We start from the raw sequence: 70,451 nt of genomic DNA, 5'->3' as shown, positions 1-70,451 counted from the left end.
GGATGTGGGGCTGCGTCAAAAGGATTGAGCCTGGCTTGAGGGCATACCAAATAGCAAGGACTGCTGGCGAGCCCCTTTCAAAATGCGCTGCCATGGCACATGTCAACACCAAGGTTGATCCTGATGAGCTCATCACTGCAGAGGACAAGACAGAGGCCAGTTCAACCAACAACGCTGAAGCTGAGAAACCAAAGCACTGGACAGGCAATATACCCAAAGTCATCCTTGTAGGTGGCGCAGTTGCCCTGGCATGCACGTTTGACCATGGACTGTTAACAAAGGCTCTCATATTTGGTACGGCGAGGAGGTTTGCAGGACCAGGAAGGAGATGAAGTTAAAGTCCTAATGAACAATTCTTCGCTTATCATTTTTCAACAGAAGGTACAAAAGGTCGCCCGCAAAGCTGTCATCGTACCAATAGTCCAATACAGCAGATGATGCAGATCAAGCCTTTTTTGCAGTTCAGATAGTGCCATTGTTGCATATTCTGGGTTGGTTTGTCCATGTTAGATCAGTTCATGAAAAGATCTAGTTCGAGACAAAAAGGAGTGTTCGTTTAGCAGACTAGGGGCATACTGCTGTTACTGCAGTTTCTGAGGATTAGAACTAGCTAAGCTGGGATTTTGAGACCAAAAAACCGGTTGTATGGTGTACAATGTATTAACGCTCAAATTTGAGGTGCTATAAAATATAGTGCTATTGTTTGTTACAAGAATTCTCGCTCTCGTCGTCGCAAACATTTATTGTTTTCTCCTATGGGTGGTGGTGACATGCATGGTGAAATTCTTGTTGAATATTTTTCAGAGAAATCTGCTTTCAATTGGATTGTCCATCTCCATTGGATTTGTCAAATTATCTCAGCTGAACATGTTGATTCTATCAACATGAAAATTGACCCCTTTTTGGAGATTTACTATACTTCCCCGAGACAAAATCACCCATTTATACTTTTATTACTAGCAAATGGGTATTGTATACGCAGGATTCATGTGACTGCTTATACTTAGCGTGTGTCATGCCCTCTTCCTTTATTTTTTTCCTTCTTTCATTCCATTTGCTTTTCTTGTCCTCTCTTTATCTTTTCTATTAACACCTAGTCATTCTTGCTTCTCACAATATTGAACTGCTTTTTCAGAAGGCATCAATTCTCCACTAGCCAATGTGCTTTCTCCAAGTGAAAAAGGACATGTCATTACTACCTAAAAAAATGGATGTTAGGCAACAGTAGTGGTCTAAGTAAGGCCTGCACTTTTAATACGGCAATCAAACTTTAATTCAGGGGTCATTGATTAATTCAGCACAGCTGAAGATTGACACTAACAGCTAACTTCAGAGAGAAGATTGACAGTAACAGCCAGGTTCACATAGATTTCGAGCTGAGACCCGGTCATGTTGGTTTACTGAAAACCGACCGCAAACAAAACCGACGACTTTCGATCAACTCCATAAAAAACAAGATAAACCGGCTTGATTTCCGCAAAAAAAACTGATGACTTTCGATCAACTCCAAAAACAAATAAATAAACAGGCTTGATTTTAGCAAACCGGACCCTAGCGGTTTCATAAGAACCGATCGGTTTTTTGCTAAAAACCGATCGGGATTGTAAACCCTGTAAACATCTAACTTGGGAAGCACAGAAAACTAAGCTGGTACGCCTGTCTTTGTTGTGTAGCTTCTGAGAAGGTATCAAAAGAGGATTGCTTTCAGCATGACCTAGTTTAATGGTCACTGGGAAGTTGCATCGTCCATTGGACGCACAGCTGGAATTCCCCCAAAATTGCAGACCAACCTTTGCTGAAAACTGACCAGAATAGCTCGCTGCGATGTATCACGGCATGGATGGGAAATTGGGAACTAAGTCAAATTTGGGTTGCAAAGAGGCATAACAAAATTAGAATGTTATAGATGCAATATTGTTGATGGCTCCTCTCTCTTTCCATATGCACGCGAGGAGTCCCTGTGCATAGCTGTATCAGGTTGAAAAATGTATCATATAGTTTTTGACTGACCACAGCAATATGTTAGTGTCTCCTTGCATAGCGTATAGCAAACAAAGACCTAGACTAGGTACCTCTAGTCCTAACTCATTTGTCAAAGTTTTTATTTTAGAAATGGTATTTAACCGTAAATCTATGTGTCATGCACTTGTATATTTGTTTTCATTCTATTTTAGAATTAGCTTATAAATTATTTCAGTATTAGTGTTAGACGATGTATCCGTCGACAACGAAGTATCTATGGTAACTTCGTCAATCTCAAGATATGCTAGGCTAGTCTTCAAAGGTACTCATATGGGTACGGTATCCGTATGGACATTCATAGTGGTGAGTGTGCATATGTGTATAGGCACATGTGTCTATACCGTGTTTAAACAATAATATAAATTAATAAATTAGGATTTCAAGATGGGTGCAACTTTGTATTTGTTAATATCAAATTTAAAAATGATTTAATTTTATCAAAACTAAAGCTAGAGATTCATGGTAGTAAAAACTAAAGAGTCTTTGGTATTTATAATTTCTATATTTTACTTAACATAAATCCTTAATATTATCTACTATCACAATAATATTGTTGACACTCAAATTTGGCAATAATTTACACGTATAGCAAGTTCAAACCAAATTTAAAAAAAAATCGAAGCTTTCCCACGAAGACTGATCTAACCGCCATTGTATGGCCGATCAGACTCAGGTGTCTGAACGGTTAGACATTCAGCACAAAGTCCGAATTCAAGTAGAGTTTCCCCATGTTTCTTTCATTGATCCGAGGTGTCCTTGATTGTAAAATTTCCAAAAAAAACCTAATAGAACATGCAAAGAGTTCTGTAGACGCAAGACCATCCTTGCTATAAATATAGAGGGTCAAGGCCGATTGAAACAACCACCAATTAATCATCAAAATCAATCTATTACCCCTATCCTCTATATTCTACATATCACTCCTTTTTGCTACCTGTCCCTGTGTCTATTCTCCTCCAATTCCACAATTGCTCGTTGTCTCTCATCTCTGCAGTATTAGAGGACGTCCTAGCTGGCCTACCGAGCCTAGGACAAAACGACGCGCGTTCACCCTGACGGGGTCCCTCCTATATGTTCATTCAGCGGCATCTACCACTCCCTATGGCGGCGTGTATCCGGGTACCACTGCGGGTGTTGACAGAAAACATGTGGCCTGGGAGATCTGCTTAACTCCAGTGCAGGTCCAAAGCTCGCCTTCGGATGTATTAGCGTGCCAGCTGATTTGATCCTGTAATCAACAAGAAATAGAAGCAAAGGAACCGTGGTTAAATCTATAAATGATAGCCGATCGGCTAGATGCCAATGACATATCATTTATCTTTGGGCCGATGTCATCTGTGTATCGATCGGCAGTCATGAATAAGTAAAGAAGAACTAAATCTACTCGATTGGTTGTAGATATTAACGATATATACTCCTTATATCGATGTATACTTAAATCAAGTGATTGGGATAGATCGGTCATCATGCCGAGACAGTATAAATCACTTAGATCGAAATATATATCAATAACAGGACTATATATGTTTATAGCGTAGCCGATCAGGTAGATCTATCATGTATCGGCTAATACTCCGATACTACTCTATGTCAGGATATTAAAGCAAGAATAATATATCAAACAAAGGCCTAACATATTTAGATACAGCAATATCTTGATATAAAGGGCAAATTTAACGTATCAATGAGGCATATAGAATAAATATAGCTAAATCAGATACGATCGACTGAAACTCCGATGCTATTCTAATCGGCAACTAGAAGGCAAGCTAGAGATCGATATTCTAAGCACAACTTAATAGATCAAACTCAACTGATGCAGCATTAAGTATGAAAAGAAGAACGATATCTAGACAATCAAGCCGCTAGAAGTTTCGTAAAATGGTAGATATCTTATATAATCTAGATCAACGTCAAGATCTAACCTAATCGGCTGCCTTCTGCATACAGATATTGGCCGATAGTAGATTAGGTGGCGATATTGCTAGAGATTATGTAAGATATATGACAGCTCGACGAATTACATGAACAATATTAGAGTGTCATGAAGATGGAAGTACTAATCCTAAGAATGCAGTCCGTCATAACGAATTTTACCTCTTGTTGAAGATCGAAACCGATGCAGCTCAACCCGAAAGCAAGAACTCGTCGAAACAAAACTAAAGCAAAAAGGGTGGCGATGCGCCGAGATTGTATTGAACGTGTGTGTTAAAAAATTACATAGGGCTCGGGGTCTATTTATACCCGAGAATTACAAGATATGCCCATACCGGACACGACTATTATCTCTAACAAACTCTAAGATACCATAAGTCTTTGCGGCGGACTTTTGCCCACATTTATCTATAAGGAATTCACATAAAACATCCTAATTAATAGATACAATTGCCTTCCCAGGACTTTATCCGTGCGTGGCAATCATCTTGAAGTACATTAACTTAAACCCGATGTCGCGTACAAGTCGTATTGTCGGAATCGGTTGTATCGGCTTATTTAGCCCGACTCAGACCCAGCCGATCCTAACCGTAGCCGATCTGGACTCCAGCCGATTCCTACTCTGCTTTCGAACCCGATCTCCTCCTCCGACTCCGCTTTGATCAAATCCTCTTTCCTGACACAGATGTTACCAAATTTAGTTGTTAACAGCAGGTTGCACATAACATGCTCAAGGTGTGATGGCGTGATTCGACGTCAACAAATATGATATGTTTATAATGGCCTGATATTTCTTATTAATGTTGGAGCTTTTTATGGTGCCTAGTGTAACTGTGTATCTTTATTGTAATAAAACCAAATGATACTATTAGTTTATATATCTCCATACAATACCTCTATATGTATATAGAGTTGTTAAAATTTAAACGAACTTTTATCTCTCGGTTGATTTCGGAAGCCTCGTAAGGGGTTTTTATGGTCCAACAAATATCCGTGAAAGTATTCATTCCGCTTCGTATTCATCCCATATCTGTATTCAATAATATTTATTTTTTTGTTTCTTGCACATTCGTTTCTGTTTCAAAATAAAAGAATATAAAAATAATGTGGTAGAGGCAGTTTTCTCCGTACACAAGTCATTTTCATCCATACGAGTCGAGTTGTCCTACAATTGGAGATGGTAAGCCACAGCTCTATTCGAGCGCGGCATCTAGCCGAACACACACGGTCTCAGGGTCGGTTTTACAGGCAGAATGCAAGTCCCTAGCCAAGAACGGAAGAAAATCGTTAGAACGTTTGGTAAATCTTAACTCTAGCCAGAACTAATGTAAACCATGACTTGGGTTTCAAAGAGGATCCTTTGGCACATAAGACTTTCTTTGTAATCTTCAATTGCAAAAGGACATGTAGTCTAATGGTACTGGTTATGGTACAGAGAGGGATATAAATTCATTTTTTTATATATAAAAAAGAAACTTTACTGATCAAATTTTCAAACCTTTATTTGATATTTTTTATTGGTAAGTTCCGCTAACCATTACCTGCCCTTCCTTATGAGACTATAACATTTGCAAATACTAAATTTCATACTACCTCCTTGCACAAATGTATGACGTTGGTTAGTTCATTTTTTAGCTAACCAACAAAAAAATATGGAGGGAGTACCTTTTTGACTGGGACAATGTCCATGGTTTAGCCAAAAGTAAAACAAGGACAGCAGATATTGTCTCACATTCCATCATGATGTTTGTAGATATAGTATAACAGGCAGGAAACTAATCACTGTAACTCAGCTGAAACTCTAAACCAGAAGTATCTTTGCATGTCCAGACATAGGAGTGAGTGATTACAGGCCCAGCTGTTCTGAAACCAATAGAACTACTGAAGAGCAAATCGAACACACTGAGCAAAAACTGGGGCAGCAGTTGAGCATATTGATATGGGAGGTCTAAGAATGAAACAAATGAAGAAGTAGGTTGTGCTTACATTACGCTTAACACGACGATGGGTTCGACAAAAACTGGGATAGGGTAGAGCTAGAGAGATACAAGAAAAAGCATGACATAATAACTGATAAGCGTGCTCGTTGAGCCTCTCAGACTTGGGCCGTGCCTTGCGTGAACAAGGGATCCTCACACCGGTACTTCCCGTCAGGGCCAATTCCAAAGCCCTTGGGATCTGAGAACACATTTTCCAGAAGCTGGCTCCGGGGAGGGAGCGGGCTTGCGTCAGCGAACTCCACGGCCTCTTCAACAACATCATCGATCTTTTTCTCGATGCTCTTCAGCTCGGATTCAGTTGCAAGGTTCTGTTCGATGATGTACTTCTTCAAGGCTGTAATGGGGTCCCTTGCGGCGTAATGAGATTTCTCATCTGTGCACAATGTCATAAGACGATTTAGTCAGAGCAAATTAGGAGGAAATAAACTGTACAGCTGACTTAAGGATTCAATAACTGTGTGATGATACAAACCATAAAATGAATAATGAGAATATAGTTTCGGATATAGACCAATAAAAAAACATCATGAGTTACAGTGGCTATGAATCAAAGTATAAAACTAAATATGACGAATATACACAGCCAAACAAAAAAGATAGATCATGAAGAATATCAGTGAGGTTACAAAAATCAAACAGAATTGGTAGATATAAACAGGGGCATATTTACTCAAGATCAAAGTAGACAAAAAAAACTAACAAATGTAGGACACAACTCACATATCAACCCTACTTAATGATTGTATGTATTGCAAGCACATTTAAACAATGATGACTCATGAGATCCTATTAATCAACAACTCTTTGTTTCTCCCAAAAACTGATGTTTTTCATTGTCAAAATGATAGTTGAAAAAAGGGGTGCCAAATGTCCTATGAAGTAACTACCAAACAATCTAGCAATAACTGTCAGGATGTTGACATGTCAGATAAGATGACTGGGATGACGATAAGAACAAAAGCTACAGACTTCGAGAATTTCTTTTTGTTCAATAGTTCAATTGGCATAAAAATACAAACATTCCACCAGACTATTCTATAGCAATAACTAATTTTAATAAATTTTCATTAAGTATCAAATAACCCTATTAGTTATTCATCAGCAAAGAAGATCATGCGTATACTGATCTGATGAAACAGGATATACTAAATTTGGAAGCAAAATTTTTGCATGTACATGCAGAAATCTTATTAACACTCCTTCATTGAAATAAGGATATAAGTACTCCTTCAGTGATATAAGCAGATCAAAAATTCTAGATAGTTATAAAATTACGACGTCACTAAACAGGATCAGAGGACCTTGCCTGAGGGAAATTATGTGGTGAATTAGTACAAAGTTTGTGAAGTGTATTGTACTAACTCAGACACGAAACAAAACGGTATTAAAAATATTAGAAACCTAAGTGCCTGAATATTTTCCTTATAGTTTCCATTTCTCTGTTTAGTTAGCCTAGTAGACACCATTGAACTAAAAAATGAACAAGGAAGGTGACCCTTACCAGGCTTCCTGAGCTCATCTGGATCAGCAAGAGAATGTCCTCTGAACCGGTAAGTCTCACACTCCACAAGAGTCGGTCCTTCACCTCTCCTTGCCCTCTCAATGGCCTCCTTAGCCACCTCCCTGACCTTCAGGACATCCATCCCATCAACATGCACGCCGGGCATTCCAAACGCTGGACCCTTCTTATAAATCTCTGGGTCTGAAGTAGCCCTAAGATGCGACATCCCAATTGCCCATAGATTGTTCTCCACAACAAACACAATAGGAAGCTTCCAAAGCTGAGCCATGTTCAGGCACTCAAAGAATTGGCCATTGTTACAGGTACCATCACCAAAGAATGCCAGGGTTACATCAAGTCCATCAGGGCTAGACTGCTTGAGCACCTCATGGCGGTATTTAGCAGCAAAGGCAGCACCAGTAGCAACAGGGATGCCCTCTCCGATGAAGGCAAAACCTCCAAGGAGGTTGTGGGGTTCAGAGAACATGTGCATAGAACCACCTTGTCCACGGCAGCAGCCAGTGGCCTTACCGAAAAGCTCAGCCATGACAGAACGTGCAGGGACACCCTTGGATAGGGCATGGACGTGGTCACGGTATGTGCTGACAACACAGTCAGCTTGGTTGAGCAGCTTGATGAAGCCAGTGGAGACAGCTTCTTGCCCATTGTATAAATGGACAAAACCAAACATCTTGCCACGGTAGTACATTTGCGCGCACATATCCTCGAAAATACGGCCAAGAACCATGTCCTCGTACAGCTCCAAAGCCTCTTCCCGCGTGACAGCCTGTGGAAAATGAAACGATATGAATCAAGAAGGCTACTATTAACACTTGTAACAGCAGACAAGATGAGTTTTCCCTATCGAAGCACCACAGTGGCTACAAAATTGCAAGCTGCATTTCAAGAAGTGAGGCAACATTCTCCAGTTCTGAAATTGCAAGGACGGATCCTTCCCTTTAAACTTTGCATTTCCAGATTCCATCAGGTTTAGTAGTAAATTGCATCACCAAATTCGTGGCAAACAATGAATTCTAGTTGCTTGTTGGTGACCTCTTATTTGCACTAAAGAATCTCAATCGAGAATACAAAACCGCTTAAAAGGTTGGACAGTCACAATAAGGAAGTCGCCAAGAGGGCAGCTTTCCGGAACACTTTCGATCTAACTAAAAGAAAGTGCCATTTTTAGTACTGAGAACTAGCTGCTCAACATGAGATTCAGTAAAGTAGCCTAGCATAAAAAAAATTCCAAGCAGCGCGTGTAATCTTAACTATGTTCTAGAATTAAACCACCTCAGGAATGACGACGAATCTACAAACCGGAACACCCAGGATCGGAAATTTTACCACATCTCAAGTAGCTAAACTGCGGCGGCGCCCCGCAAGATTGGACATATATATGTATATATATATATATATATATATATATATATTTTGGGATCATTTCAGAGAGGGAGAGAAGAAGCAAGAAGAGATGTGGGATTTGGTTCGTACGGAGTGGGCGGCGGCGGCGGGGGCGGCCTTGTTCCCGGGGAGCACGTCGGAGGAGACGGCGAGCGCGGTGCGGAGGCGGGGCGCGGGCTTCCTCCCGGGCCTGAGGGAGGCGGAGGCCGGGAGCGGGAGCGGCGGCTTGTAGTCCCCGGCGGATCTCGCGGCCACCGGCGCCAAGAACTTGGCGGCGGCGGTGAAGGAGGACGCGGCGGCCATCTCTCTGTCTCTACTCCTCCGCCGTCGCCGTCGTCGTCGTCGTCGGGGTGGCGAGCAATGCGGCGATGGAGAGGAGGAGAAGAGGAGTATAAATGGAGAGTGGGGAGGAGGCGGAGAGAACGAGGAAGATGGGGGAATAGATTGATTTGTTGCCTTTCTCTCGTTGTTGCGGCGGCTGCTTCGGGGGATCCGCCGAGGCCCAGCAAGCGCCCAGGGATGGAGGATGGATGGCCTAACCCAAACCGGGAAAATATACGGTGGTAACTACCTACTCCCTGTAGTAAAGTTTCGAATAAGGTTGAGATCAAACTTTTATAAATTTAACCATCAACAACTTTAAAAATATTTAGTTTAAAGAAACTAGAACAGCATATATAAATTTATCTTTCAAAGTACTATAATAAAAGTAAACATGCATTTATATATTGTATATATTATAATAGAAAAATAAGATCAAAGATATATCTGGTACACCGTGTTATTGTCCAAAACGTCAATTAAAATGAAACTGGAGGAGTATTTATTAGATGTGAGATTTATCAACTTCATCACATGAAAAAAAAGTTTACGGTCCCATCGTTTGACTTTTTCCTTAATAAACCAAAACGATTTATTAGAAAATAAAAATGAATTTGTAGGTAAAACTTTTATACGTGTTTCTTGTGACTTAAAAGCTAGTGTTAAAAAGAAACTATGTTGAAAATATCTCAAAATCAAGTTTGAAAATTTAAAATTTGATTTTTTTTCTTTGGTTGATTAGGCCATCTAATGGGAGCATTATTGTACGTCTATTTTTATCCAACGGTAATTTTCAGATTTTCACTACATATATGGTTTACAATACATATTTTCTCACACAAGCCAGCAACGATCAATGTAAACCCTGTTGTTGATTATGCGTCTTCTTGTTCTTCTTCCAAAGCCACATAGAAATTTCCGAAACTATTAACATGGCAATTGACTGACATTATTTGTCGACGAGAAAATTATATCTTTCGCAAATATATAAGAGTAAAGTTTTTTTTTTCTGATTACACAACAGACAATGTACATGCGCACACACTACTACACACATAACATAACATTTACACCTCACGAATATGAATATGCTCCTTACCACATGTTCTAAGAGATGAAAACTAAAAGCACATCACGGATCTCACTATATTTCCATTGAAAGCTCACATACACATATCATCCATTTTTATTATACCGTTACCATTATACTTGTAGAAAAAAAACTGCATTTTTCGCATTTGATATAGTAGTTTCTTTAAGGTACTGTTAAAATTTATGGGGAAAATATGTTAGAAAACCAATAGTGAGTAGTGACCGTATTACAAATATTCATTGTTTACTACTTTAATGATTTTAACATTGTCTTTTCAGCGGACATTACAATTTTATGGAGAAAATAATCAATGACGAAGCCACTGGTATTGTTCAGCCTGGGTGATAAAAGAATATTATAAGTTGACGACAACTTTTTATGGGTTTCTTGATAATCCACAGTGAAGCATTACAACAGAGTCCTAGTAGCCACCTGACCAGCTCAGGGGCTGGCTCTGCTGTTCATGCAAAAAAAAAATATCTAGGAGTTCTCATGTGGAAGTTTTAAAAACCTTAAGTTATATATTGTAGTCTTTTAGGTAAAATATTTTTAAGCTATTGAGTTGAAAGTTCAAACGTTAATTTTCAAGCAGCAAACAAAAGATTTCGTGTTAGCATATAATATAATATAATATAATATAATATAATATAATATAATATAATATAATATAAGGACATATCTTTTTATTTTATTCTTGTTTTCTTTTGATACAAAGAACAATTAAATGTTTGTCCACATCAATTAGAGTAGTGAGAAACATTATGGAAAAGCTAACATATATATCTTTTTATTTTATTTTTATTTTTCTAATATAGAACTATTAAATATTTGTTCATGTCTATTAGAGTAGTGAGTAACATCATGCAAAAGTTAACAATTAATAATGCGCTAAGATAATTTCAAGGCATCTAATCTTGTTTCATTAGTTTTGCATATATGCTAGGAGCCTCGTATGGACTTAGTCTATCCATCGTCCTTCCGTGGGTAGGCCAACAAATTTGACTGTGAAATTGACTGAGAAGAGGTTTGGGCCAAAAAAAAAAGAAAAAAAATAAGGCACTTTTGGTTTATTTCAAGTACATTAAAACCCAAATGTGTAAAAGCCAAGAATAACATATGTAACATATGTAGTGTTTTCAGTCATGTGGGTTTTTCTTAATTGGTAGCTATATTGCAAACATAAGGAGTTTGAAGTCTAAGGTAGACTTCCCTCTAATTAGCAAAAATTTTTGATCTCTTCAATGAATGTTGGTATAGGTCCTGCTTTGTCTTTAAAAAAGAAATTCTCAAGGCATACTTGATTGCTCATTTGATGCAGTCAATTAAGGTCTTAAATAAAATGACAGTTTTATTGTATTGTTATGTCAGTTATAAAATTAATGTGTATTTGATAAATTTAGATGTAATTCTATCATGTGAATAGCTAGAGTATGCTCGAAGACAATATGATTTTCTCAAATTGATTTAACGTGTTAAGCAGTATTTATGTTGATATGTATATCTACTTGAGTAAAATAATAGCCCAATTTATACTATCTCTGTTTACATTAGTACTTACAATGTGGGTAGATAGTGAATAGATAGTGTAAATTGAGCTTGTTTTATAATACTACTACTTGATTAATGTTGTATGTGTTTTCCAAAGAGTTAATGCATCTATGAGGAAGAAAACCACTTACATTGGTAGGTTGATAATTCCATTATTTTGTTATGCTTATGGTTGTAACACTACACCACCTAGTACACAAACAACTTTTTCTTGGAAGAAGTCGTGAAAGCAACTTCTTCTTTCCTTGAATAGCTAAAAAAATTCTACATGTAAAAACAATATCTTCATATAAGATGAAATTTTAAGCTCATAATGTAGTATGGCGCCCCTACAACATGAAAAAACCACCCCTCGATCTTATCATCTTAACCTCTTAAACCAATGTTTATAATTCAATGCTTTTGTTATGATTATAGTTGTAGCACTGCACATAGCACCAATCAACTGTTTTCTTAAAAATCACCTTCTGTCCTTGAATAGCTAAAATAGTTTTATTTTAAGATATAAGAAGAATTCTACTAAAACATAAAATTTAAAGCTCATGATATAGTACGAAGGTACAACATAGAAAAATCGTTTCCCAACCTTATTATAACCTCTGAGATATCAATAGCACGTATATCTTTATATAACAAATAATACTTCACAGTCGGAATCACTCGTAAGAGCAAATTACACATATCACTTCAAAGAAAGAAAATACATAATCGCGCGTGCGAAAGGATCCAACTCATAGAAAATTTGAACAAATATAATATAACCCCGCAAAAATAATGACCAGAAAATCAACAAATCAGATGGAACACAGCTAGCAGCTCGTGTGTGCGCTTCATGATATCATCAGCGAGGGACAAGTGTCTCGAAGCAGTTGAGCCCATCCAGCTCCACGGCAAACCGTGGCTTCATCACTTGCTTGCTCACAACCACCTTGACGGCAGCGGCAGCTACAGGTGCAGCGCTGATGTTCTTCGTCTCTTTGCTCGGCTTCTGCACCTGCACTACTTTCACTGGGCTTGCTGCTGCCAGCTGCAAAATCACAAGAAATCAACAGATGTAAAATGGTCCTAATCGAGCAAGAACAGCAGCAGCAGCAGCATGTGCAAGATCAAGAATATATGTATATATATTCGTGAAGAATCTTTGTTGATTTGACTGACTGACCTTGTTGATCTTCAGGCATTCGCCGGCCACCTGCGAAGACAGGATAGCATCTGCAGAAGCCATGGTTTTGTGACTTTGTCTCGCTGACTGTCTAGCTATTGCTGCAAAATTGATGATTGATTCAATGGTACAACAAAGCTAGCTGTGTCTATTATATATGCAATGGAGAAGGTAAGAAGAGTAAATATGTTGGGATTGAGCTGCAGTTGTTTCAATGGCTTAAGATGCAAGAGGATAGGAGGCTTTGTTGGATGTCTTTGAATCCACGTTGCTCGACATAGTGTTCTTTTGTAGTTTTGCTGAAGAAGCTCGATTGCTAGATGGATAGCACCCTAGCTTCAGAATCTCTTATCCACAAGATCGATGGCTCAGCAATATCCAATGCTCCAAGCCTTCAAGGGTTGTGCACTTTTTCCTTCTCTCATGGATAATGATATGTAGATGGTGACTACAAGATTCTTTTCTTCTTTTTGGTTGAGCAAATGAGAATTCCATAAGACCTATTAATTATCATTACATAATTCAAGGTGTAAGAAAGGCGCCATTAGACAACCATAATGTTTGTGACACATTAAGAGCCTGTTCACTTTGATGCCATTTTCAACCATACCATTTTTTGGTAAAATTGACAAAAAAATGTTTACGTTTAGTTTGTTGCCAAATTTGGTAAATACATAAGAAATCCTACTAAAATTTTAGCAATATTGCCATCTTACCAAAATTTTGGAATTGCCAAAATTTCGTAAGGTTTATTTTGGCTACAATCAGGCCCTAAAATAACAAACACCAAGAAAAAAAGATATTATTCTCCTATTTATTTCCATCTTTTTCAAGCCACGGTCTGTCTTGGAGTTTTATATATTATTGTTTAATATCACTTGTGGATTTTATAATTTGTAAGAAGACTGTTTAACATCTTCTCAGAATCTTAACAAAAAGAAGCTAGACTGTGTCGGGAAGGTTGGGAACTTGTGATTATGGGAGGAGAGGCAGGTACAGAAGCTCCCCAAACAGTCCATGATTGCATGGGCCTACCAGCCCATGTCGAGTATGGCCCAGCCCAACGAACCCAAACAGAAACCAACCAACACAAGACACCGACCGACGCCGACCAAGAAGCCCTCCTCCTCCAAAAGCCCTAGCCGCCTCCCCCTTCGTCCTCCGCTCCACGAGACCACGACGCAGGTGGCCCTCCTCCTCCTCCTCGGTGCTAGGCTCTAGGCGCTAGGGTTTCTCGAGCTAGAACCCCTCGACCTGGAGAGAGTCCTCGGGCTGATCCGGTTGCGCTGTCTGCTGCTTTCCTTGCTAGGGTTTTCTGGTTCTTGCTGCTGTCTTGGGATCTTTGGTTTGCTGCGGCGGCGGCGAAGGCGAAGATGAGGCCCGTGTTCGTGGGGAACCTCGACTACGACACCCGCCACTCCGAGCTCGACCGCCTCTTCTACCGCTACGGCAGGATCGACCGCATCGACATGAAGTCAGGTCTGCCTTTGCCCTCCTCTCCACCTGTCTTCTTTTCTTTTTTCCGTGAATTATTAGATCCGGTTTGGTGCTCATATATGGCACCAATTTGTTAATCTCCTGCGAGATTGCGAGTCCATGGTGTCTAATAAGTTTTCTTTTTTAACCCTAGAGAAAATAAGAGGTTCTTTTCCAACTTTGAACTGTTCTTGGTTACCACTCTCATGTTTATGATATGTTTTCACAATAATAATCTCTAGTAATTTACCAAGAAGAACCACCCAAGCATATGTATGTGCTTTATGTTAAATATGTTTTGTGGAAGCAATTAGGTTGTTTAAGATGCGCTTGTCGTCGGTACATCCTTAACATCCAACGGCGTGGAACACATAAATTGTGCATGCGTATGATGGTCCATGCCCATGTAGCCGCAGTTTGCAATATATGTACAACAGGAAGCAAGATGTTTTAAATGTTTACTCTGGCGCAGGAACTACAGAGGCAAAACTCAACTCCTGAAACACCCTCCATGCACTCATCCGGCCATCCCCTTCACTTGACCATCCGTTACATGACGCGCGCTGTTTACTGTTGTTACCACTGCCCGAGCATGTTTAGCGGGGACTGGCACCATCATGTGATCCATGCCATGCTGTCAGTTCCATCACGCCATACCATGCCATGACTAGCAGTATCACCATGCCATCCTCCTGGCATCAACATCACAATGTTCTGTGCGTGCTGTCTCAATAAGCAATGCCTGTGAGATTGTTCTGTTATTGGTGAAGCACTCTCAGTATCTCCTGAGTCGTATCGTCTTACTTTGGATATAAGTTATTACAACATCATGCTTAGCTCTGATCCATCAATGGAATCTACCAATAACCACTCTAGTGCTCTTCATACCATCAGATATTTTGCAGGTGCAGTACTCTTCTGTTCTTATTAGGTCTGATTGAACGGGGATTGTGTGTTGAGTTGTTTATCATAAAGGAAAACTGGAAATGCTTGCACCTATTGGCGCAAAGACATTATTTATTTTTTCTCTGTTCTTAATTGTGTTTACCTTTTCTTTAGGATTTGCTTTTGTCTACTTTGAGGATGAGCGTGATGGTGATGAGGCCATACGGGCCCTTGATGGCTATCCTTTTGGCCCTGGGAGGCGCAGGCTTTCGGTGGAGTGGTCACGGGTAATTTCTCTTGCTGTTCTTGTCACCACCTATAACCCTGAAAAAATTGAAACATGTTTTACTTACATGTTGAGAATTTTGTTGTTTAATTTAGTTGGTCTTTAATGTCAAAGTATTGCATTCGTTGTAATTGAAATTTGTCTTCTTTATTATGGCCTTTATTACAGGGTGATCGTGGTTCCAGGCGTGATGGCTATAGCAAACCACCTGTGAATACTAAACCCACGAAGACACTATTTGTCATTAACTTTGACCCCATCAACACCAGAGTCACTGATATCGAAAGGCATTTTGAACCATTTGGAAAGCTTTCGAATGTTCGGATCAGGAGGAACTTTGCTTTTGTGCAGTTTGAAACACAGGAAGAGGCCACAAAAGCACTTGAAGCTACTCATTCTACGTATGAATCTGATTCACCTCTTCTTAACCTTGTTGAGATTCCTTATGCGAAGTTACCAGATTTCCTTATTTGCCATGTAAAGTTACGTGAATTTTTTTGTTTGCCACTGAGAGTTGTCTCTTCCTTTATATGCTACCTTTTCTCAATTTTGCTCCCTTATTTGCCACTCATGGTAATTTTCTGTTAGAGTGTTGTTAATGGGTGCATATGCAAAGTCTTACCTTTCTTCGCAACCCATTCAGAATTTGGATATAACAAAAAAAAAGCATGGCATGTGGATCCCACTGAATATAGAAAAATGAATGAGCCAAATCTGTTGCACGTGGATCTTCCTCATCTTCCTAGAGTTTCCCTCAACTGCAACCATGCCGCTGTTGCCAAATCTGTCTGGTGGTCCGGCCAACAAAACATGAACCCTTGAACCATAGTGGTGCTATATATCTAGTTCCTCTTCGAAATACCATATGTGGTAGATCGGTGGCCCAACATGTACTGCTGTTTGCAGTTTGTTGGTACAGATTACAACTTACAGTAGTAGAAACGTTCCATGGTGGGGGCTGCTCGGTGGTTGCCATGGACATGGTGATGGTGCTTGCCCTCAAATTCCATGCAGCCATGGGGATCCTGAGTAGCAGCTTTTACATTTGGGAGCTAGTGCTGCCGGACTCATGCTATGGTTGCTCATAATGCCGGGGAGGATTCCTGGCGAAGACCGCCGTGGAGGGTGGGAGGAAGGTTTCTGCTTGAGCTGATGGGAGGGAAGGAGGAAATAGCATAGGAGCAGCTACTGGCTTGGCTGTAGATTGGGTAATATGGGAGATAGTGAAGTTAATTAAAGGGTACTTCTTCTGTTTGCAGATACTCGTCAGTTTTGACTTTTATGAATATGATTTTGACCATTAATTTTTTAATTAAGTAATACAAAAGTGAATAGTTCTAAAAGTACAATATTAGTAAAGTACTTCTGATCACAAATCTAACAACACCAATTTGATACAATAGTTAATATAATTTGAAAGGTATTGCTATCAAAATCATGAGTAGTCAAAGTCAAAACTGACAAGTATTTGTGAACGGAAGGAATATCTTTTGGTAATTCCTAGGACATGCCAAAAACAGATAAATGTTAATGGTATTGAAGGCAGTGGCATGTAAGGGTCACAATTTCATATGGTTGCCGCAAGGGGACAATCAATTGTCGCAGACAAATAACGAAATTGGATAACTTTGCATGGCAAATAAGGAACTTTCTCAAGCTTATATAGGATAAATGAAATTTCCACATAGGCACTTCATTGATTATTTTGTTTCTGACGTGCATGGAAAATTAGCAGATATCGCTTTAATTGTTCGATTCAGTTAGGAACGTTACTATTCAATCACTCTTCTAGTCTTGCTTAAAACACAACAGTAGAGGCACACAGCTACCCAGTTATGTTGCTTCTGAAATCTATGCAATTCTGTACACAGTAATGATTTTGATATTTTTGAAATTATTGTAGCATGTAACCAATATGCCTTCTGTATTTTTCCTTCTGTCTGCAGCAAGTTGTTGGACAGGGTGATTTCTGTTGAGTATGCCTTCAGGGATGATACAGAACGAGGTGACAGGTATGATGGTGCAAGAGGTGGCTATGGTAGGCGAGATGATAGTCCATATCGTCGATCAGTTAGTCCAGTGTACCGGTCACGCCCAAGTCCTGACTACGGTCGTCAAAGGAGTCCTGTGTACGGTTCGTATGACAGGAGTCCTGTTAATGATCGCTATCGAAGGTACGTCCTTCATACATCCATTTAGGTAGTATTCCTTGGATTTTACTATTTGTGCTTGGGGATGTTATGTTATGCTAGGAGCAGCAGTTCTCTAAGCAAATATTTTCTTGAGGACACCAGAACATTTATGTTACCTAAACTAGTCAGATTAACCACCCCACTTCACATTTTATGTTATAGACATGGACTGCACCTTGTTATTATGAATTAAGTCCTGAAATTACTAGTATTTTTTAATCACACAATCACATTTGGGTGCTCTTGAAGCACACTTTGACCTGGGCCCTGGCACTATTTACAATAAATATTTATCAATTATAACTACAACTGCAAAATATTAATTCATTTGTTTGTATTATTTTTCTATAATTGCAGCCGATCTCCTGTCCGGCGATCAAGATCCCCACTTGCCAACAGAAGAGCTTATGATTGATCAATAAAAAAAACGACTTTGAAGGCTATGTGCCGATCGTGTGTGTTCTCTCGTAGTTTTCTCAAGGGTGGTTGGCTGGTTGCTGAAGGGCTTGCATCTGCCTCTCTAATCTTTAGCAGTGATAGCAAGAACTACATATATATATATATATATAATTTAGATATGGGTACTAATGGGTGGTTCGTAGTCGAACTGAAAAGCTTTTACCTTTTGTTGACCTGAAATTCCGTACTAGTATAATTTAGATATGATGTGTTGTGCATCAAGGCAAAACTCTGTGCGATGTACCTGTGCCACAACGTTTTCTATGACTACCGCACTTTATATTTCTAGCCTCCTGTTGTTAGTCTGTGAAATTTAATCTTTTGTTATTTGTGGCCAATTTGTTTGGATAACAAACACGGTTTGCCAAGCATTTTGCCAGGCGTGCACAATTTGTTCGCCACAAGAACAAATTTGTTTCTAAAATGCGAGGCTAAGAGCTTGCCGTATCACAATAATTTCGTCAATGGACAAAATGGTATGATAATTTCTGCAAAGATTCTAATAATTGAACTTCATGATTTCATCTAGAAATTGGCACAGCTTCCACTTAACCGTACCAGCAAATGGCCTACAATTTGTACCAGCAAATGGCCTACAATTTTGTTCTCATGTATGGTGTATTATATGCTATTATTAATTTCGCAGAGAAGACAAGTAATATACTACCAGTAATCCCAACAGGAGCACGATCCCTCACCCAACCATCTTTGAGACTTTGACACACTGAATCTGTATTCAAACATTGCAAGGATCATCTGAAGGTCTCATTGCCACTAACTGAATCTGTATTCTCTCTTCTGCCGCATATATTTTGCCCTTCTATCTTTTACCATCTTTTTTCCTTCCTTTTTTTAGTGCTCAATCTTTTGCCATTGTCATTCAATAAGCACTAGTTTGCTCCCCAAAACCATATCCGACCTCACGCGAACTTCCAATTTTAGAAAATTTTTCTTTACCCAAAAAATAATAAAAAAATCCAGAAAACAAGAGAAGAAAAGAAGGCATTGATAGTTTAAGTAGAAGTTTCACAGAAATGAAGGGGCAAATTCCAAGGTTGTTTGAAAAGGATTTCAAAAATTTCCAACATTTTCTCAATTACTATGTAATAGCATAATTTCCTTGGGAAATTTTTTTATGAGAACATTATATCCATATCTATAATTTTTTTTCAAAAAAATGTAAGAACATTTCAGAGATGATCCTTAAGTTATATTTTAAGTTTTTGTTTTTTTTGGACATATACAAGGACATTGTGTTGTGTGTGTGTGTGTGTGTGGGGGGGGGGGGGGGGGTTATTTTCAAGATCTGAATCTTTTCGCTAGCATGGTTAAACAACACTACCACGCTGGTCTGAGTGGCGTGGCAACGTTCTTTCGCCACGCCAGTTTGGTTACCGTGGTATGACAAAACGGTCATGTCCGTTACAGGTAAAGTGACAGGGGTTACTTTAAGAAATACTAACGAAGATTGGCAAAATATAAGAGGTGTTTTTGGATGGCAAAAGAGTGAATACAGTTACAATGGGTGGAGATACAAAAAATTCTATAATATAATAATATTCTCATGTTGGCAGTGTCTGCTAGTTTTGATTGGGCCACGTGGCAACCCCTTACTTTCCAAACAAATCACATATTATGTGAAAAAAAAATACATTGTTGAGTGAGAAAAAGGCTTGAATGTTGCTGCGTTGTAGGTCTCCTGTTCTACCTACAGAAGAGGTGTTGGCCTCTGAATTAGGGATTAATCTAGAAGGATCCTGGAGGCTCAAAATAATTTGAACAAAGGAGCAAATATCAAGCATATATGAACGGAGCCCAGATGCAAGTTGGTTAGCTTGTAGTACCTATCAATTACAAATTTTATTCCGGCTTGGACATATGAATTACACCCATCAAGCATAAGTTTCCAAACAAAACTTAGAACTATAAAAATATCACCACATTTTTATCATTTAATGGACAATTCAATTATAATTATACACAACAAATAAACGCTCAATAAAACCAACAAAATATAATTAAGGATTTTCAAAATTTAAGAAAATTGAACATATTCTGTAGTATTTGCAAAATTTCTATTTCTTAATAGCCCACAGAAATCATCTGCAAATAGCCCACAGAAATCATCTGCAGTGCTATAACATGAGTGTGCCAAAAGGCACGTTGATTTTCTAGTATATGTATATATAACTTGGAAACCGGGTATATTTCCATCTTTTATTTGCTTATTGCTGATGCTTGTTGTCTTGGTCTGCAAAGATAGGGAATTGATCACTGAAGGTCAAAAGAATGCATTATGCAGCTTATAGAAGATGAGGTGATGAGCAGATCATGGGTTACCTTTGCCATAAACTCGTGAAAGTTGATCCCACCTCCCTTTGCTTTGGTCAAAGTAGTCAACTACCGGTATGTGTTTGACTTTCTCATATGAGGAACCAGCTTGTACATCTTCCATGAACTTGTGGTGCATGCCCACTAGATTGAACTCTTCAACAGATTTTAGGAATTCCATGCCTTGGGGCAAATACTCCAGATTTTTCAAGCAGATGAGAGCTAGGTTGTAGAGATTTGCCATGCTATACTCCTGTATCACTATTGAATTGACATTTTGCAGCTCAGCCAAAGTGAGTGTTTGGAGCTTAGGAAACCACCCTGCCTGAAAGAGCAAGCTTTCTCCACTGTAAGTGTTGAACAGACCAAGAAGGGTCAGGTTACAAAAATTGGAGAGTGATGGAAGTGGATCAATGCTGAGCCTGCTATTCTGAAGAGTCAGCTCTCGGAGGCTTAGCCTATTTACCTCAAATAGGTGGCACCCTATGACGCTCTCATGGAGCTTGCCTTTCATACAGAGTAGTTCAAGGTGATGAGGTGCAGGGTTTAGGGCTTCCAAGCTCACACACTCATCCCTATGGGCAGCCTCAATAAACAGTCTCCGTAGAAAACGCATCTTGCTGATGGATGCAAATAGCTTGGCATAGTGAGTACTTTTAACGTCTGTCAGCCTCAGCGATCTCAGCTGTGTTAACTTAGCCAATTGTTCCACCAACTTGCTGCTTGCAGAAATGCCTGTGAATAAATTTATGTCCAGTGATCGCCATGTTCCATTCGGCATTTGCACACCTGTGTAGACATCGGCAATGCCAAAATAAGAAGCTTCAGCCTTGCCTGCAATCAAATGGCGTAGCAACCTTAGCCTGGTTATGCCGCTGGGCAGTTTTCCTATTTCAGTATGGTAGATGTCCAAAGTTCGGAGATTTTGGAGCCTGTCAATTGATTCAGGAAGTTGCTTGACCTTGGTTCGTCTCAATCCTAAATAATGTAAATTGAACAAGCTCCCAATGTCTCTCGGCAGTGTTGCGATTGGAATATTGCTTAATTCTAGAACCTTCAAGTATCTAGCAGTTGTTGACACCCATTGCACATTTGAAATCACGGAATAATCACTATCCAATTGATATGGGTAGAAAGAACGAACGCGTTGAGCATTTATACTTTGCTGGACTCTGTCATAATTCTCATGAACTGATAAACGGCGAGGCTCGCACCCAATCACTGATGTATGTGCTTCTTTACTAGTATAAATCATGCAGAATCCTTCCTTTTCAGATATTGAAATTGCCAGTTCCCTCACAATGTCATGCATCTGGAGTTGCCATATTCTTCCAAGCTTATCCCTCCTGACAACTTGGATCAGGCAGCGATCTACTAGCTTTTCAATGTACTCTGTTGCAATCTCCTCCAGTGTCATATTTTTCCTTGGTTCAACTAAACCTTCTGCTATTAACAGTCTACTTAGCCGCTTCCCATGTATGATATAGTCCTCTGGGAAGATACTGGACAAAAGGAAACAGTTCTTCAAGTGGCCTGGTAGATGCCTGTAGCTTAAACCTAGGAGTCGGGTCACCAAGTTAAGTCCTTGGTTATCCAATCGACTGTGCAATTCCCAGTTTAGTTGATTATAGAATTTATCCCACTCAAATGAATCCAGTCTTTTGAAGGATAGCAAATTGCCTACAGCTGTTATAGCTAATGGCAGACCTTCACACCTGCCAACAATCTGTCTTGCTACTCTCTCCAATCTGAGAGGACATGTTTGATCTTCAGTATGTCTGAATGCCCACATGCAAAAGAGGTCCCAAGACTCTGCCTCGTTTAGTCCTCGTAGTTGAAGGCGGTTCTTGTCATCTGCCAAAGAAGCAACATCGTTTATGCGAGTAGTAATTACAACCTTGCTTCCTCTGCTGTTCACATCTAGAAAAGGTTCCAAGTTGAACCAAACATTTGTATCCCACACATCATCCAAGATCATCATGTATGTCCTTCCCTGCAAAGTCCCCTGGAGCTTCAGGGCTACACCTTCACTACACATGCTTTCTAGGTCAGCTGGGCAAGTTTCCTTCAATGCACATTGTATAATCTTTCTCATTATTTCAGTAATGTCATATGTTTGTGACACAGTTACCCAGATCAGGCAATCAAAACGATTCTTGATAGCTTTTCTTTCAAAAACAGTTTTGACAAGAGTAGTTTTACCTGAACCTCCCATGCCCCATATGGAAATTATTGAGCATGATTTCTCGTTTGTCATCAGCAGCTCTTGTAGGCAGTGTCGCTCGTTTGCAAAACCAACAATTTTGTTATTATGCATTATGTGTTGGATTGTGTGAACTTGGCTATCTTCATACCTGATAGAACTAGGACTTTCTTCGGATAAGTCAATATTGTACTGAACCTTCAAATTTCGCAAATTTTGGAGGCGGTTCTGCGCTTCTGTGAGCTCTGCTGCTAGTCTCTGCCAGTGCATCATACTTTTAGGTTTTGGAAAGCAGTTCCTCAATGATTTTAGAGACGCGGTTCGTTTTTGGCCAAACAAATAGACAAATTCATCCAGAATGTCTTCAACTTCAAATGATGCCTGCTGAACTTCGTGCAGAAAGGTTTCTGCCAGCCTGCTATGACTTTCTTTTTCTTGGCCGTCTTGCAGGAAAGCTTGCATCAACCTAAACTCACTTCTGATTTGCTTAATACTGCTTTCAATTTCAACGAAAACTGATACCTCCTTTCCCAAGTGTGCAACGAACGCCTGTGTTAGATGTGAACTCAAGATGGATCCAATCTTGCATAGGATTCCAAACACCACAGCCTCTGCCATCCAGTCCTCAAATCTTGCAGTCAAATATAGCTGGCTCAATTACAGTTATTATCAGTGGACCTGAAAAGTGGGATTGGACGTGAAACATCGATCATCATATGTACAAACTTTGCACTGGTATTGCTGAAAAGTTGTGTTAAATCGAAAACAAATGATTGTGTGAGCTTTCAAACAAAATATCCATCTAGCACTGAAATAAAAATGTAATATAGACACAATCTAATTTGTGATATAGCCGAACACCCTTCTTATGGAAGTATGAAATCGAAACCACCCATCAAATTAATCTAAGAGATACGAGAGAAGGAACCTGAATTAATTCTTCGCAACCAGCCAGCCAGCCAGGAATCACAAGGGCCAGGGAGATGCCTTGAAGGTGTTTTGTCGAATAGTTGTTGAGCGGTGTTGAACTGATCGCTCACGCTACCAATGGCGATGGGGTGAACTCATGCACGCCACACTTTAGACTATATTTTGTGGTCAGCATCAACCATCAAATATCGCAACTTGCACCTTCCAAGAAGTTGAGCTCGAGAGTATCATATGATTCGTACTGTAATCGGCATTCAAGAGTAAAACTTAAAAGTCAACATTTCTGACATTATGCATGTGCCGTATAAAGCTTTATCTTTTTTCTTACAGTGGAAAAATCTGGTCCCAATGAAATTGAGGGGAGAGCTGGAAGCTTTGAGGGCCTCATTGCATGCCAGTATCCAAGAAGCAGGAAGAAGCAGCTGATTTGCCGGATAAATGTGCAGTAATCTGGTGGTAGTTTTGGCTTTCTCTCTGGCTTGTCTCTGCTTCTGCTGGGCCAGCAGCTTATGTTGCCAGACTTGGCTAAATGCTTGTCTTGTAAGCTGGAATCCCCAGCCTTAAACCTGTATCCAGACATCTTATGCTTTTTCAAGTAAAGCTGGGCGGTAGCCTTTTGATCTAAAAAACTTAAATGTCAACAGCAGTTGCCAGTTGGGACTTGGGAGTGCAAATTGTTGGAAAACAAAAGGGCTGGAGTGTGTCAGCCTAGGACAAATATACAAGGAACCTGTGGGCCGTGGCTGCTGAGATGATAACGATGGACCAAAGTTACCTCGGTATCTGCTACCTGACCTCAGTGGTGCTCATATGCTCCTGCTTTGATGACCTGCATTGCAGACTGACATCTGGTCAAGACCCAGAAAGAACAGACGTCACAGCAAACCAAAAATTCACCATTTGCTTATCACAGCCGAAGCCGAGATGAGAATTCTACCTACCTACCAGAGAGTTTTCTTCTCGATGTAATTGCGTCGAACACCTCGCGTGCGCGCGCTCTGCCGTCCTCCGCGACCTTGTCCGGACAGCAGGTAAGTCGGTCGCGCCTCGCCTATGTGCGGCCGCGCGCAGCTGCGCGTGATCGATGTGGTGGTGGCTAACTGGCTCCGGCAGCGTACTCGTGGACGCATGATCAGCGGCTGGTCGGTGGCGGTCATTGGACGGGACGGGAGGAAGCCGACACTGGAAACTGGATCCATCTAGGGCCATGGAGGATGCAGGAACTACCACCAGTTACAAATTGGGTTAAGAGCGCGTGACATCCTTTCTCGTTTCTTTGCATCGTGTATACTCCCTTAGTCCTTAAAAAAAACAACGGCTTAGGACATGCTGTCTAGATTCGTCGTACTAGGGTTTTTTTTTTTTCCAGATTCGTCATACTAGTAACGGTCACATCCCTTTCTAAATCGGCTCTTTTTGGAACGGAAGGAGTAAATGATTATTAAACACAATTTGAAAAGAATAATAATATTAGATTAATATGTGAATGTGACGTAAGACTTCAACTTCTGCAGGCAATAATTAAAAAAAACAAAATTTACTTGTCAATATATGTTCACTAGCTAGAATTTAATTTGCTACTTATTTTGTTACAACCTGTTTAACTTAGTATGTTGTTACCGTAACATATTACTTCCTCTGTTTCACAATGTAAGAATTTCTAGCATTGCCCATATTTATCTAGATGTTAATGAATGTAGATATATATATATGTGTTTAGATTCATTAAAATCTATATGTATGTGAGCAATGCTAGAAAGTCTTACATTATAAAACGGGAGGAGTACAACATTCGTTTTTATATTACAACAAGTGGTTTTAATTTTTTTTCCCTAGTCAAACTTAATAAAGTTTGATCAGCAATATTTCATTAAATCTAACATAGGATATAATTTAACAATATGATTGTTTTGTGTTAAAAATGCTACTATAGTTTTAGATGCATCTAAAATACATTTGCCTCGAATCCCCATGTTTCCATCTTCATCCATCCTCCCCTCTCTCCTCTCTTCCCCGTCTCTAAACAAATGAACTGAACATTTGTTGTAAATTAATCGAGTTACAAGAACATGTTATGTGAATGAGTATATCATTTTTGTTCTTAACCATGTGTATTAGATGCTATATATAATTCATCATTAATTTGAGAGACTAGTACTTCACTACCAGTAATCCCCACAGGAGCATTGGCCGTTGCGGAAATGGTGAAACCTTCTGACATCCCTGAGCACGATCTCCCTCCCGACCATCTTTGACATGAACTTGGCCGCCTCATGGCAGTCGTTGCACACCCTCAGGTTCTTGGCCACCCTAATGGTGGCGCCCGGCGCCGCCCTGAGTAGCCCGAACGCGATGGCGAGCTTCTCGCTGTGGCACCGGAGCACGGCCGCCTTGTCGCCGTCGTCCATGTCGTGGAGCACGCACGACGTGTCCGGCGTGTACCCGCGCGCCACCATCTCCCCCCAGAGCGCCTCCATGTGCGCGTGCACCTCCGCGCTCGCCGGGTGCGCCGACTCGCCGGCCATGAACCGGTGGATCGCGCCGTCGACCTCGATCCAGCTGCACCCGGGCTCCTTCGCCACGCCTCGCCGCCGCATCCTGCTCCTCACCTCCGCCGCCCGAGTCCACTGCCCGGCCGCGGAGTAGATGTTGCAGAGGAGCACGTAGTGGCTCGCCTCCTCCGGCTCCAGCTCCAGCAGCCGCTCGCCGGCGATCTCGCCGAGGTGGACGTTGCGGTGGAGCCGGCACGCGCCGAGCATCGTGCTCCACGCCGACACCTGCTGCTCGCCGGCCTCCATCGAGGTCACCATGGCGTACGCCTCGTCCAGCCTGCCGGCGCGCCCCAGGATGTCCACGACGCAGGCGTGGATGTCCGGCGTCGGCTCGACGCCGTGGTCGCGCTCCATGGCGTGGAACAGCTGCAGCCCACGGTCCACCATGCCGGAGTGGCTGCACGCCGCCAGGGCCGCCATGAAGGTCACCTCGTTGGGCCTCGCCTCGCCGCTCGCCGTCATCCGGTCGAACAGCACCGTGGCCTCGCCGCCGAGCCCGTGCATGCCGTACGCCATGATGAGGACGTTCCAGGTGATGGTGTTCCGCCGCGGCAGCCGGTCGAACACCGCCCTCGACAGCGCCAGGCACCCGCACTTGGCGTACATGTCCACCAGCGCGCTCCCGACGGCCACGTCCGTGTCCAGCGCGTGCCTCACCGAGTACCCGTGGATCTCCTTCCCCCTCGCCGGCGCCGCCAGGATGGCGCACACCGGCAGGAGGGTCATCAGGGTGATGGCGTTCGGCACCACGCCGCCTTCTTCTAGCTGCTGCATCTCGCGGGCGAGCTGGAACGCGTCGGCGACGTGGCCCTGGACGACGCAGCCGGTGATGAGGGTGTTCCAGGAGACGACGTCAGGGAGGTCGACCATGGCGAAGATCCGGCGGGCGACGTCCGTCTTGCCGAGGCGCGCGTACATGTCCATGAGCGCGTTCTGCACGAACCGGTTGCCCGCCATGCCGCGCTTCACCACGTACCCGTGCACGGCCTCCTTGCCAGCGAACGCCTCGGAGCGCGCGCACGCCGGCAGCACGCTGGCCATGGTGGTCTCGCAGGGCACGAAGCCGGCCTCTGCCTCCATCCGCGCGAACAGACGAAGCGCCTCCTCGTCCATGCCGGCCTGCGCGTAGCCGCAGATCATGGCGTTCCACATCCCGAGCTGCTTCCCGGAGTCGGGCACCATGTCGAACACCTGCCTCGCCTTCCCCACCTGCTCGTGCGTGGCGTACATGTCCACCAGCGCGCTCGCCACGAACGAGTTGGCGGCGAGCTCGTCGTCCTTGATGACGTAGGCGTGCATCTCCCGGCCGATGTCGAGCAGCTCCAGCCGCGAGCACGCCGGGAGCGCGCTCGCGAACGTGACGCCGTCGGGCCGCACGCCGAGCGCCACCATGTCGTAGAGCGTCTGGACGGCCTCGTCGAACATCCCGCTCTGCACGAGCACGCTGACCATGGTGTTCCACGTGACGACGTCGCCGCGGCCGGGCGTGGCGCCGGCGAAGAGCCTCTGCGCGTCGGCGACGAGGCCGAGGCGGGCGTACATGGAGAGGAGCGCGTTGAAGGCGAAGCGCTGGTGGCCATGGAGGAGGCCGTTCTTGAGCGCGAAGGCGTGCGCCTCGCGGCCGAGGCGAACGGCGGCGGCGGCGGCGGCGGGGAGGTGCGAGACGGCGCGGAGGACGCTGACGAGCGTGAAGGAAGTGAGCGGGTGGCCGCCGGCGAGCATGGCGCGGAGCGCGGCGAGCGCGTGGTCCCAGCGGCGGAAGAGGCAGAGCGCGGAGATGAGGGAGTTGAAGGAGACGGCGTCATGCGCGGAGTCGGAGATGGAGCCGAACACCTCGAGCGCGGCGGCGAGTTGGCCGCAGCGCGCGTAGGCGGTGAGCAGCGCGTTGGCTACGGCCGGGGAGGGGCGGTGGAGCAGGCCGCGGCGGAGCGCGGCGGCGTGGATGGCGCGGGCGGAGCGGGCGTCGCGGAGGGCCGCGGCGGACTTGATGGCGGGCGGGAGCGCCGAGTGGTCGAGCTGCTGCTGCGGCGACGCCATGGTGATGGAGGAGAGCGCGCGGAGGGCGGCGGCGTGGTTGCCCGCGGCGGTCAGGGAGCGGACTGTCGCCGAGGTGGGAGGTGGGTGCGTGGGCGGTGGCGGCGGCGAAGTTGCGGCGGCGGCGGCCATGGCCATGGGAGGGATGGAGGGAGGGATGGGGATGGTGAAGCTTCAGTCAGTGGCTGGTTGGGTGGATAGACAGTGGCTGACTGCAGCAGCATTTTTTTTATTTTCTTATATATATATATATATATATATATATATATATATATATATCATATGGTACAAATATTTAACAGGAAATACTATTTCTAGATATTTACCATGTTTTATTAGTTTCTGATTTTTTTTACAATACTGAAAACGCAGACAAGTCGATTAAACAATTTGTTTTTGACAATTTTTGGATGTTACTCCCTGGCCTCCATCCCTTATAGATGTGAGTTTTTATAGGACCTATATTTATGGACAGAGTGAGTAGTACTTTCTCTCGTTCCAAAATAGAACAATTTCTTGTGATGAATCGGACAAGCACTTGTCAAGGTTCATCTTTAGAAATTGGGAATTTTGAAAAAAAAAGACACCAGTACTATAAGGAGACTATGGTGGTGGAGTCATGGGCGTATGATTTCATCCACTGGAAGTCTAAATTCTAATTCATACTCCCTCCGTTTCTTTTTGTTAATTGGATCCATATATACCACTACAACTTCTTTGATTTAGAAAAATACCACTACGATTTATCTATTTGAATATGTGTAACTAGCATGGTGGCCCGCACAGATTGCGCGGCTAGCATCATTATATTTTCTCTCATATAATAGCATATACGTTTTCTCAATGTATTATTCAAATATTTAAAAATGACAACATAATTTTAAATTTTATACTAACTTTACGAAACTACTAATGTGTAATATTCATATTGTATTTTATATACGTGTTATTTATTAATTATTTTTAATATCAAATTTTAGTTATTTGTAAATTATATTCCTATATGGACTATAGACTCGTCTTTTAATATTTCTTTTTTTAATTTCAAATTTTCGTTATCTGTAAATTGTATTTTTATATAAACTCTAGGCTCTTCTTCCAATATTATTTATTTTTAATTCTGAATTTTTATTATTTCTATTTTCTATGTGGACTCTAAACTCGTCTTTCAATATTCTTTAATTTTTAATTTCGAATTTCAGTTACTTCTAAATTGTATTCCTATATTGAATTTAGACTCTTCATCCCATTTTTCTAATTTCTAATTTTAGTTATTTGTAAATTGTATTTTTATATGAACTCAAAACTCTACTTTTAATTTTATTATGTTTATTTCGAATTTTACTTCGTTTTAAATTCCTACATAGACTCTATACTCTACTTCTAATATTGCATATTTTTAATTCTGAATTTCTATTACTTCTTAATTGTATTTCTATATGGACTCTATACTCTACTTCTAATATTCCTTATTTTTAATTCCGAATTTCTATTATTTCTTAATTGTATTTCTATATGGACTCTATACTCTACTTCTAATATTCCTTATTTTTAATTCAGAATTTCTATTATTTCTTAATTGTATTTCTATATGGACTCTAGTCTCCTCTTTCAATATTCCTTATTTTTTAATTTAGAATTTCAGCTATTTCTATATAATATTTCTATATGGACTCTGTTTTTCTTTTTCTCTGATTAATATGAGAATTTCTAGTCCGTGAGAGCAAACGTGGATGCTCCTTTTTCTATTCATTTAATAAGTTAATAGATTACAATTTAACAGAAATTGGAGCTATGGCATCACTTACCCTTTTAATGCATTTATTAAAAAAATGGACCAAATTACCCCCTCATACTTCCTTCATCCCCTTCTACATTATCCCTCTCTCTAATGTCTTCTCTTCCACCGGTCCAATCCCCGTCATATCGAGCTGCCGGCCTAATGACCTCCACTGGCGTGTGGGTGGCAAGGTTCCGGCATATGATGGCAAACTTCCGCTATACGATGGCCAGCAAATTGCGAGTGTCATGCATGGAGTCGGAGATGTAGTCAAACACCATGAGCGCGGCGGTGAGGTCACCACAGCGCGCGTAGGCGGTGAGCAGAGCGTTTGCGACTACCGGGGAGGGGCGATGGAGCAGCCCCCGGCGGAGCACGGTGGCCGGCGTGCTTGCCCAGCCAGGGTGGCGAGGGAGTGGACTGTCACTGAGGGGGAGGTGGGTGCGTGCGCGGTGGCGGCGCAGTGTCACGGCCATGGGAGGGATGGTGAAGTTGCTGGCTGAGCTTAGTCCGAATCTCTGCTGCTCTGCATCCGCTGGTGGCTGGGTTGAAATAGGATTGAGGGTCCTTGTTAACCACAAAAATTAGCATCAGACTCGAAGAAGAAGAAGAAGACAAATGGAAGCGGATTTGGTGTGGGATCGATTCAGATGAGGAGAATAGGTTGTGCATCGACTGGACTGCATATCGGCTGAAAGACAAAATCGGCCACGGATCAACCAATAAGGAAAGTAGCTGATACGAGTTGACTTGGTCTCGGATCAACCGACATATGGGTCCCATACGGACCCTAGGTCTTTACATGTCAGTCAGTGAGTAGTTACTGCAGAGGATCTGAATTGCTCAAAATCGTGCGAACACCATAATTCTTCTAGCCCCTCGTTTCTTTTTTTAGCTGATAAATCTCATTTCATTCCTTGGTCATGGAGTGGATATTCGAAGGAAGTTTTCCGTAACTAGTTGGGTGCCCGTACATTGCAGTGAGAATAATTTTTTTAAATACTTACTGAAATTAAAATCAGAAAATTAAACAAATGATATTGTCGATTTAGCTTTTGATCATGCCGCACATCTTCCATCTAACTTTTGGTCTCGCCAACACGTTAAACTTGCCATTGCAAATAACCTGTTAGTACATGATATCATTCGTGAATAACCTGTTAGTACATGATATCATTCGTGAAGATGTTGTGCAGGTTGACACATGCGACACCCAATGTTTCATATCAAATAATAACCAAATTAAAATGATTGTAAGTCAAATGACATGGAACATAAGTACCGATTATAAGTAAAGGGTTTAAGCATCATATAATCATCATTTTAAGCTCCTGTATGGACCACGAGGCAACAATGTGCATTTTAGAATATCCAATTTGCATGTCGGCATTATCTTATTATGACTCAAAATGCATACAAAGTCTGGTAGAACAGAATAGGTAGATCCAGACCTTGAGTTCCTTGAGCACCACAGGGAATCCATTGAGATGGAAATAATAAAGTGACAAATAAGCTAAAATTTCTTCTCAGGAGTAGGACACTAATTAGTACTGTTGAAGCTTTTCTTTTTTCTCAGGATCGACCTTTCCGAGCTTAGAAACAAATTTATCCCTGTAACAATGGGAAAAGCAAACCTCTAACTTACTCTTCAAATATTTTGTTGTATTGGAAAATGTCTTGACTACGTACCTTCAAACCACAAGGATGATTATCCATACAATGAAGCTTGGTGCAGCAGCTAGCTGCGGCACACAAGCATCCAAGAAGCCACTTAAGAAGCCAAAATTCTGACACTCAAGTTCACCTTTATGTATTGTGGCATTGATAATTGCTTTGCAAACGACAATTCCAGATACCATTTCATCTATTTTCAATTTTCAATGAAATTGAACAACTTATGAAGTGTGTTCCTTTTGATGCGCAACACGGTGGTCTGAGAGATTTGCTTTAACTCCAGTGCAGGTCCAAGACTTGCCTTCAGTGTCAACAGCGTGCCAGCTGGTTTGATCCTACAACTAGCAAGGAAACAACAAATATAGTTAAGTGTCCGATAGTAGATTGGCTGATTAAGCCGATGTCGTGTCGTCAAGACCTAGCCGATGTAGTTAAACCAGATCGCTCTGTCTTTATAAGGAACTGAAGAAAGTAAAACCCTAAATATGTCTTATTGGTTGTAATATTGTCTTATTTGTTTTTATCAATCTTATTTTAGACAATATTATGAAAATAGAATAGATAATATACCGGCTATTGCTCCAGTACAACCTTATAAAGGTAAATCAATCTAACTAAATATACCAAATAATGATCAATCTCAGATGTAATGATTGAGATGGACTAAAACTTGATATATTTATATAAAGTGATCTATCTGTATAAGTGGCAAATATGCATAAAACATATGTTAATGCATATTAGGTAAGATCGGCTGAAACAAGATTCTACCCTTAATTTTGATTAATTAGAGGTTAGGTTTTAGGGTTCTACACAAGATTAGGGATGATGCATCATAAAGTATTTAAATAAACCTGAAGTCTAAACAATCAAGTAATTAACTCGTTTTCAGGAAGATAGATACCTTAGCTAATCTAATTTAGCAAAACGATTTAGCCGATACCGATATAGACTCTAAAGCGAGTTTCAACTGATAAGACGGAATCGAGATACCAAACTAGATTAAATAAAATATATGATAAATGATAATTACAAGAACGAGATTAATACATCTAAAACGACATAATAGCCCCGATAATGCAAACCATCGAGAGATAATAGTCCAGAAGTTAACTTTCAAGAATCTTGACTCTAGTCACCTTCTGACATGGTATCTCGACCGCACTAGACCTCTGCTTCTCCCTAAGCATAGTCCTGGTCCTCAGCATTGACCAAGGTTAACCTCAGGTCACCTACACACAATCAAACAAACAACCATTTTTAGGCATAGATGTCACAACCTGACCCACATTAGTCACACGCACTCACACCACCATCCACATATCTTCTCAAACCATTCTATCGAATAAATATTAATCATCACAATGATTTTACAATCTTTTCATGTGTTCTACGATGACATGTGTTGTACCTGGAATCTTGGTCCTAGCCATATACATACCTCACTATCATCTGGACCAAATGTTACATAATTTAGAGATGGACGAGCAATATAAAGAATTTTGAGTAGACTATGGCTCTTTGTGAATTGTGACGGTTAGATTGCTTGGATATTTTACTTTGGAATACATTCCATGTTTGAGTTACAAACCAGTTATGTCATGATGAATTATATACCTAGCCTGTGCAATAGCAGGAGCAATGGTACTAGCTAACTAAATAAAGAGAATTGCATGAAGGATATGATGAAGCTGGTTATAGTGTATCTTGTGGTGGCTGTGGTAGCACGTGCTAATTTTAATTTTATTGATGGATAGACCAGATGAGGTGTCGATCATGCGCTCAAGGAACTGGATAAGTGTCTACTTTGAACTTCTCTTGCATTACACATCAGAAGCCATCCTGTAGGCGAAGGAAACTGCAGCAATTTTGTTCCCATCACCTGTAGGCTTGGCCTTGGTGAGAGTAGAGGCAACAATCTTAGTTTGCTCGAATGTGGCCTCTTTAGTTTCTAACCTTTTAGCTAGTAGGGAAGCATCAACTACTACATCAAGGGCTTTGCGATATGCGATTCGGTCACAGTTATACACCTGTTAACATTGGCGCTGCATTCCGTCACTAGCGCTAACATCCCTCGATCAAACCTTGACTGGACGTATAGGTATGCGGTATGCCGATATCAGTTATCGAAGCTGACATCAGGTATGCATTTTCGGATTTGGATTCGGATTCTGTTCAGGGAATAGGGCATGCCCCAAGCGCCTATCCAAGATTTAGACTCGAGGGTAGGTAAGACCGGAGCGAAATTGTCCCCGAGTGTAGGCCCCTCGAAGAGGCGTGCCCAGATAACATTCTTTTTCGGGTAGCTAAATGTTTAATGTTTTAAAGAGAGAGGGAAACTGAGCAAGGAAAAATTAGTTGACTTTAGTGATCGGAAAGGAGAGTTGGTTTTTAGGACGCTTTGGAGGCTTCTAGATTTGCTGCAGAGTTGTCAACGGGTGCTGCATCAATAGCCATCTTGTTGGTGCATTCCGCTCTAAAACTAACATGACTACCACTGTAATAACAACAAGGCTTAGTGCGATGAACTTGCCCATTCTCTATTATATGAAGGAACTAACATCTTGTTAGTGTGTGTTTCCACCTCTAGAACTAACATGACCGCCACATCACTGCATTAAATAGTGTGGGGTGATGGTCTATGACCATGGGAGGTTTGTGGTTTAAAATATATTGGTTGGTAAATTGTATCCTCTTTTACTATAAAGGTATAACCCACTAATTCCTATAGCTTAACATGCAAAGATATCAAATCATCATCCACTAACAACCACTAATTTCTAAAGCTTAAAATGCAAAGATGCCACATCATTATCCACTAACAACTATTACATATAAGTATCATGCAAACATGCTATATTATCTATAACTTTATAATTTTTATAATTTTAGAGATTTAAAAGGCAAGCAAATTAAATCATCCCACATAATTAACATAATATTTCAATATTTCTCTCCATCATTTCTTTATAATATCCTATATATCTATATAGTTTACCCTCACTTAATTAGTTAATGTTATTTATCTTTTTTTCTCATTAAGCCATATCAAATAAATTGTTTTTAGTTATTAGATGATTAATCTACCATGACAATCACCGTGGCCAACACATCCAGCCCATCCTTTTACCCTAATTTTCTTTTCAAGGATTTATAAACTATTTAATAAATTATTCCTAGAATTTATATTAAATGTTCATTAATTTACAAGCGAAGTTAAAGTGGGAAATTAAATTTCCTAAGTAATTCATGGCTGTATTTGGATGAAATACACAGACGAAGTTAAAGTGGGAAATTAAATTTCCTAAGTAATTTCCTAAGTAATTCATGACCTGTCTATCATTTGGATGAAATGTTACATACTTTCAACACAGACGAGCAATATACAGACTTCTAAATAGACTATGGTTCTTTGTGCTGTTTATATTGCATGGACATTTTACTTTTGAAGACATTCCATGTCTGAGTTAGATACCATATATATCATGATGATTTTCATGTACGTAGCCCATGCAATAGCACAAGCAATGATACTAGATAATGAAAAAAAATAAGATTATTACATGAAGGATATATCATGATGCTGTATAGTGCATCTCGTGATAGCCGTGGTAGCAGGTGCTAATTTTATTGATGGACATACTCGATGAGGTATCGATTCTGTGCTCAAGCAACTGGATAAGTGGCTACTTTGAAGTTCTTTTGCATTACTATAAACTTGTCAGCCGGTGCAGCTACAAGAACCGCATCAGAAGCCATCCTGCAGGCAAAGGAAACCGAAGCAACTTTGTTTTCGATACCTGTAGCCTTTGCCTTGTCGAGAGTAGAGACAACAATCTTAGCTTGCTGAAATGTGGCCTCTTGGGTTTCTAACTTTTTTTCTGGTGGGGCAGCATCTTCTACTTCCTTGAGGGCTTTCAGGATATGGGATTTTGTCACACTTATACACCTGTCTACATTGGCGCTGCATTCCTCTGCTGGCCCATACAACGCAGCTTTGAAGTCTTCAAGATTTGCTGCGACGTTATCACCGGGTACGGCTCCAGTAGCCATCTTGTTGGTGCATTCCACTGCAATAACAACAAGGATTAGTGCGATGACCTTGCCCATTCTCTATTATATATCCTAACAGTTTGTTGAGGGATGATTCGATGCAAGGAGGTGTGGCTACTATTGGTTGATGAAATGCTTACAACTATGAAAGTGGGATGTCATTGCATTAAATAGTGTGTAGTGATGATGTATGGCCATGGGAGGTTTGTGGTTGAAAATTGGTTGGTTGGATGCAGATGTGCCGGTGTTTGGGCCACCGCAAATTTCTCCCTTGTCATTGCGAGAGCAAGGTGTAATGGATTACTATAATTGGTTGCCAGCTCAGAACTCAAATTTGCGAAATGGCAAGAATGTTAGCGGTCGTTAAATACCGTTTTGAACACCAACTTTCAGAGAAATAAAATGAGTAAACTTGTAGCACTCTGAAATTTCCATAAATAAATCGGATCCTGAAATTGTGTACGTTCAAAAACTTTTGAATAAATTGCATCATGCAGACGTTGTTCTCACTCTTTGTGTAGCGACCCTCGTATTCCACTTCTGAGGTAGAATACCGGTCTACGGCTCATTCCTTAGTAAGAATTAACTTACCGAGAAATGGCATACCAGAGTAGCATAGCAAAAACAATTGGAGCGAAACCCATTAAATAAAAACCAAAAGAAATTAGTTTTTTTACCAAAATAATAACACTAACAATACCGTGCTCTTCTAGATATTCGTCACCTTCAACATTAAGTTGATGTAGAGATATGCAATACTTGATCAATTTTGTAGAATCTTTTCTTCACCTAATTGTTAGCTCAGCACTACAAGGAATAATATATATAGGGGATGAGTATGAATGGTACTCAACAAGTCCAACTATAGCAATCCAAATAATATATGCCCATAATCAACCTTCATAATACATATATCTCCAAATCCCATAATCCAACAAGGACTTTTATGCCTGTTCATAAAACAGTGTAGTAAAAACTCATATTAAGTAATTATAAAATCTACTGCATATAAAGCACCACAGGTATTAGAACCTTCGATAGGTTCCTTTCCTGCCGCGTTCGCAGTTTCTACCCGAAACAGGGAGTGACATATTACAATTCATACACTCTGCAGAGGTGTGTCGCTATACCAACAGACGCCTTAAACCTTTTAATTCCCACGCCCGTCAGCGCTTGAAGCACACTTCATGGTGTATGCCGGCAAGGCTGAGGTCACAAGCTTTTCATCAATTCCATCTGTTAATTATCTCCGCGAGTGATTCCTGCAACAACACGAATCATTGGATCCTGCAACAACGGCGATCCACATCATCTAATCGGATTTTGCAACAACGGCAACCCTCATCGCTAGGCCATGCTCACGGGATTCGCGGAAGTCCTTAAGCCCGCAGGATAAAGTCATTAAGAAAGAACTATTAAGCTAGCCTGTCCCATTCCAGGTCATGTGGTCGACACGATCGCTATGGCGCTTGAATGCCATATAACAGTTGTTGTTTAACCTTATGATGATAAATATATGTAACTGAACGCCCACCATAATGGCAAGTTCAGAATACACCTATAATATGACCGACTGCTCCACCAGTCAATCCAATCCATCAGCATATTTATTTTAATTATAGAAAGTATAATTTAATGTAAGGTGATACATATAGATTGCAATTACGAAAATATAACAAGAGTTAGTCAAAGGTTTTGTTGGACTTGCCTAAGATACCCGCAATTGAAGAACGAATAAATCAATAGAGAAACTCCAAGAAATCCAAGATAAATGCCCAACTGTAAAAATATGGCGAATTAAAACCAAAAACCAATAATGTAGATATTAGTATGATGCACATGATATGCCTAAACTTAATATCATAGCTGATCTACACTGAGCGACACTCACCTCAAGACTCAACTAGATGACCCATATATATTTTTAAGTTGAATATGGTTAAATATATTTGTATGTTTTGATTCGGTAAAGATCTATGATTTATATAACAGAATTGGACTAATAAGTATCTAGTGTTAAAACAAACATCATTACACTTTTATTTTTAAGAGAGTAATTATTTTAATTGAAAGAAGTTTTAGTTTACTAGAGACAAATTTATATTCAATAATCAATAGTCCTAAAATTCAATAGTAGTCCTATATACAGCCCACATGTTAGACCACCTTCTTCCTCTTCTCTCCTTGTCTCGTTCTTCTCCTCTGCCGCACGCTCTCTCCCAGCACCGCCGCTCACACCACCGCTCCACCTCACGCCAGCCGCTGTTCCCTACCTCCGGCAGCCGCCCCGCAGTCACCGCCGGCCTGAATCGACTCCGCAGCTCCCCACGAATCTAACCCTAAACTAAACCTAACTTCCAACCTCCTCAACCCTAGATGCAGCCACCGGCAAAACTCCGGCGAGGTAAGGATTCAGAGGAAGTTCCCTGGCTTCCACCACTGCTACAACCCCGACTCCTCTCTTCTACTTCCTCCTTCTCTAATCTCTAGTGGTTTGTACTGTCAAGGTGTTCTCCTCTTTTCTACTACTGATTTATGGTTGTGATGCACTGTTGATACATGTAGACATACCTAATGGTCAACTTGATGACTCTATGCTATGAATTGTAATTACTAGTTCTGGGGTTCTAGATCAATTGATTTGCTAGATTGGATGATGCCTATATGCCCATGATGAATGAATGCTCACATGAATAAACCTATGAATTTTATTACTGAAATTAAATTTACACTAATTTGATTATATCCTTATATATGCTTATGAATGAATGAGTGCGCATATAAACAGATTAATGACATAGTTATGCAATAATTTAATTTCCACTAACATGATTATGTTTTTATACATGCTGACATTTAGAAGTACTGAAATTATGGAATAGTAACACACTACATGAACAGATCTCTATAACTGTTTCACTAAATACCATATTAAACCACCAAGCTGCATAATTTGATAATTATAATAAAATATATATATACCATGGATTATAGACTGTAGTCCATAAAGCTTGCTTGATCTTGAGGTTAGCAGATAATGATTTGTTTCATTGGACGATGCATTGCTACTATCTATGCCTTACAGATCAACAACTCAATTTATGCAACAGTTTATTAACATAGCTGATGAGGGGAGGATTAAACTGTTGATCAGGTAATAAACAAATGCTCCAACTACCTATTTTACTGGGATATGCTACTACATGTTCCACTTTATTTTAGTCTGAACTATCGATGTCTTCGGAGCTTGTACAATTCAGTAAGGTTGAAACTAACTCTAACTGTAACAACCCAGGTAACCACGTACCTAGAGTGCCACACCAAAATACACTCAAACCACTAACTCCCAAAATTATTAGAAATTTTGGCAGAATCTCCCCTGTAAATACGGACATCCACGACAGGCAATTACAAGTTAAACTAATAACAATATCATTCCCACAATACGATCCATCCTTATAATCCATGGGGAAAAAACTATTAGAAATCTAAAAGATTATTACAAGACCGAACCATGATATAGCTTAAGTATCATTATGGACCTAGGCAATATAGTTTGATAGTGTGCAGATAAATGTGTATATAAGGGTGCTACTTCCCGCCCATGCATGTCGGTCTCAATATGTACCTAAAACCAAATAAAACACAAGAGTGAGTATAAAAATACTCAGCAATTACAATATGGAACTAGAAAACACATATACACATCATTGGCAATAAAGCATGAACAAAAGGCTTTCTTTCTTTGATAGAAAACACATTTTCAAACACCAAGTCAAAGAAAATAGTAGTTCCCATCCGGGGCAGACATGAATTGAAATAGTAGTTTCCATCCCGGACAATAGTGAATACATCCTATCATTTGCTGGCAAAGCCGAGTAAGCGTGATCAGCGCTTACCCACAGGAACTTGAATAAAGAACCAAATTGCACTCCCATGACTACGCATGGTACTTGAATAATTGAAACCGAAATCAAAGAACCAAATTGAAACCATATTGCACATCCATGGCAAGCAGGGAGCTTAAATTATTTAAGCAGAACTAGAATACAGAATATTAAAACAAGAATAACATCGTACACATAAGAACAACTTGAAATCTAAATGGCGCGAACAATAATATGAACATAAGCAATTACTTATCACGTAGAAATATATCAGAAATAAATAGATAGAGTAAACAATCCATGAATCACACAATTAGTTCGTCATGCACTTGCCTCCAACGAAGGATTGGTATCATGCACGATCTGATGGACCACCACCTAATCACAAACAAAACCTCAGCAAACACATTCAAACATGCGTATAAAACACTGAAAAAGGTGAACCTACTGCCCCATCCCATCAAAACTCAATAACAAGGAATGCCGCTTGGACTATACACAAGACTGCTGCTTCAAACCTTTATATCTTGAAATATGAAAAGGCTATGACTAAAAATGTATACCTTTTGAAAATCTACAGAACAATATCTACAACTTTGATGTAGAAAGCATATTTTTATTCAGCCATTTAAATGGTCTAATTTGCGCTTGAAAGCAGGCTTCAGAATCTGTCCATAATTTCAGACTGTCCACACTAAAACAACCATAACTGGAGTTCTACTCACCCAATCAGGGTGTACTTTACCAATATGGAAAGCTAAGAAAAAACCTATACAACTTTGTCTATAGTCGGCCTGGCTGATTCCACTGTTTAACCCCTCCAAAAACAGTTCAATCTACCACTATCCAGGACACAAAAACAATATTCATACTAAAAAAATTATATCTCCTAAACCACTTGAGATAAAATCGCGTGCTTTGGTCAGATGATAGATCCAAACATTGTCTACAACTTCCTAGTTATACTCTTTTGCAGAAAATAACATTTAGAGCCCCGAAACATTGAAACACTGAAGCACTATAAATCTGCCCACATGCAGAACTGCAACAAACCGAATACCCAAACTCCTCTAGCCTTCCCTAACCACGAATTAAAGCACTAAAGCCATGCTAGAACAACTGATACAATAAGAGGATAAGCCTCACCTAGTGTTTCTTTAGAGAACTTGTGAGGAGACAATAGGGGAGACTCCGATCTAACCCCTCATTTTACTCCTCTCCTCCTCCTCGTTCCGTTTTTCTACTTCGCTTCTTGATCCAAGCTATGAAGGTGGAGATCTAGGGAGAGCAATTTGCTGTAGAGGCGAGAGATGCGAACACAAGAGGAGGGGAGGAAGGAGGCGCCGGCCAGGGAGAGGGGTGGCAGCACTATAAGGGGAAGTGGGATTCAGTTCCCCTCTCTCTAGGTTTTAGGGGAGAACTAATGGGCTGGGTTTATGGGCCTTGTCATGTTGGCCCACTTCTAAAGATATATTTTTTTATTTATTTCTGTTAACATCTTTATTTTAAAGAGTCAACCCAAACAAAAAAACCTAAATATCTTTTAATATACAGGGTATTACACTAACTATTTATGAAATCAGGTTCATGGTAAATTTTAAAATATGAGCTAGGGTTCAAGTATTAATTCCTAAGTCTAAGATTTGATTTTCTCTATATATCAAGTACGATATATCTGTATGGACAAGATATGAATTTCTAGATTTGATAATAGCATAATTCTGATCACATCTTTAACGTTTGACCATTCGTCTTATCAAAAAAAAATTATGTAATTATCATTTATTTTATTGTGATTTGATTCATCATCAAATTTTCTTTAAGCATGACATAAATATTTTCATATTTGCACAAAAAATTTAAATAAAATAAATGGTCAAACGTTGATCGAAAAGTCAACAGTGTCATACATTAAAAATCTGACGGAGGATGAACAAGACGAAGAAGCCCTGCTCGCTGAGGCGGAGCCGTCGAGTTTCCGTGAGGCTACCGGCCAACCGGCGTGGGAAGAAGCCATGGGCAAGGAGATGGAGGCAATAGAGAAGAACGGTACGTGGGAGCTGACCACGCTGCCGGCCGGACACAGGGCAATCGGGCTGAAGTGGGTTTATAAGCTCAAAAAGAATACAACCGGTGAAATTATCAAGCACAAAGCGCGGCTCGTGGCAAAGGGATATGTGCAGAAACCGGGCATTGATTTTGATGAAGTGTTTGCACCGGTGGCAAGACTTGACACAGTGCGTGTCGTGCTTGTGCTTGCGCTTGCCGCTGATCGCCGTTGGCAGGTTCACCACCTTGATGTCAAGTCAGCTTTTCTCAATGGCGAACTCAAGGAAGAAGTGTACGTTGCACAGCCAGAAGGATTTGTCAGGGAAGGCAAGGAGCATCTCGTGCTCAGGCTGCGTAAGGCGCTGTATGGACTGCGGCAGGCGCCGTGGGCTTGGAACACTCGTTTGGACAGAAGCCTGAAGCAACTCGGTTTTGAGCGCTGCACGCAAGAGCAGGCTGTGTACACTCGTGGGAGAGGAAGTGGTAGTGTCATCGTTGGCGTCTACATTGACGATTTGATCATAACCGGCGAAAACCCTGGTGAATGGAAGATGTTCAAGGAACAGATGATGGGGGAGTTCGAAATGAGTGATCTTGGGCTGCTGACATTTTACTTGGGTATAGAGGTTGATCAAGGGGAACATGGCACCACTCCGAAGCAGACTGCATATGCCAAGAAAGTGCTATCACAGTTTGGGATGGCTGATTGCAATTCAACCTCAATCCCAATTGATCTTAGGATGCATTTGTATAAGGATGTTGAGGGACAACCAGTTGACACAACAGAGTATCGTCAATTGATCGGGTGCCTTCGGTACCTGATACACACAAGGCCGGATTTGTCATACGCTGTTGGTGTGGCGAGCAGATTCATGGAGCGGCCAACCGTGTAACATTTCAAGGCGGTGAAGCAGATTCTCAGGTATTTTAAGGGCACTCTTGACTGTGGTCTCGTATATGCTGCGGGAAGTGGCGAAGTGGTGATCACTGGATACTCTGACAGTGATCTCGCCAGTGATATGGATGATCGGCGCAGTACTGGTGGAATGGCGTTCTACATCAACCAGAGCTTGGTTGCGTGGAGCTCACAGAAGCAGAAAACCGTGGCGCTATCGTCGTGTGAGGCCGAGTTCATGGCCGCTACGGCAGCAGCGTGTCAGGCGCTTTGGTTGCGGGCGTTGCTAAGTGAAGTGGCGGGAGTGGATGAGAGAACGGTGAAGCTGTTCGTCGATAATAAGTCTGCAATCGCGTTGATGAAGAACCCAGTGTTCCATGGTAGAAGCAAGCATATTGACACTCACTATCATTTCATACGGGAATGTGGATGGCGGGCAAATCACGGTGGAGTTCGTCCGTACTGAGGAGCAGCGGGCGGACGCACTAACGAAAGGGTTGCCGGCGGCAAAGCTGGCGTTGGCGCGGCATTTACTTGGTGTCCGCTTTCTCGGGCCACGGCAGAACTAAGGGGGAGATTGTTGATTCTGTTATTTCAGCTGTGGCCCAATGCGATCCGGTCTTCCAGGAGTTCAACGGGAGGTGGACCGGACCTAAATCAGTTACTAGGAGTTTGTTTTGGATGCAAATAATGCGGTGAATCAGTTGATGGAGACCGCTTCAAGCGTTGGTGTGACGCGGATGTGTGCATGAGAATAGCGAATCGTGGGATGGCGCGATTTCAGCCTCGGATTCCTTATGTTTTTGTTAAGTATTTATAGGAGTTTTAGTTCAGTCTTGTACTTGTGATGTCTTTATTCAGTTGAATGAAAAACCACCAGAAAATTGCCAGAAATTTGCTAGTGCTATTGCTGAATTCTGAAATTCCTCTGCTCTCGCTTCCGAATTTCTCTGTTCTTCTTCTCTGTTGCTGTTCTCTGTCGTGCCGGACGTGAGCAGTTTGCTCGCAAGGTGTTCGATCGAGGGTCTAGTGCTAACAAGGATGAGAAACTAATCTGGATTAAGGAAAGATGCATGCATATATACCTGACTGATTAATTAAGGAAAGATCGATGTGCCTGACTTCAAGATATATAGAGGCTAGCTGTCAACTGTACGTACGTCCTGGAGTTTATATTGATCGATGTTAAACATCGACGGATTTAGTTGCTGATGATCCTCCGCTCGGAGTTTGGGTCGGCGCCGATCCGTGTGGATCAACTCGATCCTGCGCCATCTCTTGTTGCTGTAGGTAGCCATGTCTATCTGCGCCTCTCTATCGATAGGTGCTACTATAGAGATATAAAGATATAGAACAAAATCAATGAGATATATGTTAACTATTTTTTGGAGATAATAACGTGTGGGTTTTGGAAAGAGCACAGTACAGAGTAATAGAATAATATCTCATATACCGGTCAATTTTTATTAATTCCCAATCAACGGCTGTTTCTGGTTAATGTGGGATGTCTTTTTATTAATTCCCAATCAACGGCTAAATATTTCTGGTTAATGTGGGATGTCGTAGAAAGTGCTCGATTAGTATAGATATAGAGATATAGATAGATAGATTAAGAAGTAGTAGGAAAAATTTACAGATGGTAAAATTATTAAAATCTCCCAAGTCCGGCGAGAGACGTTTGATTTATATATTATATATGATCGACGAGACGACCGAGTAATAAGTACATTAACATATATAAGTACAGTACATATATATATATAGTAGCTAGCTGGCTACTGCTTGATGCAGGCGTTATCCAGCACGTAGGTGAGGAAGCAGAGGGCAGGCTGTAAGGGCCAGCCGCCTTGAAGCAGGATACGACACCTTCCACAAGACAGTCTTGGCAATCATCCGAGGAGCAGAAGGAAGATGGATCGAGTATCTCCAGTTCTTCCTGCAGCACAAGACCTGCTTTCATGGCCGTCGCATTATTATTTTCACCTGCAGCAGCAGCCGATATGAAGCCGCCGATAAGTACCGCTACCACCAGTACTGCTGCTGAAGTACGAGCCATTGTGTGTCAGCTAGCTCAGGGCTTAGCTTGTGTGTGTTACAACTTACTACTCCACGATACTACTGTATTATATATTTATGCAAGGACTTCGATCTCCTTAATTTCTTTTGTGTGTGTGCGTACGCTCGCTCGCTCTTCTTTATATATGCGATGCACGCGACTCCGATCCTAGTCTTGCTATTAGCTAGTAATTAATTAACTACTAGTAGTATATGTTTAATATTAAAACTAATAATTAATTAATTCACATGGTGCAGCATGGCCTCCAGCTTTATTAATTAGTTAATTAATACCTATCTACGTACGTAATTGCATCCATCTGCGGCTAGTTAATTAATTAAGTTAATTCTTGCGCGCACGTTATAGTTGTATGTCGAATCACCATCATATTTATTGTATGTATCAACATACATTACATTATACAGTTCACGCGCCCAGCTCGGAATTTGTATCTTCTAGCTAGACACTGGAGGCCGTTACGTTGTTGGACCAGAATCTACCAATCTATCTAATGCTATATTGTTAAAATTCCTTTAACAATTATTAACGTTCCTACCATATCACATGAATCACATCTGTAAAATAACAGAAAATCATACAAATTCCGAGGAAAATGGCAAAAGTGTCTCAGCTCTCGATTTTCACTCAAATTGTTAGACCCGTTATTTTAGAATAATGTATTGAAAAAAACTAAGTGCTCCCTCCTAATCTCTAATGTAACTACGAGAGAATATAATAGCTTAAAACAAATACATTCGTACGATCGGTATAAATAAATAAATAAATATTTACCCTCCCCTCCTAAATCCTAAAATTAATCACTATAATGAAAATCGATTTTCCAGAAGGGGCCAAACAGGTTCGGCGAGACAGGTAAGAATTACCCCATCCCTACGAAAACGACAGTAAGATTCGGCTCTCTACACATGCGGGTAAGAGTCAATTAACCTTCCTAATTAAGCCACCACGTGGCGTTTTAGAATTAGAGAATTTCCTACTAATTCATACGAGAAAGTAAAAACATATAGCACTCGATTTTCCTCAGTGTAGACTCACTATTTTCAATCAGTATATTATTAGATCTTTTAAAAAAATAAGGTAGCACACGCATTCGCTCGGGCATGTATCGTAGGTTAGGTTGTATTTTAAACACTATAAAGATAGAATATAAATCAGAAAACATTTTCAAAATATAAAGTCCACATATATGTACTGACATCTTATTTGTCGTTCAAGAAAAAAAATGGTAAAATAAATCATACATCACTATATACACTGTAAGGGAATATAAATTATCTTACAATAAAAAAATATATTTGCCTAAAATAGATGGTAGATTTTAATATACTACTAAATATGATAAGAATAAGAATATCTCTCATATTTAAATAAAAATCATTTTGCCGTGCTCATATATAAACTCCTCTATTGTTATAAGCTATCTGCACTTTTAATAAATGAAATTGCATTAGTACCACTAAAATAAATTTTACATTATTAATACACTTAAAAAATCATCTACACTGCTTAACTCGATGTTCATAACTTATTTCCACATCTATGTATAAATATAAATAGTCTAAACATACCACTTCTACCAGATAATACTATAGCACTGTTAAAACTAGACATAAATGTCTCTCTAACGAATGAAATCGACGGTAACTACCAAAGCTTTCTTATGTAATGCCCTGAAACATGGGTCCCACATCGACGTAGCCGTGTCCCTAAAGTCTAAAGACTAGCCTATAACACCATTTTAACGCTTAGTTCACTATAGGCACACTCACAACGGATTGCATTAGAATGTCACTTTAGATACATTACCTGCAGTGGTCTTTTACTGACGCTACCTTAACTCAACCATACATATATATGCCTGCAATATTTACGATAGCATAGTAAACACTACACCCCGCATTGAAGGATAGAGAGGGAAAAGAGGAGGAGGTGATGAAAATAGTTATAATTTTTGCCCCCTACTTATTTCTGTGAAGTATTATTTTTAACAAATATTGACAACAATAAGTGCCGGCATTGATAATTTTTCTTGATTAGTATTTCTTTCCAATTTTACTATTAATATATTGAAATTTTTTTTGATTTATCGTTTTTCTCCATAGAATATGACGTAGGTAATTAAGTTTTGCTTTTTTCCGGAAAGTGAGAGGATCACACAACGTACGTGTACATACGTACGCTATTCTTTTCTAGGATGGAGATTAGCAGCGTCGGAGTTTTAATATATCTATCCAACGGTTTAAAATAACGGGTCCACCAATTTAAGTAAAAATTGAAGGTTGAATGTTTTTCTTTTTTCTCTGATTTTCTAGGATTTCTCTAATTTATTAGAGCGTTATGTGGCGACGTAGGAGCGTTTGTAGAAAGTTTAATTAATAGACCTTTAGTTAGTATATAATAGATGAATTGCTCCCTCCTAATCTCCAGTATATATAACTACAAGAGAATATTATTAGCTAGAAAAAGCTATAAACAAATATAGCTAATATATACGTGCGATCGGTAATAAGAGAAAAGATTAACACTCCCCTCATGATCCTCAAACTAATCACTACAACAAAAAGATATTTTTCCGAACGGGCCAAACACATTTGGCGAGGCAGATAGGGAGCCTATATTTAACGCGAAAACAACAGTAAGAAAAGGCTAGCTATACAGGCGGTAAATGTCGATTAAATTTCCTACCAGCGTTCTTAATTGAGCCGCGCCACATGTGCTGAAACCAGAGGAAATCCTTCAAATTCTGAGAAAAAAAGAAAAATATCTAGCTCTTAATTTTCACTAAAATAGGTAGAGACGTGGTGCTATAAAATTAGAGAAAATCCTCTAAATTTTGAGGAAAAAGGAAAAGTATTTATGTCTCAATTTTTACTTAAATCGGTCGACTCACAATTTTAGACCATTAGATTAGATCTATTAAAAAACTAATTGCTCTCTCCTAATCTCAATTCTCAAGTGTAACTAGGAGAGAATAATATTAGCCAGAAAAACAAAAGTAAGATCAATCACCCCCTCCTAATCCTCAAATTGATCACCACAGCGAAAAATGCTTTTCCCGACGGGCAAAACAAGTTTGCGAGGTAGGTAGAAAGCCCATGTCTACGAAATCGACAGTAGAAATAAGCTATTTACACAGGCGGTGAAAAGTCCATTAAACAATGTATTTGAATTTTCAAATTTCTTTCCTAGACAAAAATTTACTTAAATGGTTTATTCTACGAGTCCTTATTTAATTTATTAATTGTTCCATGGTGGGAAAGATAAATAAATAAGTCTGTAGCATGTGGTATTTAATTCTTCTGTTCGAAATAGTTTACATTTAGAAAATAAGTTTTAATCCCTTTCCAAGTGATCTTTGAATCTTATTCCAATTATTGCCCCTTTATACTTACTTAGTCCTTGGAGGTTTACGAATTAATTATGTTATACATTATGCATTGAACAGTTTACCAATTTATTTTCATTGAAAGTTGGCGTTCTATTAACAGCAAAAATTTGCATCAAACTCAGGGAAGAAAGAAACAGATCGAAGTGGATTTGGTGTGGGACCGAGTCATATGCGGAGAACAGATTGCGCATCGGCTGGGCTGCATATCAGCTGGAAGACGGAATCGACCATGGATCAGCTGATATGGGTTGGCTTGGGCTCAGAGTGGGTCTATATTGGAATAGCTGATATTGACGTCTGGAGGTAGAGCTCATTTAAGGCAATTGTATCTATTAATTAGGATATTTATGTCATGATTGAATTAGAGATATGGCAAGAGTCTGCCATGTGGACTTGTTCGTATTTTATCTTTAGAAAAGATTGAGTCGTGTCCATAATGGACAGGTTTGTAAGTTCGGGTATAAATATAAACCCATGATCATTGTAATACGGGACGACAATCCAATAATATAACTTTCGGCGCATCACTATCTTTTCCTTTTACTTTTCAACAAGTTCTTGCTTCGAGTTGGGACATCGGCTATGATATCTCAACAAGAGGTAATTTTTCTTGATGGCTTGTATTATCAGAGCTTTTATATCGTTTTAGATGTATTAATATCACTATTGTGATCAAATCTTATCATATATTCTATTTAATCTAGTTCTGTAGTTCGATTTCACCATATCAGCTGACACTCGCTTTAGGCCACTGAGCAGCTCTGCTGTTGGTCCGCGACGGCCGCATGCTCAGCCACGTCGCCGCTGCGCCCTGTTGCTCCGCCGAGCTTCCTCCCCATCTTACCCATCACTGCCGGCGGCATCCTCACCATCCTCCTCCTCCCGCCGCTGCTCCTCCGCATCCACGCGGAGCCGAGCGCAGCAGGGTTGTGCGCCAACCAGCGGTGGTGAGGATAACATCGGAGGGCCGCGGCGCGAAGGGGGATGTGGGCGCAGATGGGTGTTGCGTGCGGCGGCGTGGATGGAAACAATTCGGAGGAAGACGGAAAAAAGGATGGAGTTGGATATGGAAAACATGATGACAGTTGCATACGGTTCTAAATTTGTAAAATTTCAATGGCACGGCTACGAATAGACGAATTGTAATGGTGTTTTTCTGAATAGACAAATTTAGAATGGCATGGAACCAATTAACCCTAGATTAATCATCTAATAACTAAAAACAATTGATTTGATATGGCTTAATGAGAAAAAAAGATAAATAACATTAACTAATTAAGTGAGGGTAAGCTATATAGGTATATACGATATTATAAAGAAATAATGGAGAGATATATTGAAATATTATGTTAATTATGTGGGATGATTTAATTTGCTTGCATTTTAAATCTCTAAAATTATAAAAATTATAAAGTTATAGATAATATAGCATGTTTTCATGATACTTAAATGTAATAGTTGTTAGTGGATAATGATGTGGCATCTTTGCATTTTAAGCTTTAGAAATTAGTGGTTGTTAGTGGATGATGATTTGGCATCTTTGCATGTTAAGCTTTAGGAATTAGTGGGTTATACCTTTATAGTAAAAGAGGATACATGAGACCAACCAATATATTTTAATACAGTGATGTGGCGGTCATGTTAGTTCTAGAGTTCCACACACACCAACAAGATGTTAGTTCCTTCATATGATAGAGAATGGGCAAGTTCATCGCACTAAGCCTTGTTGTTATTACAGTGATAGTCATGTTAGTTTTAGAGGCGGAACGCACCAACAAGATGGCTATTGATGCAGCACCCGTTGACAACTCTGCAGCAAATCTAGAAGCCTTCAAAGCGTCCTAAAAACCAACTCTCCTTTCCGATCACTAAAGTCAACTAATTTTCCCTTGCTCTGTTTCCCTCTCTCTTTAAAACACTAAACATTTAGCTACCCGAAAAACGAATGTTATCTAGGCACGCCTCTTTGAGGGGCCTACACTCGGGGACAACTTTGCTCCTGTCTTACCTACCCTCGAGTCCAAATCTTGGATAGGCGCTTGGGGCATGACCTATTCCCTGAACAGAATCCAAATCCAAATCCGAAAATGCATACCTGATGTCAGCTTCGATAACTGATATCGGCATACCGCATACCTATACGTCCAGTCAAGGTTTGATCGAGGGATGTTAGCGCTAGCGACGGAATGCAGCGCCAATGTTAACAGGTGTATAACTGTGACCGAATCGCATATCGCAAAGCCCTTGATGTAGTAGTTGATGCTTCCCTACTAGCTAAAAAGTTAGAAACTAAAGAGGCCACATTCGAGCAAACTAAGATTGTTGCCTCTACTCTCACCAAGGTCAAGCCTACAGGTGATGGGAACAAAATTGCTGCAGTTTCCTTCGCCTACAGGATGGCTTCTGATGTGTAATGCAAGAGAAGTTCAAAGTAGACACTTATCCAGTTCCTTGAGCGCATGATCGACACCTCATCCAGTCTATCCATCAATAAAATTAAAATTAGCACGTGCTACCACAGCCACCACAAGATACACTATAACCAGCTTCATCATATCCTTCATGCAATTCTCTTTATTTAGTTAGCTAGTACCATTGCTCCTGCTATTGCACAGGCTAGGTATATAATTCATCATGACATAACTGGTTTGTAACTCAAACATGGAATGTATTCCAAAGTAAAATATCCAAGCAATCTAACCGTCACAATTCACAAAGAGCCATAGTCTACTGAAAATTCTTTATATTGCTCGTCCATCTCTAAATTATGTAACATTTGGTCCAGATGATAGTGAGGTATGTATATGGCTAGGACCAAGATTTCAGGTACAACACATGTCATCGTAGAACACATGAAAAGATTGTAAAATCATTGTGATGATTAATATTTATTCGATAGAATGGTTTGAGAAGATATGTGGATGGTGGTGTGAGTGCGTGTGACTAATGTGGGTCAGGTTGTGACATCTATGCCTAAAAATGGTTGTTTGTTTGATTGTATGTAGGTGACCTGAGGTTAACCTTGGTCAATGGTGAGGACTAGGACTATGCTTAGGGAGAAGCAGAGGTCTAGTGCGGTCGAGATACCATGTCAGAAGGTGACTAGAGTCAAGATTTTTGAAAGTTAACTTCTGGACTATTATGTCTCGATGGTTTGCATTATCGGGGCTATTATGTCGTTTTAGATGTATTAATCTCGTTCTTGTAATTATCATTTATCATATATTTTATTTAATCTAGTTTGGTATCTCGATTCCGTCTTATCAGTTGAAACTCGCTTTAGAGTCTATATCGGTATCGGCTAAATCGTTTTGCTAAATTAGATTAGCTAAGGTATCTATCTTCCTAAAAACGAGTTAATTACTTGATTGTTTAGACTTCAGGTTTATTTAAATACTTTATGATGCATCATCCCTAATCTTGTGTAGAACCCTAAAACGTAACCTCTAATTAATCATAATTAAGGGTAGAATCTTGTTTCAGCCGATCTTACCTAATATGCATTAACATATGTTTTATGCATATTTGCCACTTATACAGATAGATCACTTTATATAAATATATCAAGTTTTAGTCCATCTCAATCATTACATCTGAGATTGATCATTATTTGGTATATTTAGTTAGATTTATTTACCTTTATAAGGTTGTACTGGAGCAATAGCCGGTATATTATCTATTCTATTTTCATAATATTGTCTAAAATAAGATTGATAAAAACAAATAAGACAATATTACAACCAATAAGACATATTTAGGGTTTTACTTTCTTCAGTTCCTTATAAAGACAGAGCGATCTGGTTTAACTACATCGGCTAGGTCTTGACGACACGACATCGGCTTAATCAGCCAATCTACTATCGGACACTTAACTATATTTGTTGTTTCCTTGCTAGTTGTAGGATCAAACCAGCTGGCACGCTGTTGACACTGAAGGCAAGTCTTGGACCTGCACTGGAGTTAAAGCAAATCTCTCAGACCGCCGTGTTGCGCATCAAAAGGAACACACTTCATAAGTTGGTCAATTTCACTGAAAATTGAAAATAGATGAAATGGTATCTGGAATTGTCGTTTGCAAAGCAATTATCAATACCACAATACATAAAGGTGAACTTGAGTGTCAGAATTTTGGCTTCTTAAGTGGCTTCTTGGATGCTTGTGTGCCGCAGCTAGCTGCTGCACCAAGCTTCATTGTATGGATAATCATCCTTGTGGTTTGAAGGTACGTAGTCAAGACATTTTCCAATACAACAAAATATTTGAAGAATAAGTTAGAGGTTTGCTTTTCCCATTGTTACAGGGATAAATTTGTTTCTAAGTTCGGAAAGGTCGATCCTGAGAAAAAAGAAAAGCTTCAACAGTACTAATTAGTGTCCTACTCCTGAGAAGAAATTTTAGCTTATTTGTCACTTTATTATTTCCATCTCAATGGATTCCCTGTGGTGCTCAAGGAACTCAAGGTCTGGATCTACCTATTCTGTTCTACCAGACTTTGTATGCATTTTGAGGCATAATAAGATAATGCCGACATGCAAATTGGATATTCTAAAATGCACATTGTTGCTTTGTGGTCCATACAGGAGCTTAAAATGATGATTATATGATGCTTAAACCCTTTACTTATAATCGGTACTTATGTTCCATGTCATTTGACTTACAATCATTTTAATTTGGTTATTATTTTATATGAAACATTGGGTGTCGCGTGTGTCAACCTGCACAACATCTTCACGAATGATATCATGTACTAACAGGTTATTCACGGATGATATCATGTACTAACAGGTTATTTGCAATGGCAAGTTTAACGTGTTGGCGAGACCAAAAGTTAGATGGAAGATGTGCGGCATGATCAAAAGCTAAATCGACAATATCATTTGTTTAATTTTCTGATTTTAATTTCAGTAAGTATTTAAAAAAATTATTCTCGCTGCAATGTACGGGCACCCAACTAGTTACGGAAAACTTCCTTCGAATATCCACTCCATGACCAAGGAATGAAATGAGATTTATTATCAGCTAAAAAAGGAAACGAGGGGCTAGAAGAATTATGGTGTTCGCACGATTTTGAGCAATTCAGATCCTCTGCAGTACTACTCATTGACTGACATGTAAAGACCAAGGGTCTATGGGACCCACATGTCGGTTGATCCGAGACCAACTCAACTCGTATCAGCTACTTTCCTTGTTGGTTGATCGGTGGTCGATTCTGTCTTTCAGCCGATATGCAGTCCAGCCGATGCGCAACCTATTCTCCTCATCTGAATCGATCCCACACCAAATCCGCTTCCATTTGTCTTCTTCTCCGAGTCTGATGCTAATTTTTGTGGTTAACAAGGACCCTCAATCCTATTTCAACCCAGCCACCAGCGGATGCAGAGCAGCAGAGATTCGGACTAAGTTCAGCCAGCAACTTCACCATCCCTCCCATGGCCGTGACACTGCCACCACCTCGCCGCCACCGAGCACGCACCCACCTCCCACCTCAGTGACAGTCCACTCCCTCGCCACCCCGGCCGGGCAAGCACGCCGGCCACCGTGCTCCGCCGGGGGTTGCTCCATCGCGCCTCCCCGGTAGTCGCAAACGATCTGCTCACCGCCTACGCGCGCTGTGGTGACCTCGCCGCTCGTGGTGTTTGACTACATCTCCGACTCCACGCATGATGCTCGCAATTTGCCGGCCATCGTATAGCGGAAGTTTGCCGTCATACGCCGGAACCTTGCCACCCACACGCCAGTGGAGGTCATTAGGCCGGCAGCTTGATATGATGGGGATTGGACCGGTGGAAGAGAAGACATTAGAGAGAGGGATAATGTAGAAGGGGATGAAGGAAGTATGAGGGGGTAATTTGGTCCATTTTTTTTAACTAGTTAGATGCCCGTGCGTTGCAACGGGTGAAAATTATACACCAATTTAAAAGCACACAATAAGATATTGTTAAATAATTAAGTGTAATTCTTTTATGATGAAAGCTTTGATATAGCACGAATAACAATTACATCACATGTCTATAGTTTTCATATGATAGTAATACAAAGTTACAATTAACGAACATTGATGAATAAAATAGCATGTGAGTTGTAACAGAAAATAAAAACATATTGAAGCTAATAAAGCTCACGGGTTCACGAACAACATTCGTTGAAAATACTTGCAGTTTTGAATTTGATCATCTGATTGAGAAAATAGTTAACACCAAAATCCTTTCCCGAAACTATGAGGTAGACAAGCTCTTGCTAACTCCAACTATACAATACACCATTTTCTTGAACTAAATATTGACACTACCATCCTTTCACAAAATCATCAAAAACTCTACATAAAACATGAGGTTGATTGCTTTTCATCATTCCATCTATATTATACACCATTTTCTAAAACTCAATGCTCATTCGATTACTTCTTCCGGATGCTTCTCACTGGTCAATATGAAATATGTTATACTTGACCAATATCGTCTGAATATCGAGCACCTCGTCTTCATCAGCTTTATTGAGATGGTTAAGCTAACAATCAGCAGTAATTTCGCAGATAAAACAACAATTAAGAGGTAAACACCAATAGAAAAATCAGATGGGTTAGGTTCATCTTAGTCCTATCTTATGACAGTGGCTAAAAGATGATATAAGTTTTGAGAAACAAACATATGGGTAAAAAGATGATTTTGCATCAGACATATGATCCTCTAATTTTGATTCAAGCAAATGGATTCTCTATCAATGGACATAAAATTGAATTTGTGTATCACAGATGGTTTCCTGAAGATATATAGAATATTTGCTTGAATAAACAACATATGGCTGTGTGGGATTACTCTCTCTTTACAAAATAGTTTTTGACCTCTAGGCTCTAATATTACCAATATGTAAAGCATTTTAAAGCACCAAAATAACTGTAAGAGAAATCGCATGTCCATGTGCAGACCTATTTGTGCACAGGAACGAACACCACCTAAATAGAATCAACAAGTAGCCGACAATGTTAAGGAGGAACTATTTTATAACAAACATTAATAGCAAGTTGATCATAAAGTTGATTGATTCTTTATCTTGGTTATAATCTGAAATTCCGAACTGTGATCTTCTCCCAAACAATGTGCTTACATGTTCACTTCCATTTGGCACTATGCTGTTGCAGCAGTTCAGCAAAAATAAATCTGAATTTTTTTTGTGCCTTGCTAAAGAAAGACTGCCCAAGTTTCTTCATATTTGAAGATCCAAATAATTCCATTTTTTCAATTTTGCAATCAATTATGTGTTGTCCATGCTTATCTAACATCCGCAGTATTTCGTTCCTCGATTTTTCATTTATCTAGGCGACAAAAAAGGTGGGCTAGCGGCCAAGAGGAAACCAAGGCAGCTGGAAGTGCAGCTGGATTGGAAATCTATTTTTCATTTCTCTCCAGTCTACAAACTACATCTGGATTCAGCTGGAAGTGCAGCTGAGACACCTATTGGGATGAGTTGGGCTGAAAAAAGAATGTTCTATCTGAGACACCAATTGAAACACATACAATTGCATACCTCTCTGAAGAAATTGTCTGCAGCCTCTCACATCCTCCAATCCTCCAATCAAGCAAGGTAACAGGCCATCTGAACTACATGTTATTATTTACTAAAGGATCAAGGCTCACGATTACTAAAGGACATGGAGAAAAAATCATAAACCCTTGACATCAGTTGTTATGCATATGGATATATAATTGACATCATAGTTTTTGGGTAATTAAGCTCAACCGAAGGGTAGTAATATATAAAACAACATGCAGAGCATGAATCAGATAGTCTCAATTTATGAACATTTCCATTGAATCGCACAAATAGAATAGATAATACAATTATCCCAACCTGAAATTGAAATGCCCGCTTGCCGGTGGATCACTTCCAGGGACGTGAGCTGCGGTGTGGACGTGGAAGACGAACGGATGTGAGGGAAAATAAGTCTACGGCAATGGCGGCGATGTTGTCCTTGACGGTCGGAGGTGGAGCGGAGATTGGCGGCGGCGTCGAGGGTGATGGTGGCAATGAGGTAAGGCGGGCGTCACCACCCGCCCAAAGTCGAGGGTGATGGGAGAGGTGGCAATCTGGTCTCCCAACGTATGTTAGTTACCAAAATTATCACAAATGAAAAGGATGCCTACTGCTAAGAAAAAGAGTTACTCTTTCTGAAAGATGGGTTGTAGTGAGCGTGCACAGATGAATATATAAAGCTGAAGACATGCACAGTGATATAAATATAGATAATTCTGAAGACATTGACAGGTGTCAATAATCTTTATAGATCACAAGATATACAGAGCTGACATGAATCTATATTCAAGAACTGATTGCCCATAGCCCCATAATATTGCGTAGATGAAAGCCTTCACAATTTTACATTGCCTAGGTGATGCATATTCTGAATTTCGTGTGGCAGCACAATTTAATTCAAGCAATGGAATCAGAAGAATAAAATGACATAATTGCTCATGTAATCCCTTTCCTATGTAGAAAGTTCTCCACAATATGAATGTATTGCAAACCACATTCCTGAATTCTAAAACAGTACATATCAACATATTTACTGATCCAAAATTACTCTTCAAGTATTAAACCAGAAAGAGTAATACAGATTCATTACTTTACTGAAAGTATATAGGTCCATAAGATAAACCACACGCTAGAGCAATAGTGTGAAGTAGAAAACATAATCACCACATACTTACACAACGAGTTTTAGAAAAGTACAGAAGACACAGGAAGTAACTAAAAGTCTGCATCAAAATATCCTGGTACAAGGAATTTTCAGCAGATATCATTTCATGGCCCATGCTTTAAGAGCAAAAGTAATCAAAGACTTTTAGACTTATAGACAGTGTGAACAGTCAAACCTTGCATTCATGCCATAAACTCCTTCCTTTTCTCTCTCGCAACCTTCAGATACAAGCACAAGTGTGAGCAAGACAGTTCAACAATGCTACCGAAGCGCATCATAGTTTTTACAGTAAAAGGCATATTAACATGTAATATCGCAATGCAGCCTACGGCAAAAAGGAACTTATAATTTCATCAGTGGGGATGTGAGGGCAGTGATGTATACGGCAATGGCGGCGATGTTGTCCTCGACGGTCGGGATCGATGGTCTTCGGCTTCGGCGGTTGGCGTGGCGCCGGTCGGAGTAGATTGGCGATGCGGGCAGTGGTTGGCGCGATGGAGCAGGAGGGAGGGGGAGAGATGGAGGTTCGGTGATGCGGGCGGCGGTGCCTGTCGGAGTAGATCGGCGATGAGCGCGGCGGCACCGGACGGCAGCGACCGCGGAGGAGATCGGCGAGGCGGGCGTCGGCCGCGCGATGGCGAGGCGTCGGCGGTGATGCGGGCGGCGGCGCCGGTCGGAAGATGGCAGGGCTTCGATGGGAATCGCGACGCCGATGTGCACTGGGTGGGGCTTCGGCGGCGTCGGAATCTCCACCGCTCCACCTCTACCAAATACTCCCCAAATGCTGCATCACGTCACATCGATGCTCCACCTTGGGCGTCAACCACCTTGCGAGCCGGCTACCCCGCCGATCTCCACGGACAGAAGCGCCAGGATGGGGGTGGGGTACCGCGGGAGGAGCCGGCGGCGACGCGGAGGAACCGTCGGCCGGTTGATGCGGGACGGTGGGGGTGACGCGATGTGGGAGGCGTGGTGGGGGAGGCGGAGTAGGGAACCGCCCCCGGCGGCGGCGGCGGCGGCGAGGGAGGGGGGCGATGGTGGCGTGGGGAGGGCGGCGCAGGTGAGGTGAGGCGGGATCAGGTCCGGCGGGCGGCGCCGCGTGGGGCGTGGGGAGAGCGGCGCGGCAGGCGGAGCAGTGGCGTGGGGGGCGGAGGTTAGCGATTTTTCTCTGCGCGTTTTTTTTTCCAGTGTTTATTTTTCTCGGGATGACAGCTGGGTCCCACGTGATAAGTGGATGGGAAGGATTGCAGGATTGCAGATGAATTCGTACTTTTTTATATTAGTATAGATAAATGCATTAAAAGGGTAAGTGATGCCATAGCTTCAATTTCTGTTAAATTGTAATCTATTAACTTATTAAATGAATAGAAAAAGGAGCCTCCACGTTTGCTCTCACGGCCTAGAAATTCTCATATTAATCAGAGAAAAAGAAAAACAGTGTCCATATAGAAATACAATATAGAAATAGCTGAAATTCTGAATTAAAAAATGAGGAATATTGGAAGAGGAGACTAGAGTCCATATGCTGTGAAGGTCGGCTACTCAGGAGGACAAGTTAGAGGGATTCCCCTGGAACCCCTCAAGAAGGCTTTAAGCAAGGTATGGGGCAGTTGCTATTTGGATATTTCTCAGGTAGATGCCAATCTGTTCATGGCTCTTTTTCGTACTTGGGAAGATCTTTCTTGGGTTTGGAATAAGCAGGCTTGGTCTTTTGGGAGTGATAACTTCTTGTTTGAATGGGCAATGGCGGATGAAAAACCATTATGGTCACTGTTAGATTCTACGGGGTTCCTATGCCGCTTAGGTCTGAGGATAATGCCAGAAAATTTGTTGAGGAAGTTGGAAAACCCTCTGCTGCTGCTCCCATTATTGAAGAAAATCTGAAAAAAGATCCCAAGTTTATGAGTGTTAGGGTGAAGATGGATGTTAATAAACCTGTTCAAGCTATAGTCTGGCTAAATATAGAGAATAGAGACCCTTTGAAAGTGTTTGTTCATTATGAGAGAATTCACCGCATTTGCACTTTCTGTGGGCTTATGTTTCATAACACTCAAGTTTATCCTATCAAGCAATGGATCATTATTCAGCAGAAAGAGGATTCTAATGTACTCTTGGCTGATAGATATGGCAAATGGATCACTCAGTTGTCATATTTGCCACCTGAGGCAATGAAAGATCTTGGAAGAGAGAATAAGAATCTGTTGATGGAAAAATTCAGGCAGCATTTTGCAAGCTCGAGCAACCATTCTTGTTCATCGCAAGGAGAAACTCTTGAACTCCAACTGATTGGACAAGTGAATAGTGCAGCCCAGCATAGTGAGCCTGCTCTGGTGGGCCCTGGCCACTTTAGTCAGAGATGTACTATTGCAGGTACTGTGCAGAAGGCTGTAGAAGAAGCTAGTACTAGAGACAAGCAATATTCCTAGGAAAATGTACTCTTACAGATAGATGGATTGCCTGCGACAGATACGGCCACTCACCAGCTTTCTAAGCAGCAAATGGCCCAACTGGCCAGAGCACATTCCCTAAATATGGGCCAACCAGCAACTGCCTCAACTGCCTAGAAGGATAGAGCTGGACTGTATGTGGTTCCTGCAAAGAAGAAACTTTAGTTCCAAAATCAAATGTCTGCCTCCCAACAGTTTCAGCAAAAATTAAACTCTATCCTTCTGAATTCTCTGCACTGCTTTAACCATGCAGGGGTGAGTAATGAAGCTCAACTGCCTTTGGAGCATGCATACCGTATTCATCACCATGCAGAGAAGTGCAAGACTCTTGAAGCTACCAAAGCCGGTGAAAATTTATTGGCCTTTTCCTCCTTAAAGGATAGAACTGGTGTTAAGCGCACACTAGCACCTTCTTCCTCTTCTAGCTCCAAAAGGAGGGTTGTCGGTGGCCATGGCAGTATTGGAGGAGGTGATGGAGGAGGGTGGTCTGTTGATGATGCCTCCTCAGCATATAGAGCGAGTGGATGGTGCTCTTGGAGAAGGAATGAACCAAGAACAAGTCGAGCTCTCTCTCCTTTCGCTGCAGATGGAGATGGAGGAGGTACAACATCTAGTATTGCCAGAAGTGATGGAGGAGGAGGTGGTGGGATCAGATCAGCTCCTAGAAGAGAGGTTAGGGTTAGAGGCAGAATTTCTCGTTGGGATAGTGGATCAGAATCTGGCTCTAGACCCCAAGAAGAGGATGTTTGGAGGCGCAATGTTCATCTCCCTCTCCCTCCCCATGGATCTCTCTCTCCAACATCTGACAAGGCTAGGGGGTCTTCTTCTGGCAGTGGGAACTTTGTGGTTGGTTTGGAGCAAGTTGATCAGGGGATGGCTAAACTCCTGGATGGACAGGCTGCTGAAGCTCAGAGATCACCAGAGTTTGCTAGTTCAAAACCCTACCCTTATGCTACAAGGTCAGAAGGTGCTGCTCAAATTTGCTCTCTCCCTCCTGAGTATGTTAATCTCGGGAGAGTGGGTTCTCCTCCTTCTGCTGTTGCTCATGGGAATATTCATCGGGGAGGGCTGTCAAGTGACGATCGCATTGGGACTGATGTATCACCTGTTAGTGCTGGGATGGAAGAAGATTTCAACTCACCTCTGGGGCATGTAGCGCCAGCCCTCAAGGCGCCAAGGGGGCCATGACTTTCCTCAGCTAGAACTGCCAAGGTATTGGCGGGAGCCTTGGCAGTAGAAAAATGGTTTATCTTCGCCGACTTATCGCTTCTACTAATGCTCAGGTAATCTTTATTTCAGAAACAAAGAATAAATCTCTTTCTATCAATAATCTTAACAATGGTTTTTGTGTAGATAATAGTTACATAGTCCCTGCTACTAATGCTTCTGGTGGTCTTTGGCTTTTGTGGAGAAATGAGATGGACATCACTGTGGTGAAGAGTAGTGCCAATTATATCTTAGCAATAGGTGTACATACCCCTAGTGGCACCCTCTTCAATTTTTTGTGTATATATGGTGATGCCTCTCACCAAGGTACTAGTAGGATTTGGAACGAGGTTGGTACTTTTGTGGCCCAAAGAAGGCACAGGGCCTCTATTTGTATGGGTGACCTTAATGACATTATGAGCCCTGATGAAAAGTTTGGTTGTAATCCTCCTAATCTTTTAAATTTGAAAATTGGTGGTTGTTAGAAGAAGATTTCAATACTTTTGCCAGGAATAGTTGGGACAGTTGTAATGGCACTTTCACAAATAAAACCAAAGGGTTGAGTAAACATCTCTTGTCCTAGAGCAAAAAGAAGAAACCTCTTCAGCATCAACTTGCAAACATTGAAGAAGAGATCAGACAAGTTCAAATTTCTCAAGATAGGCATAATTTGGTAGACAAAGAAAAATATTTGATTCAGAAGTATGATATGATTTTGGAGAAGCTCTCAGATCATCACAGACAGAGAGCAAAACAAGATTGGATTAAAGATGGTGACAGGAACACTTCCTTCTTCCAGCAGGCTGCAATCAAGAGGAGAAGAAAAAACAGAATTGCTTCTATTGTTTGCAATGATGATTACATTACTAATCCTAATGATATTGCTCAAATCTTTATAAATTACTTTTCTGATCTTTTTTGTTCTAACAGAACTAACAATCCTAATGCTTATTGTCCTCATGTCTATACTTCCCAAGAAATTGATTGGCAGGTACAAGATGAGGAGGAGATTTGGAAGATTATTAAGGACATGAGGAGGAATGCTTCACCTGGGCCAGATGGACTTAATGCTGCCTTCTACAAAGCTACTTGGGGATGGATAAAAAATGATCTAATGGAACTGATTCGAAACTTTTACTATACAGGTAACATTCGTGCAGAGCTAAATAAAACCAATATTGTTTTAATCCCTAAGAAGATTTCAGACCCATCTGTCTTTGCAATGTTCCCTACAAAATTATTGCTAAATCTGTTGCCAACAGAATAAAAGGTAAACTTTCTGATCTTATCTGTCAATCTCAACATGCTTTTATTCCTGGTAGAAGGATTACCAATAATATCATCATTGCTCAAGAAATTGTTCATTCTTTTGGTCTTAAGTCTTATGTTCAAAATGCTTTTATGCTCAAATTTAATCTTTCCAAAGCTTTTGATAGACTGGAATGGGATTTTATTGCTACTGCTCTTCAAAGAAAAGGTTTTCATCACCATTTCATTAATCTTGTCCTGTCTTGCATAAATTCTTCTTCCTTTTCTGTCAATATCAATGGTCAGGCTTATGGCTCCTTTAATGCAAAAAAAGGGGTATTAGACAAGGCTGTCCTCTTTCCCACTATCTTTTTGTTCTTGCCTTGAATGAACTCTCAGATCAACTAAATGAGGCTCTTTCGAATAATCAAATTAAAGGTGTCATGTTAAGTACAATGGTCCTGTTATTCACTCTCTTCTTTATGCAGATGATCTCATCATAACAGGAATGGCCACTGTTGAGGAAGCAACTCGGATTAAAAACATTATTGATGATTTTTGTAGGAATTCAGGGCAGACTCCTAACTGGAGTAAATCAGGAATCATGTTCAGCGGGACAACTCCTTTACATATTCAAAATGCTGTTAAGCTTATTTTTCCTATTCCTGTCTTGGATGCCACTGTGAAGCACTTGGGTCACCCTCTTTTTGTTACTAATAAAAATAAGTATGAGATTTATAAGTTTATCATTGAAAAGTTTAAAGCTAAGGTTACTACTTTGAAAGCAAATAAACTTTCTTATGCAGGTCGTTTAACTCTCATCAAATCAGTTTTTGCCTCCCTGTCTGTCTATTATATGGCCACTATCCTTCTCTCAAAAAATCTTCTTAATAAGATTACATCTATTATTAGAAAATTCTGGTGGACAGGAGTAATGGAAGGACAAGACAAAAATTCTCTCTGTTTGAAAGCTTGGAAAGACATTTGCAGGCCTATTGAAGAAGGGGGTCTTGGAATCAGGGATATTCAAGCTGTCAACAAAAGCCTTATCCTTAACTCAGCTTGGAGGATGATCACAAATCCTCAGGACCAGATTGCTCAAATCCTCAAAGGTAAATACTTTCCCAACTCCTCCTTTTGGACTGCTCCTAGAAATATCTCCAAATCTGTCTACTGGAGTTCTGTGCTTAGTATCAGGAAAACTTTGAAACATTCTGTTATTTGCCAATTAGGGGATGGCAATATTTCCATTTGGAATCAGCCTTGGTGTGATCTCAATTCAGACATCTCTAATTTTATTAAAACTAATCCCACGCCAAGTCATTTACCTGTTAGAGTTGCAGATTTATGGAGAGGAAGCAAGGAATGGGATACTGGAATACTAAATTCTTTGTTTGAAGAGGAGGTTGTTCAGAAAATTATGCAGGTTCCTGTCATGAGAGATGGATCAGAAGACAAACTTTTCTAGAGGCATACAAAGAATGGAGAATGCAACACTAAAAGTGCTTACAAGGAATTCTACAAGGAAAACTGTCAATCCTTTCAGCAGGTAGATTCCCAAACTTTAGCTTTAATCAAAACAGTGTGGAAAGAGAAAAATATTCCCCCCAAAGTGAAAGTTTTTGCTTGGAGGCTCCTCAGAGAAGCTCTTCCTTTTACCAATGCGAGGTTATCGAAAAGCTTTGCCGTGACGCGTCTCATGTGTTGGGACGAGGCTCATGTGTTGGGCAGTCGCGGAGTGCGGGTAAAGTGTACATCCACTACAGTGTGAGTAAACCAAATCTATTTGAGCACCGGGACATGTATTACACTTGGCTAGACTCTAAATTCTTAACTTGTGTGGGATAGAATATTGCATGATGATTTTTATGCTGATGGAGCCACTTCCTGAGAGGAGGGAAGGTGGTCGTTCTCAGAAAACCATGACGACTCAATGGCGGGAAGCTATCCTTGGGATCACAATGGATGGTGGACAGAACCGTCGTTGTTTAATATGAACATTGGTACTAAAATTTGATCAGTCTATGCTAGGTCTTAGGCTTGTGAAAAGATTTGCAAAGCTTGCTTTACGCAAAAGAACCTGGAGCCCTTCCTTGAAATACCCTCTATCATATGCATTTGCTGTGGTGGCTCTCTGAGTACGGTTGGTACTCACTCTTACTATTTATACATCTTTTAGGAGAGTGTTGAAGAGAAGCCCTTGTCGGTACGCTTGTGTATCCAACAAGATGATCGGAGTGTGATCTTGTTCTAGGTCTCGTTCCCCAGTCGACTGCCTGTGGCATGTTAACCGGGCCCTTATATTATTTTGTCTTCCGCTGTTGTTCTCTGATAGTTGTTGGCCTACCTGGCCCTAATTTAAGTATTTAACTCTTTTAGCCTGAATTCATTCGTGATATGCTGTGATTCAACTATGTATGTGTGTACCAACTACTGATCCAGGGATTGGTACGGATAAACACAGAAGATTTTCGATTTCCAAAATCGGGGGTCCACACTCCATTGCTGCTCATGTCATGTGCCTGCCGGTGCTCACATAGCAAATCCCAGGAACTGCATCTTCTAATTTGAAAGGAAGCAGGATGTCTGCCATCATCAGGAAACGTAAAGAAAAAAAAAACAAAGAAACTGAGTTTCGTGAAACGGTTTGGCCTCCTACGAAGAGTACTCTACCTAAAGCTCTCTGATGCAAACAAAACAAAATCAGATCCATGTCAAAATCGCGTCACTCATGCACACTCCATATTAAATGGTTATTGTGCATGCAATGTGATTATGGAAAAATGATCTTACTTATTCAAAATTGTTGTACATATCAGTACATACATGGATCACATGCTTTTTTTCCCAGTATAAATTTGCCATGCCAATTCGACATGTCCAAAACATGCTATAATATTAACTAATATGTGATAATGTGACTTGTAGCAAGTCGATCATGTGGTAATCACTGGCCAACTTAATTGAACATGTTTTTGTGTAAGGTTAAACATCATACCTCCTGCCAAATCATGAACATGATAAAATGCTGGCTTATTCTCATGAGCCTGGTACATCAAAACATTGCAGTATTACGATTATAAGAGCATAGCACTGGTGGAGAAACCATCTTTGGTCGGTCGGCCGAAATCCACAATAGTCCCGGTTCTACTAAAAACCGGGACTAAAGATGATCTTTTGTCCCGGTTGGTGGCTACAGCGGACATATTTGATCTTTAGATCATCTTTAATCCCAGTTCATATGTTGTCAGGGGCTGTCAGGCCCTTCCGGGATCTTTAGTCCCGGTTGGTAATACCAACTGGGACTAAAAATCCGATCTTTAGTAAAGATCGGATTTTTAGTCCCGTTTGTTAAACAACCGGTAAAACAAAGCATCTATCCATCCTTATCTCCTCCTCTCCCATCCAGCCATCCTCTCCATCTTATCTTCTTCTCTCCTCCTCTCCTCCCATCCTTCTCTTCCTTCTTCTCTCACCCCATCTCCTCCCCTCTCCTCCCTCTCCTCCCCTCCCTTCCCCTCCGGCAGGGCGGCGGGATGGAGGCCGGCCGCGGCGGCCCCAGGCGGGGCGACGGGATGGAGGCCGCCACCGGCGGCCCGGCGCGGGGAGGCGAGATGGAGGCGGCGGCAAGCTGCGTCGGGGGCGGCGGCGGCCGCTTCGTCAGGGGTGGCTGTCTCCACTCGGGAGGGCGGCGGGATGGAGGCCGCCACCGGCGGCTCGGCGTGGGGCGGCGAGATGGAGGCGGCGGCGGCTGCGTCGGGGGCCGCGGCGGCTGGCTGCGTCGGGCGAGAGGCAGCGGCCGGCTGCGTCGGGGGCAGACGGCACCGGTCTGGAGGCGGTGGCAGGCGGAGAACTGTCACGCCTGGAATTTCTATCCAAAATTCCAAACGCTTACATGTGTGTGAACCCTCGTCCAGGAATCAGCCGAGGCACAGAATAACAAATTGATAATAGAGTACAATTATTACTCTAATTAATAAGCGAATAAAATGTCATTACAGAGGTAGATAGTTCCTCTCAATCAATAAAGATCTAAGCAGCGGAAAATAAAATAAGATAAACGGCGCAGACGACTCCACCCCACAAGCAGCTTGACCAGGGCTACACCTAATCCTCCACACCATCAGCATCACTGTAGAGCTCCTCCTCTGATGAATGATTGCAAGGTGAGTATATGACATACTCAGCAAGCCACGCAGCAAATATGCAAATGCACAGGATAACAAAGGATGGCATAGTAGGGTTTCGTTTGCATAAACAGCATTTAATAAACATTTCAGAATTTAATAAAACAGTTAAGTAATAATTAAACAATATTAATCTAACGCTATACAACATACCCTGTTGCATAGGCCCAACCATTCTGAACAACCAATCCCAGCTGCACAGTTCTATCTCCAAACCAGGAATATACCATTCCAAACCAGGAGCTAATCAAATTATTACCAGTTATAGCATCTTTCATTATGATGAGAGGTGTGAGACTAATCACGAAAGACATTGTTAGACCCGCCCATAACCGCGGGCACGGCTATTCGAATAGTTTTACTCTGATCAGAGGTGTACCACTGTACCCACAAGACAGCCCCACGACATGTCACCATGTGCCTCGATACCACCACGGTTCCTCAGAAAGGAGCTGTGACAGTACCCCTCGCACAACACAATTCACCACAGCGCACCGTTCCTGGATCATAATCACCCCCTTATAAACAAGGCATGGACTCCCCAGCGACCCCCGTGGGCTTATCTCCGCCACTTCTCAGTCTGGTGCCCCGCAATGAACCATGCTATACAAAAGGTAAAGCATTTGCCCACGCTGGCTTGTGGTTGGCACGGTTAATGTTTCACAACCGAAACTCGTGAACCGGTCCTTAATTGTCATGAGCACGACCATCAAAACCATGTGCTCACAACCCACCATTATCAGGTTTTAGTTGGCAAATTAATTAATTAACCAATCATGATTAACCATCATGAGCTATCATTAAGCCATCATTAAATAATAGTGAATCATAAGTTATCCCAATAGTGTGCTAAAGTTTCTAAGCATGGCTAAGCAATCATAACTAATATCTAGCTGAACCAATATATAAAGCCCAACTAGTCAAGTTATAATAACCCAAGGTATCAAGGATTAAAGTAAACAAGAACAAAAGGGCTATAACAAACAATAGGTTAATTCCACCCAATGACATTCAAAAATAAATGCAATAGTTGAATAGAAACAATAGCTTTAAACGGGATCAACATGCTCAAAGGGTTGTTTGGGATCTGTGTGACTTGCCTTGCTGGCCTTGGAACTCCTCGAATTCTTCTCCTGCGAAAACGAACTCTCCGGAAACGTCGGAGTCTAAACAGAAAAGAGCAAAAACACCAAAAACAGCACATAAACAAGCATGAACAGTACATGTGGATATTTTTAACATGTAGATCTCAATTTTAGAAAAATTTAGAGACTTGAACCAACTAAATCCGAGCTAAGATGAATTAGTTATGAATTTTTAAAGATTAAATCAGATTAAATCACTTATATGGATTTTAATTGAATTATGACGCAATAATGAATTATTTTTGAAAAGGAAAAGAGGATTTTTTGCGTCAGCGGCTAGGGTTTGCGGTGGACCGGGCGCACGGCGACGGTTCACGGGAACGGACGGCCGAGATCGATCCATCCAAAACGAACGGTCGAGATCGACCGGTCCACGGCCAGACCACGGCGGGCGGCATCGATGACGTCGGCGATGACGTCATCTCCGGCGGCGGCTCGGGCGCGCAAGCTCGTCGGCGAACGACGGCGCGACGACGCGAACGGAGGGCACCTACGGGTAGCGGACGGCACGGCGAACTCACCGGTGACCAAAGAAGCGGCGGAGGAGCAACGGACGGCGACGGCGGCGAAGAAGAAGCGGCAGCGACCTTCGGCTTGACGACGGCGACGGAGTTCCGGCGGTCGACAGCGACGGCGGAGGGGCGGACGAGGACGGCGACGCGACGGCGACCACGACGGCGACCTTCCCGAGCGACGGTGACGACTGGAGCGACGATGGTGCCCGGCTGGAGCGGTGGCGACGACGGCGGCGCGAGGCTACACGGTGCTAGAGCTCTACCGGCGACGAGAGGCGAAGGCGAGGGTGGCAGCGGGTAGCGGAGACACCGGGGATCCTTTTAAAGGGGCAAGGAGGCGGCGGCGAAGGCCCACGGCGACCGGCGACGCGAAGGAAAGGTCTAGGGTTCGGGAAAAGAGATGAATCCGATTCGAGATCGAATCCACGAATTTCCAAAGCGATTAAGACGATGTTTCCAAAAGGGAAAAGGTAGAGGAAGTCCCGAAGATCATTTCCCCTCAATGGATTTCACCGGAAACGGAAAGGGGCGGCCGGATTTGGAAGGAGACGGCGGAGGCGCGGCGCTAGGGTTTCGGCCGGCAGCGGCGCGAGGAGGACGACGAGTCCGACAGGTGGGCCCCACCTGTCAGCGAGCGAACGCGCGCGCGCGAGCGGCGGCTTGGCTGCGGACTGGGCCGGCTTGGGCCGAGGAGGAGAGAGAGAGAGAAAAGGTTTTGGGCCGACTTTCGGCCCAAAGCCAAAAGAGACTTTTTAAAACCTTTTTCCAATTTAAGTTATTCATGAAATGCAATTCCATTTATTAAAAATACTTCCTTAGCTCAAATAAATCCCAGAAAAATCTAGGAATTATAGAATCAAGCAAAAGTATTTAATGAAATTTTATCTGGCCCCATTTTATATTGGAATTTATTATTTAAAATTAGATCTTCTTTTCAAGGCTTTTAAAATCATTTCTAATAATTCCAATTAAACAACAATTTATATATTTAGGATTTTTAGGGTGTGACAAGAACTTCTGTTTTTCTTCTCTTCTCTGTGCTATCTGATGAATGCTGAAGATGTTGTTATAGATGCGAACTTTTTTTTCCTTTCTCTGTTCTCTATAATGAATTCTCATTGTTCTGAAGATGTTGCAGATGTGAACAAGTGTAAAGAAATTGTTCTGAAGATGTTGTAGATGTGAACAAGTGTAAAGAATATGATGCTATGTTGTTTGATTTTATTCATTCGATCTATGGTTTAGGCTTTGTTGTTGATTTTATTCATTTGATCCACGAGTGAAAGCTAAAGAACAATCAAAAATGGAAAAGGCCAACCGGATGAAAGGAAAAGAAGAAAAAAGAAAACCAAAACTTTTTAGTCCCGGTTGGTACCAACAACCGGGACCATATTTTTAAGTCCCGGTTGGTGTTACCAACAGGGACTAAAAATCGATCTTTAGTCTCGGTTATTTGAACCGGAACTAAAGATTGCGATCTTTAGTCCCGGATTTATAGACCCGGTTGGAAAACTGGGACTACAAAGGGTTACCAACCGGGACTCCAAAACGTTTCTCCACCAGTGTAGGCTTCGTCGTAATTGTGTACAAGATATCCACACATACATGTCTCTTTTTTTTTCATCACAAGAGGTTTCTCCTCACGCATGCATCCTGCACCAGTCATTATCATGTGCCCTGTCTAGTACAATATAAAAACTTGCATCTTACACCCACGCATTAAAGGGCAAATCTTATGGATGTAAGAAATGAGAACAAGATGGTGTAGCTAAGGTTTACCCAGCTATTAGTATTACTAGCCGCCAACGCACGGGGTAATATTTAACAACGGAAAATACTAAGCGTACGATTTTTTTATTACGATCTTTATACGATCTTAACCCTAGCCGTAATCATGCCGCGCCTTCCCTTCCCATCCCCCACCGCGAGCTCCTCCTCCCCCTCGGCCCCTTCCCTCCTAGCGGCGCCTCCCCCCCTCCCTTCCCCTCTCCCCGGCAGCGCCGCTCCTTCTCCGCCGCACCCTCTCCGCCGATCTGGTCACTGAGCTGAGCTGAGCTGAGGCATTCCAATGGAGGAGGAGAGCCGGAAGGGGAAGGCGGCGGAGCCATGGGTGGACGCGGTCGAGGAGCAACTGAGGCAGGACGGCGTCGCCGACCCGGTGGCGGAGGCGGCGCGATGGCGGAAGCACTCCGCGTACCGCGTGCCAGCGCACATCAAGAAGGCTGCGGCGGCGTCGCCGTACCAGCTGTAGCTGGTGTCGCTGGGCCCCTTCCACCACGGCCGCGCCGACCTCCAGCCGATGGAGGAGCACAAGCGGCGGGCGCTGCTGCAACTCCTTCGGCGCACCGGGAGGCGCGCTGGGGATCTCGTTGCGGCAGTGGAGGCGGTAGCGGAGGCGCTGGAGGACGCGTACATGGACCTCGACGGCGACAAGTGGCGGGGCGGCGACAGGGACAAGTTCGTGGAGGTGATGGTGACCGACGGGTGCTTCCTCCTGGAGGTGATGCGCACGGCGGAGGTGGACGGCGAGGTCGATGACTACGCGGCGAACGACCCTGTGTTCAGCCACCACGGCGAGCTGTACGTGTTCCTGTACGTCCGCCGCGACATGCTCATGACGGAGAACCAGCTCCCCCTCCTCGTGCTCCAGCGCCTCTTCGCCGTTGTCTGCGGCCCGCACAAAGAGGTAGGTACAATCAGATCGTGGAATCGATCAATCAAGAACTCAGGAATCATCCAAGAACCGATTTGATGACGGCCTGCTTGCTGCCTGCTGCTACCAGCATTCACAGGCTGACATCAATATCGACCAGGTTGCAAGCTTCTCCTCTGCTTGGCTAATGCTGGTGTTCACCCCAAGTTTGTATTTAG

At 41.6% G+C, this 70,451-nt stretch overlaps 6 protein-coding genes, 2 long non-coding RNA genes and 1 pseudogene across 19 annotated transcripts in view; 4 read left to right on the top strand and 5 right to left on the bottom strand.

The window, feature by feature from the left end:
* Nucleotides 1–715, top strand: part of LOC127770659 (uncharacterized) — a 3,426-nt gene extending 2,711 nt beyond the window's left edge. The window contains exon 6 of the mRNA XM_052296456.1: nucleotides 1–715. This exon is cut by the window's left edge and continues 108 nt beyond it. Coding sequence (XP_052152416.1) covers nucleotides 1–332 — 332 coding nt within the window. The 3' untranslated portion in view covers nucleotides 333–715.
* Nucleotides 716–5,718: 5,003 nt separating this feature from the next.
* On the bottom strand, nucleotides 5,719–9,344 carry LOC127771506 (pyruvate dehydrogenase E1 component subunit alpha-3, chloroplastic). The gene is made up of 3 exons (XM_052297427.1): nucleotides 8,953–9,344; nucleotides 7,459–8,245; nucleotides 5,719–6,330 (listed from the first exon to the last, which is right to left on the bottom strand). Exons 1-3 carry the CDS (start codon nucleotides 9,163–9,165, stop codon nucleotides 6,053–6,055), a joined length of 1,278 nt encoding a protein of 425 aa, XP_052153387.1. The 5' UTR covers nucleotides 9,166–9,344; the 3' UTR covers nucleotides 5,719–6,052.
* A 3,057-nt stretch (nucleotides 9,345–12,401) lies between these two features.
* LOC127771736 (uncharacterized) lies at nucleotides 12,402–13,310 on the bottom strand. Its single transcript, XM_052297660.1, has 2 exons — nucleotides 12,987–13,310; nucleotides 12,402–12,851 (listed from the first exon to the last, which is right to left on the bottom strand). The coding sequence occupies exons 1-2, from the start codon at nucleotides 13,047–13,049 to the stop codon at nucleotides 12,666–12,668; spliced, it is 249 nt and encodes an 82-aa protein (XP_052153620.1). The 5' UTR covers nucleotides 13,050–13,310; the 3' UTR covers nucleotides 12,402–12,665.
* Nucleotides 13,311–14,065: 755 nt separating this feature from the next.
* Nucleotides 14,066–18,572, top strand: LOC127771540 (serine/arginine-rich splicing factor RS31-like). 2 transcript variants are annotated; one of them, XM_052297463.1, is made up of 6 exons: nucleotides 14,066–14,171; nucleotides 14,296–14,465; nucleotides 15,522–15,634; nucleotides 15,802–16,034; nucleotides 17,580–17,807; nucleotides 18,183–18,572. In XM_052297463.1, exons 2-6 carry the CDS (start codon nucleotides 14,360–14,362, stop codon nucleotides 18,238–18,240), a joined length of 738 nt encoding a protein of 245 aa, XP_052153423.1. In that variant the 5' UTR covers nucleotides 14,066–14,171; nucleotides 14,296–14,359; the 3' UTR covers nucleotides 18,241–18,572. The 2 variants fall into 2 exon arrangements, with proteins under 2 accessions (XP_052153423.1, XP_052153424.1); XM_052297464.1 differs by lacking the exons at nucleotides 14,066–14,171; nucleotides 14,296–14,465 and adding an exon at nucleotides 14,967–15,367.
* A 1,711-nt stretch (nucleotides 18,573–20,283) lies between these two features.
* LOC127771986 (disease resistance protein RPM1-like) lies at nucleotides 20,284–25,687 on the bottom strand. 4 transcript variants are annotated; one of them, XM_052297954.1, is made up of 6 exons: nucleotides 24,690–25,687; nucleotides 24,077–24,577; nucleotides 23,747–23,989; nucleotides 21,082–23,496; nucleotides 20,625–20,940; nucleotides 20,284–20,535 (listed from the first exon to the last, which is right to left on the bottom strand). In XM_052297954.1, exons 4-6 carry the CDS (start codon nucleotides 23,434–23,436, stop codon nucleotides 20,510–20,512), a joined length of 2,697 nt encoding a protein of 898 aa, XP_052153914.1. In that variant the 5' UTR covers nucleotides 23,437–23,496; nucleotides 23,747–23,989; nucleotides 24,077–24,577; nucleotides 24,690–25,687; the 3' UTR covers nucleotides 20,284–20,509. The 4 variants fall into 4 exon arrangements, with proteins under 4 accessions (XP_052153914.1, XP_052153911.1, XP_052153912.1 ...); XM_052297951.1 differs by having other exon boundaries at nucleotides 20,625–23,496; XM_052297952.1 differs by having other exon boundaries at nucleotides 20,625–23,496; nucleotides 24,694–25,687.
* Nucleotides 25,688–25,777: 90 nt separating this feature from the next.
* Nucleotides 25,778–28,551, bottom strand: LOC127771988 (pentatricopeptide repeat-containing protein At3g57430, chloroplastic). Its single transcript, XM_052297955.1, has one exon. The coding sequence runs from the start codon at nucleotides 28,470–28,472 to the stop codon at nucleotides 25,911–25,913; it is 2,562 nt and encodes an 853-aa protein (XP_052153915.1). The 5' UTR covers nucleotides 28,473–28,551; the 3' UTR covers nucleotides 25,778–25,910.
* Nucleotides 28,552–53,896: 25,345 nt separating this feature from the next.
* On the bottom strand, nucleotides 53,897–57,977 carry LOC127771474 (uncharacterized). 6 transcript variants are annotated; one of them, XR_008017161.1, is made up of 5 exons: nucleotides 57,217–57,977; nucleotides 56,843–57,050; nucleotides 55,986–56,221; nucleotides 55,662–55,730; nucleotides 53,897–54,644 (listed from the first exon to the last, which is right to left on the bottom strand). It is a non-coding gene; the product is annotated as an uncharacterized LOC127771474 (long non-coding RNA). The 6 variants fall into 6 exon arrangements; XR_008017160.1 differs by having other exon boundaries at nucleotides 53,899–54,644; nucleotides 55,662–55,735; XR_008017159.1 differs by having other exon boundaries at nucleotides 53,902–54,625.
* A 4,775-nt stretch (nucleotides 57,978–62,752) lies between these two features.
* LOC127769584 (uncharacterized) lies at nucleotides 62,753–64,056 on the top strand. 3 transcript variants are annotated; one of them, XR_008016820.1, is made up of 3 exons: nucleotides 62,753–62,845; nucleotides 63,069–63,282; nucleotides 63,402–64,056. It is a non-coding gene; the product is annotated as an uncharacterized LOC127769584 (long non-coding RNA). The 3 variants fall into 3 exon arrangements; XR_008016819.1 differs by lacking the exon at nucleotides 62,753–62,845 and having other exon boundaries at nucleotides 62,857–63,282; nucleotides 63,402–63,500; nucleotides 63,582–64,056; XR_008016818.1 differs by lacking the exon at nucleotides 62,753–62,845 and having other exon boundaries at nucleotides 62,857–63,282.
* A 4,993-nt stretch (nucleotides 64,057–69,049) lies between these two features.
* LOC127769581 (UPF0481 protein At3g47200-like) overlaps nucleotides 69,050–70,451 on the top strand; it is a 2,937-nt pseudogene continuing 1,535 nt past the window's right edge.

Source organism: Oryza glaberrima, chromosome 4 (genome assembly GCF_000147395.1).
Source record: "Oryza glaberrima chromosome 4, OglaRS2, whole genome shotgun sequence".
NCBI classification, from domain to species: Eukaryota; Viridiplantae; Streptophyta; class Magnoliopsida; order Poales; family Poaceae; genus Oryza; species Oryza glaberrima.
This window is presented reverse-complemented; position numbering and strand designations above follow the sequence as displayed.

What these genes read in the sequence shown, in the direction of transcription:
- LOC127771736 (XM_052297660.1), bottom strand. Translation starts at nt 13,049, where the DNA reads ATGGCTTCTGCAGATGCTATCCTGTCTTCGCAGGTGGCCGGCGAATGC. An exon ending in AATGCCTGAAGATCAACAAG is followed by an intron (nt 12,852 to 12,986) that starts GTCAGTCAGTCA and finishes GTGATTTTGCAG; the next exon opens with CTGGCAGCAGCAAGCCCAGT.
- LOC127771540 (XM_052297463.1), top strand. Translation starts at nt 14,360, where the DNA reads ATGAGGCCCGTGTTCGTGGGGAACCTCGACTACGACACCCGCCACTCC. An exon ending in CCGCATCGACATGAAGTCAG is followed by an intron (nt 14,466 to 15,521) that starts GTCTGCCTTTGC and finishes CCTTTTCTTTAG; the next exon opens with GATTTGCTTTTGTCTACTTT. An exon ending in CTTGAAGCTACTCATTCTAC is followed by an intron (nt 16,035 to 17,579) that starts GTATGAATCTGA and finishes TTCTGTCTGCAG; the next exon opens with CAAGTTGTTGGACAGGGTGA.
- LOC127771506 (XM_052297427.1), bottom strand. Translation starts at nt 9,165, where the DNA reads ATGGCCGCCGCGTCCTCCTTCACCGCCGCCGCCAAGTTCTTGGCGCCG. An exon ending in CCGCCGCCGCCGCCCACTCC is followed by an intron (nt 8,246 to 8,952) that starts GTACGAACCAAA and finishes CATTTTCCACAG; the next exon opens with GCTGTCACGCGGGAAGAGGC. An exon ending in AGATGAGCTCAGGAAGCCTG is followed by an intron (nt 6,331 to 7,458) that starts GTAAGGGTCACC and finishes CATTGTGCACAG; the next exon opens with ATGAGAAATCTCATTACGCC.
- LOC127771988 (XM_052297955.1), bottom strand. Translation starts at nt 28,472, where the DNA reads ATGGCCATGGCCGCCGCCGCCGCAACTTCGCCGCCGCCACCGCCCACG.
- LOC127771986 (XM_052297951.1), bottom strand. Translation starts at nt 23,436, where the DNA reads ATGGCAGAGGCTGTGGTGTTTGGAATCCTATGCAAGATTGGATCCATC. An exon ending in TTCACGAGTTTATGGCAAAG is followed by an intron (nt 20,536 to 20,624) that starts GTAACCCATGAT and finishes CTATCTTTGCAG; the next exon opens with ACCAAGACAACAAGCATCAG.